This window comes from Hyla sarda, chromosome 10 (genome assembly GCF_029499605.1).
Source record: "Hyla sarda isolate aHylSar1 chromosome 10, aHylSar1.hap1, whole genome shotgun sequence".
NCBI classification, from domain to species: domain Eukaryota; kingdom Metazoa; phylum Chordata; class Amphibia; order Anura; family Hylidae; genus Hyla; species Hyla sarda.
Genome location: NC_079198.1, coordinates 42,114,683 through 42,186,771, shown reverse-complemented (window position 1 = coordinate 42,186,771; position 72,089 = coordinate 42,114,683). Strand labels below are relative to the sequence as shown.

The following is a 72,089-nucleotide window of genomic DNA, read 5'->3' as shown; positions in this document are numbered from 1 at the left end:
AGAGCAGTGCATGACAGACAGCCCAGAAATCTCAAAGAACTGGAAGACTTTTGTAAGGAAGAATGGGCAAAGATATCTCAAACAAGAATTGAAAGACTCTTGGCTGGCTACAAAAAGCGTTTACAAGCTGTAATACTTGCCAAAGTGGGCAGTACAAGATATTAACTCTGCAGGGTGCCCAAACTTTTGCAGACACCATTTGTTTGTTTTCTGTTATTTTGAAAGTGTAAATGATGGAAAAATCTAACTTTTGTTGACATATTATAAGAATGTCTAATCTGTAATTTGATGCCTTTTGGAGATTTTTTCATCTTTCTTTGGCTTCTTTATGCACATTAATACAAATTTTTACCTGGGGTGCCCAAACTTTTGGAATAAGATATCCTGATGCAGTCAGAGATCCATCTAGAAATGGTCACTTTGGAGGCTATCTTACCTTTTTGATTCCCTTGAAACAGTACAAACAAGCTCTTTTCCTTACGAAAAAGCTTGGTTCTGTTGACCTATATCTGTAAACATCTAACAATTATCAAGCTGTAGCACAATCAAACTGAGATACTTCTCGAGAGAAAGGAAAATAACGGTGTAAACATATTATATGGTTGGTATTGGTAAAGGATGGACATTTAGGGAGAAAAGAAGGGAGGAATCTTAAGAGTTCTCTATCAGAACGTAAAGATAAGTAAGGCTCTTCTGCTGCAAAAGCATGTAACACCCCTACTCTCTTGGCAGATGTTATGGCTAAAAGAAAAATGGTTTTAAAGGTAAGGTATTTTAAGTAAACCTCTTCTAGTGGTTCAAAAGGTTGTTGACATAGTTGTTTTAGTACAATTGAAAGATCCCAAAAAGCTATGAGCTGTACTCTTTTTGGTCTTAGTCTACCTAGGGCTCTAACAAAGTCCATGACTTCCTGGTATTGCAATAATTTTATTTGGAGAAAAGCTGAAAGTGCAGCCACTTGCACTTGAATAGTACTAGGAGACAGACTTTTATCAAACCCATCCTGTAAGAACTCAAGAATATGGGGTCTTGATGGGGTAGATGGATCTAAATCAGTCTTTGTACACCAAGTACAAAATACATCTTTGATTCTTGCATAAGTTTTATTTGTAGAAACACTCCTGGAGCGTATCTAGAACCCGATCTGAAAATCCCTTAGATTTTAAAACATTCCTACTAACCTCAAGGCAGTTAAATGCAGTGCCTTCAGATTGTGGCATACTTGAGAACCTTGTAATATTAGATCCTGATGTAGAGGGAGCTCATAATAAGCTCCTTAACTCATGGTCATCAGGAGAGAGAACCAAGGTCTCTTCGGACAGAACAGGATTATCACTATTACAGCCGCCTGTTCCTGTGTGATTTTCGTCAGAACTTTTGGAATCATGGGTGTTGGCGGAAAAATGTATGCCAGACTGAACCACCAAGGTATTGACATGGCGTCTATGGCACATTTCTGGTCCTCTGCATAGAGGGAGCAAAGTTTTTGGACCTTGGCGTTTAGCCTGGTAGTCATGAGATCTATTTCCGGGTGTTCCCAAAGAGCTATTATTGGTTAAAAAACGTCTTGGGACAAGGACCATTCCCTGGGAATTGTCATTTGCCGACTCAAGCGGTCTGCTATTATATTCAGAGTATGTCTGATATGAACAGCCGATAACCTGGTTATCTTGGATTCCGCCCATATAAAGATCTTGCCTACTTCTGACAGTAGGATTGGCGATCTCGTTCCACCCTGTTTGTTCATGTAAAACACTGCCGCCATGTTGTTTGTTTTGACTCGAACGGCTTTCCCGTAAAGGAAAGGTTCGAAGTGTTTTAGGGCATAAAAAATAGCTCTCAACTCTCTGACCTTGGAGGAGAATTGTCTCTCTTTTGCTGTCCATATTCCAGCAATCTTGCGGCTGGAAAGATGAGCGACCAAACCTGACCCTGAAGCATTTGTGGTTAGAACTTGCCAACTTTGGCTCTATCATGGACATACCGCTCTTGAGATTCTTCCACCACAGGAGAGAGTGCCTGGTTGAAGTGGAGAGGGTGTGAAGCATGTCTAGTCCTGATGTTGTTCTGTTCCAGATCTGTAAAACTTTGGTCTGGAGTGCCACAGAGCCCAAGGCACCGTTTCTGCCAAGGATGAAAGTAGGCCGAGGAAACTCAAAAGAGTTCCAAGTGTTACTAGGCAGGAAGCTCTGAGATAAAGAAAATTGTTTAGAATACGTTCTTTCCTGTGCTCGGATAGGAATATCTTCATACTCATAGGGGGAGATTTATCAAAACCTGTCCAGAGGAGAAGTTGCTGAGTTGCCCATAGCAACCAATTAGATTGCTTCTTTCATTTCTCAGAGACCTTTTCATAAATGAAAGAAGCAATCTGATTGGTTGCTATGGGCAACTTAGCAACTTTTTCTCTGGACAGGTTTTGATAAATCTCCCCCATAGAGTCTATGATGAAACCTAGGAATTGTCTTTTTGTGGCGGGTGTAAGACACGACTTTTCTAAATTGACAATCCATCCCAATTATTTTAGTAGAGAAAGAGTGATATTTACCTGACATAGGAGCGAGTGGTAAGAATTGGCTATGATTAACCAGTCGTCGAGGCATGGGACAATCTTTATCCATTACAGGCAAGCCACCTATAGTCACATACAGAAAAAAACCACACTATACATGATTACATTAAAAGATTTGCTAGAACAAATGCATCCAAAAAAGATTGGCTAACAGATACAAGACCATCAGGTAACCACAGATGTGGAACATGTCCTTACTGTAGGTACAATACAGAAGTTAAAACAGTGAATGTAGGTGGCTACACAATAGAGGTGAGACAATTGATTACATATAGAACCGATCATGTAGTTTATGCTTTAATTTGCGATTGTGGCCTTTATTACATAGGCAAAACGATTCGTCCACTCTTTCATAGAGTTAGGGAACATCTCCATTCATTATAGACAAAAAAAAGGTTCTACCCAATTTATAGAACACATACTGACTGTACACGGTGGAGAACCCAAATCTGTCAAGTTTGCTGGCCTGGAGAGAGTAGAACGAATGCATGCAGGAAGAAGCAAAGCTCAAATTTTATTGAACAAAGAAGCCAGGTGGATCATACGTTGCAATGCATCAGGTCCCCTCGGCTTAAATGATTCTAATGAACTAAATGCATTGCTATAAAAAAATATTGTTCCTGTATGCATTGAGTTCTGCCCCCTAGATTTGATTTTTTAATTTAATTAAGCGGAGTAGATGTAATCCTGTTGGACCATGTTCAGATTGGTTTTAAAGACACTGACTTTTCTTTTGTTAGGGGTTAAGATGTTCCCTGGAGTCTCTGTCTTTGGTGTTTGACCCCTCCCTTTGTTTTGTGTATAAACCTACCTGACACACACCTGCTGGGGCCTGACGAAGCGCAAGAACGGACTGTCGCCACCAGCCGAACCCACCCGTTCCTGTTCCATCTTGCCACCTCCCTGCTATGCACTTACTTCTGTATCATGAATAAAGAATATCCTGCACGATAATCGTTGTCCGAGGTGAGTGCTCCGAACATACTTCTTGTCTCAAAAAGAAACCTGATAGGACAGTATTCACATTCAAAAATTCACCTCTCAATAATGGGATTAAAAAAGCAGTCTTAAACGATTGGCCAATGTTACAACGTGACTAGGACTTAAAAACCCTGACAGAAATGAAACCGATTGTAAATTACAGAAATAACGGAACAATTCATGATTATCTAAAAAAGAAAAAAAAGACAGAATAATGAAAAAAAGGATTGGCTTACTGCACAAAAACCAAAAGGTCTTTTTTTCCTGCGGAAACTGTGCGGCTTGCAAATTCAACCAGAAAAAAAGTTAAATAAATATGGGGGGCGTATGGATCTAGTTTCAGAAGTTTGCCACATGTAAAATGACCTATGTGGTATATGCCCTAATCTGTTTATGTGGGAGATACTACATAGGCAAAACAAAAAGACCTGTATACCACAGAATAAGAGAACATATACGTTCCCTAACAACAACAAAAAAAAGTCTGTACAAGATTTATTCAACACGTGTGAGAACCATGAAGAAAACCCTAAAGCATTTAAATTTATGGTGCTTGAAAGAATTGAACAATCCTCTAGTGGAGGACACATGCACCAACAGTTAATGTTACAAGAATCCAGGTGGATTCTCCGTACTTATGCTACAGGCCCATTGTGCCTGAATGAGTATAAGGAAATGGGAGTATTTATTTAACAGTTTACATGGTGCATTTGCTTGATTCAGTTTCAAGAGCTGTTAGTTTTTATCATCACTGTTCGTTTTTTGTTTTTATATGTTTTACCTTGTTTTTTCCCCATCCTTGATCCATGTACACGTCACTCCATTTCCATGTATCCCGTGGTGATGTTAAAACACTCCCTTGAGTCCTGTGACGTAGGGCCTGATGAAGCGCATTCCAGCGTGACACGGGCTGTTGCCTGACGTTCCCCTTCCCACTGCGGGTCCACCCTCCCATTCCCTCTACCGCACACCCCGAAACTGAAGCAATGAAATAAAGAAATTATGGCAAGCAACAATACTGTACTGGTATATGCTCCGGTCTTCCTTTCTTTGAAAGTACATTCTTGTGATTCACTTCATTACTGTTACGTGAGCACTACCAATCTGTGCCGACGGGGGTCAGTGTGTTTCAAGGTGTGTAGGATCCAGCAACTATAATCAAGGGATGCACCTGTGTTTGCGGTGCCGAATAAACTCTGTGTTACATTTGAGTATCCTTTTAATCGTATGGACCTAAAAAATTTAGATAATGTGTCATTTTTACTTAAAAGTGCACTGCGCAGAAACGCAAGACCCCAACATTTGCTATTTTTTTTTTTTCATTTTTGCCCCACTTATAATTTAGTTTTTGTTTTACCGTAGATTTTGTGGTAAAATGAGTGATGTTATTACTAAGTACAATTGGTGGTGCAAAAACAAGCCCTCATATTGGTCTGTAGATGGAAAATTGAAAGCTAATACTTTGAAGAAACGATAGCATGCACTCACCGCTGGCCTAGTGTCTAGGCGTCCGGGATCACGGGCAACATGTCAGGTTTCACCGAAGCGCTCAGAGGCTACGCCGGTCGTTTTACTCAACAGTGTGCGCTTGTCACGTGAAATGACCAGCGTGGCCTCTAAGCTCTTCTTCGAAACCTGACATGCTGCCCTGTGATCCCGGACCTCCGGGCGCCTAGACACTAGCCCAGCGGTGAGTGCATGGTATTGTTTCTTCATAGTATTACATTTTGATGCTTTACCTTGATTGCGTGCACCCCGCAGGGGTCACTTCTATATTGGATCCCTATGTTGCACGGCCTACCTAGCCTCCTTACTGGCTTCATAGTGTTGGTGTTTTAATAGGAGTGCTCTCCCCAACTTTCTTCTACTATTGTATGTAGGAAAATTGAAAGTGTTATGGTTTTTAGAAGGGGTGGAGAAAAAAATTAAAGTGCAAAAATTATATATAGGTATTCAGGTAGGAAGTATTTAAAATTAGGTAAAGGTAGCCAGGTAGGTAGTATTCAGGGTTAGGTATAGATAGCCAGGTAGGTTGTATACAGGGTAAGGTATACACCCTGTTCCAAATTATTATGCAAATTATATTTCAGTGTCACAAAGATTAAATATTTTGTATTTCAGTTTAACTCATGGATGACATTGTTTTCAGTGATCAAAAGAGCCCTGAGACACAATCTCGGACACCTGTGATAATTAGATTGCCAGTGGCAAGGTATAAAAACATTAGATATTTCACAAAAACTTAAGCATGATCATCGCACTATTAAGAGATTTGTGGCTGATTCAGAGCACAGACGGGTTTGTGCAGATAAAGGCTCATTGAGAAAGATTTCTTCCAGAACCATGCATCTGATCAAAAGAGCAGCTGCTAAAATACCATTACATACCAGCAAACAGATATTTGAAGCTACTGGTGCCTCTGGAGTCCGATGGACATCAAGGTGTAGAGTCCTCCAGAGTCTTGCAACTGTGTATAAACCTTCTCTTCGGCCACCATTAACCAATAATTTCAAGTAGAAACAGCTGCATTGGGCAGAAAAATACATGAGGATTAATTTTGAAACAATCCAGGGTGCCATGCAACCCTGGATGGTGGACAGCCACTCTGTTCGAACAAGGCTGTGACATCAGTAAGGCTGGGGTCGAGTCACGTTTTGGGCCAGAATCATGAGAGCTGGTCGGCCCCTTTAGGGTCCCCGAACATGTAAAGATGACCTCTGCAAAATATGTGGAATTTATGACTGACCACTTTATTCCCTGGTACAGAAGGAAGAACTATGCTTTCCGTAATGAAATCATCTTCATGCATGACAATGCACCATCTCATGCTGCAAAGAATACCTCTGCATCAATGGCTGCTATGGGGATAAAAAGAGAGAAAGTCATGGTGTGGCCTCCATCTTCCCCTGACCTCAATCCTATTGAGAACCTTTGGAGCATCCTCAAGCAAAAGATCTATGAGGGTGGGAGGCAGTTTACATCCACACTGCAGCTCTGGGAGGCTATTCTGAAATCTTGCAAACAAATTCAAGCAGAAACTCCAAAAACTCACAAGTTCAATTGATGCAAGACTTGTGAAGCTGCTATCAAATAAGGGGTCCTATGTTAAAAAGGCAACGTGACCTGTTAAAATGTTTAAAAAGATAAAATGTTGTTAAAAGTTTGATTGAAATAGCTTTTGATTTCCGTAAATATGCTGCAAACACAACAAATGACGATTTTAAGTTCTTTCAGTATAACCTATAAAGTGTTTTGAAACTTGCTGTGCGTAATAATTTGGAACACTGCATTGTAAGTATTTTATGTTTAAAAAAAATACTGTTATCAATAGGAGGTTTGTTCAATAAAATTTGAATTGTACTCTTAATAGTTGATAACATGAGAATTATGCTGACTGTTATTTACATCAATTATTTAAATGTACCTCATAATTGTAAGCACTGAGGAATCTGTAGGCGCTATATAAATAAAAAATAAAAAAAAATTAGGGAAATGAGAAAAATATGTGCATAAAAATTTTGAACAGGGTGTAGGTAGCCAGGTAGGTAGTATTCAGGGTAAGGTATAGGTAGCCAGGTAGGTAATATTCAGGGTAAGGTATAGGTAGCCATGTAGATCGTATTCAAGGTTAGGTATAGGTAGCCAGGTAGTTAGTATTCAGGGTTAGGTGTCGGTAGGTAGCTGCACCAATCACACCGCCCACTCCTCTCTTTGCCCCCCCCCCTCCAATCACAAAAAAAAGAAAAAACCTTATGCTTACCTCAACGTGTCCCAAGCAGTGATCTCCTCCACATGCTGTCCGTGACTCCCTGCCTCCACAGTGCACGTGCCAATGAGTGACATAATCGGTGCATGCACTGCGGGGGCAGAGATCACATCTCCTCTCAGTGTAGGCCACAGATGATCGCGGCTCACACTGAGAGGAGGCTTTCAGTTGTATGCGTATGAGCTGCCCATACAGCTGAAAGCAGCACTCGCTCACCTGGGGATCCGGGGAAAGCGTCCTGGATCCTCATTAGCGAATGAGCCCCGGTGCTAGATCTACACTTTGGCGGCCTACTCTCCACCTGGGCGTGCGCCCCTGGCAGGGGCCAGTTTTGCCATCTTGTAGGTATGCCATTGGCGGCCGTAGGGACGAAATGGTAAATGCATTGCACAAAATTTGCACAACTTTTTACCGCCAAACATACTGTAAAACTAATGATAAATTTCCCCTCTTATCCCAGTGACCGCCTACCTCTACTCTTCATATTATGTCTGGCTTATAGTTAAATTTGGGTCCAGAAGCACCACCCAGAGGTGTCAGCAGAGAGCATTGTGGTCAGACAGTAAAGAACAACTCCACTTTCTGTGGAGCATGCAGCAGCTGATAAGTACTGGAAGGATTAACATTTATCAATAGAAGTCATTAACAAATCTTTTTAACTTTCTGGAGCCAGTTAATTAGACACTTTTATAACAAACAACTTTAGTTTTTTATTACTTTAATTAGTATTTTATTAGTATTTCTCCCAAAATACTCCCAATGCTATGCACAATACCAGCTGGACTTATATTATCTGGGGATTAATCAGCTATACATACAATTAATGGGCATGAAATGTCCCAGTACAGGACATGGTCCTGCACCACACTTAGGCCCTGTCATGTTGAGTCCCTCAGTGACCTGGGGGATCTCATGCAGTGTCGCCCCTGCTGTTACTCTAGTGTCATTTATTGTCATACGATTATAATTAGTATGTCAATGTATAGTCAGTGTAAAGTTATGTATTTTGTGTATAAGGTGTTAAGGACCTGTGGAGGTCACATGATATGTTCACATGATGTTATCACATAATTACCCAGAGAGCACCAGTAAAACACATGACCCGCAGCATGACCAATGGGCTTTGGCTCAGCCCCCCTCTATATAAGGGGGCGGCCATTACAATTCTCTCTCTTTCATCTCTTTCTGCTGAGGACAGTAAAGCACAGACATCACAGATCATGTGTCTAGTACACCTGGAGGCCACAAAGCCTGCACACCAGCCACATTTATGCACATTTATCAACGGGTTTAGTCAGGTTTTCTTTACTATAATTGTTGCAAAATTGTCGCACCTGCGACTACGCGATTTTTCGTGCAACATTTTGACTGGAAAGCGAGAAAAGCAAGTTTTCCAAAAATTAACTACGTAGTAATAATTTTAAAATGGACTACGGGTAGTCAGGTATTTATTAACTGCGACAGTTGCAACTGCGCAAAAAAAAGTCGCAACAGGGTTAAAAATTGACTAAATTTACTCCAGCTCAAACATGGAGCAGAAAAAGCTACTACCAAAGTAAAAAAGGAAAAATTGCTTACGTGAAAGAAAATTATCAACAGGCTGAAACCAGTTGATAAATAAGTCACACATAAGCAAAAAAAAAGTAAGGAAAAAATTACTAAAAAAAAAAGAATACATAAGCAAACATTGATAAATGTCCCTCATTGGCAGTCATCTCATCTATGTCTGCTGTCTCTACTAATGTCAAGACATTGATCAAGTCTATTACAATAACTACAAGTCCCAGCAAGATGCATGGCCCTTTCCGTGTTAATGGTCTACTCTCTGGGATTCTGGCCTAGCTGTGAAGATAATAACACCTGTCTTAACTCAGTAAAGCCTCCGTTAAGCCATAACTTGGTTGTGGACTCTCCTTTCACTGCCTAAGCATTGGAATAGTGTAGATACCGTTCGTGTGGTTCCTGTACGCAAAAACCACTCTGATGTCACGAACATTAGGGGTTAACAACACCTTGCCCCTGGGGTTAATACCAGGCCAGTCAGATTAGACCGCTGCAGCGTAGTGCCAAGCATTTTAAAGGGCCAAGTCTACACCCTTTAGTGCCTAGCAGCACCCGTGAAAATCTGCAGCATAGTAGAGAAACACCACATGGGGGGTCCCAGCCAGACCTGACCAAGCCATTGCAGCAACCCCCTAAGCCTCTTAAATGGCCAGCGCACCCAAATCCTCTTAAAGAGACAGGGCACTTAATTCCTCTTAAAGAGATGGCGCACTCAAATCATCTTGATGGTCCTCTGCCTCCAAGTGTCAAGGGAATAGTTGTCAGGGAGGAGTATGCAGATCCACCTGCAGTGGATCCTCAGTTTCTACCTCAAGGTCTACCTCAGTTTCTACCTTCCTGTACAGATCTGCCCAGGCCTACTCTTATGAGCGAGTAGGTTTGGCCTAACCAGCGGGTACCAAAAAAAGTACCCAGGCCTACTTCAGCTGTCAAGGAGGTTTGGCCTAACCCGCGGGTACCAGCTCAAGTGCCTCGGCATACTCCTGCAGTGGCGGAGGTTTGGCAGCATCAGCAGGCATCAACAAGTAATCCCTCAGTGGCGCAAGCTGCTGCGGGACAAGTAGTGGTTACAGTCAGTCCAACCATTACTAATTCCCATTTGTCCCATGTTTCATGGAACACCCATGTTGACCCCATGCAAGGGGCCCAGTCTCGCAACCCCAGATTCATCCCAAAACCTAGGGCCCAGCCTGCCAGAAAGAAAGTGGTCTAAGTAACTTTGTGTACAGAAAAGTTTAACCAGACTTGGTCGCCAGACTAACTAACTTGTCTGCTTCAGCCGAGAGACAACTTGGGGTAGGCGATTTAATGTTAGCTGCATACCAGTCTTCACGGGACCGGACCCTGAGCTGACTTAACCATTCTCGGATGTCTGGTTGTATTCCTACAGGCGTTGTCCTGATCTACTCGAGAGAAGCACATGTCACCCCTCCACCAGCATCTTATACATATATGATAAACAGGATGTGTAGTACACCACTGTACACATAATGTACACCTAAAAGTACACATAGTCATGTACACACAATGGACACGTACAAGTAATGTACACCTCAAGTCACATACAGTAGTACTGTATCACTCAAACTTTCACAGTCTGCTTGATATCATGTCAAATGTCTCTATATTATTATGTTCGTTCGCAGGATACTTTCCTGGGCAGAAAGTACTCCTGATATTAAACTAATGCACGTAGTCAATATAAGGTAATAAAAATGTCAACATTTTATCTGTATCAAATGTCTAGCATAAAGTGTCTAGCATAAACTAAATACAGATCATGTACCTATTACACCTGGAGGCCACAAAGCCTGCACACCAGCCACATTGTCAGTAAGTCATCTCATCTATGTCTGCTGTCTCTACTAAAGTCAAGACACTGATCAAGTCTAATCTAGTCTGCGTGGCTGAACTAAAGTCTATTACAATAACTACAAGTCCCAGCAAGCTGCATGGCCCTTTCCGTGTTACTGGTCTACTCTCTAGGATTCTGGCCTAGCTGTGAATATAATAACACCTGTCTTAACTCAGTAAAGCCTCCATTGAACCATAACTTGGTTGTGGACTCTCCTTGCACTGCCTAGCCATTGTACCGTTCGTGTGGTTCCGTTCGTGTGGTTCCGGTGCCCAAAAACCACTCTGGCGTCAGGAACATTAGGGGTTAACAACACCTTGCCCCGGTGGTTAATACCATCTTGCCCCCCCACCTACACCGCTACACCCCGTGGTCCCACCATACACCATGGGTCACCACAGACATATGAAGAAACTGCCTAAAATGGGCAACACTCATATACAGTGGTCCCTCAACATACGATGGTAATTTGTTCCAAATAAACCTTCGTTAGTTGAAACCATCGTATGTTGAGAGATCCGTGCAATGAAAAGTATAGGAAGTTATACTCACTTGTCCCCGCCGCTCCGGACCGTCACTGCTTCCCTTGATGTCACCCTCCATCGCTGTCGCCGCATCCCCGAGGTGTCCTCGCCGCTCCGGACCGCCTCTGCTGCCTGGGATCGTCGCTCTTCATCACCTTAATCACGTTACTGCGCACAACGCTCCTATTGGATGACGGGACGGTGTGCGCGGCAACGTGATGACGACGGAGGAGAGCGTCGGCGATTCAGGGGATCCTGAAGAGAATGGTCCGAGGCGCTGGGGACAGATGAGTAGGTTGAAATTATCATATGTCGGGGCCATCGTAGGTCGGGGGGGGGGGGGTCATTGTATATATATATATTGTGACACTCTGGCAGGGATGCAAGTAATGAAAGGGTGTTTTTCCCAGTCCCTTATGCTAGGTGAGCTAGCAGCAGTGCCCACACCTGCTAACTTATTAATTAGAGGACAGATATTTAAGAGACCAGGAAGTGTAGTCTCGATTATCCCCAGAAGACAGCAGGGTAGCTGTGAGGGAGAGGCAAGGGATCCTTGCAAGGAGCACACAGTCAGGTGCTGTGAGTGACCCACACCAGTGAAGTGGACTGTGCCAAGTTGTGGTAACACAGGTGAAGGGTTAGTTCTCCTGTATCAGACGGACAAGGGGTCGCAAATGCTGTGTTTGAACAGTGAGTAAAGGTTGCTGGATACATGTTTTAACTGGCAGGTAAAAGCCCAACAGTTAATAGTCAGGACATTCTGTGTCTGCTGAATGAAGTAAAAATGTGTCCTTTTGGCTGTGGCAAAGGATTATTCCAGAGCGAATCCTGGAGTAAAATCTCACAATATTGAAAATATGAAGTCTTACAATAAATTTACACATTTTCTCAAAAGCTGTGTGGTGCCTGGTAGCTATTCTAGTTAATTGAAGAATTTCCCTTTATGGAGGACTAGACACATCTTCCTCCTTTTATGCTCTCACTCTTTTTTGTGTGTGTGTTTACTACTAACAGATGTGAGCAGCATCTGGATAGAAGCCACATCCGCCCCTCTCATTGATTGGGTGCTGCAGTTACTCCCTATACTTCTGAGAGATAGCAGTGCCCACAGGTCATCATCAGTCTTCCCATAGCAGCTTCAACTCCTACCACAATGTGTACCCCCAACGACTCAGCTGTCCTTCATGCCATATTTAACCCTAGTGCTCCATTCGGTGATATTTGTGGAGATAAAGGAAATTACATTCAAGAGGACCTACAGCTAGGTGAGTTATATAAAAAACTACACATATTAGCAACAAAAAGAAACTAAGAATAAAAAATGTCATTGCTTACATAGCAGTCTATAGATAAGTTGTAGTTTAATTTTTTTTTTATTACTTTTTATGAAGAAAATCTGGTAATGTAGTTGCATGCCTTCCTATCTGGAAAGAACAAACTTCATGCTCAAAAGGAAAAAAAACTATACCTTAAATAATAAATAACTAAAGGACTTCTATTTAATACTTCTATTTAGTACTTCTATTTAGTCACAGTAGTCAATCATTTCCTAATCATGTTATCTGTTTTAAAGGGGTACACCGGTGAAAACCTTTTTTCTTTTAAATCAACTAGTGCCAGAAAGTTAAACAGATTTGTAAATTACTTCTATTAAAAAATCTTAATCCTTCCTGTACTTATTAGCTGCTGAATACTACAGAGGAAATGCTTTTCTTTTTGGAATCCTCTCTGATGACATCACAAGCACAGTGCTATTTGCTGATGTAATAACTCTTTATTTATTGTTATCCTTAGTGGGATTTGAACCCAAGGCCCCAGTACTGCAAGGCAGCAGTGCTAACCACTGAGCCACCATGCTGCCCTTAGCATACATCTGCAATGCACGGTTGCTAAAATGGACAGAGATGTTAGCAGAGAGCACTGTGCTCGTGATGTAATCAGTGTTCCAAAAAGAAAGGAATTTCCTCTGTAGCATTCAGCAGCTAATAAGTACTGGAAGGATTAAGATTTTTTAATAGAAGTAATTTACAAATATGTTTAACTTTCTGGCACCAGTTGATTTAAAAGAAAAAAGGTTTTCACCGGAGTACCCCTTTAACCCCTTCAGGACCAAGCCCATTTTGGCCTTAAGGACCAGAGCGTTTTTTGCACATCTGACCACTGTCACTTTAAACATTAATAACTCTGGAATGCTTTTAGTTATCATTCTGATTCAGAGATTGTTTTTTCGTGACATATTCTACTTTAACTTAGTGGTAACATTTTATGGTAACTTGCATCCTTTCTTGGTGAAAAATCTGTAAATTTCATGAAAAATTTGAAAATTTAGCATTTTTCTAACTTTGAAGCTTTCTGCTTGTAAGGAAAATGTATATTACGAATATTTTTTTTTTATTCACATATACAATATGTCTACTTTATGTTTGCATCATAAAATTGACAAGTTTTTACTTTTGGAAGACACCAGAGAGCTTCAAAGTTCAGCAGCAATTTTCCAATTTTTCACAAAATTTTCAAACTCTATATTTTTCAGGGACCAGTTCAGTTTTGAAGTGGATTTGAAGGGTCTTTATATTAGAAATACCCCATAAATGACCCCATTATAAAAACTACACCCCCCAAAGTATTCAAAATGACATTCAGTAAGTGTTTTAACCCTTTAGGTGTTTCACAGGAATAGCAGCAAAGTGAAGGAGAAAATTCAAAATCTTCATTTTTTACACTCGCATGTTTTTGTAGACCCAATTTTTGAATTTTTGAAAGTGGTAAAAGGAGAAAATTTTTACTTGTATTTCTAGCCCAATTTCTCTTGACACATACCTCATATGTCTATGTAAAGTGTTCGGCGGGCGCAGTAGAGGGCTCAGAAGGGAAGGAGCGACAAGGGGATTTTGGAGAGTACGTTTTTCTGAAATGGTTTTTGGGTGGCATGTTGCATTTAGGAAGCCCCTGTGGTGCCAGAACAGCAAAAAAAAAAAACACATGGCATACCACTTTGGAAACTAGACCCCTCGGGGAACGTAACATGGGATAAAGTGAGCCTTAATATCCCACAGGTGTTTCCAAATGTAAAAAAAAATAATAATAATTTTTACCTAAAATGTAATACCAGAAAATACCCCTCAAAATTTGAAGCCCAATTTCTCCCGATTCAGAAAACACCCCATATGGGGGTGAAAAGTGCTCTGCTGGCGCACTATAGGCCTCAGAAGAGGAGTAGTCACATTTGGCTTTTTGGAAGCAAATTTTGCTCTGGGGGCATGCCGCATTTAGGAAGCCCCTATGGTGCCAGGACAGCAAAAAAAAAAAACACATGGCATACCATTTTGGAAACTAGACCCCTCGTGGAACGTAACAAGGGGTTAAGTGAACCTTTATACCCCACAGGTGTTTCACGACTTTTGCATATGTAAAAAATTTTTTTTTTTTTACCTAAAATGCTTGTTTTCCCAAAAATGTAACACTTTAAAAGGGTAAAAGCAGAAAATACTCCCCAAAATTTGTAACACAATTTCTCCTGAGTATGGCGATACCCCATATGTGACCCTAAACTGTTGCCTTGAAATACCCACAGGGCTCCAAAGTGAGAGCGCCATGCGCATTTGAGGCCTAAATTAGGGACTTGCATAGGGGTGGACATAGGGGTATTCTACGCCAGTGATTCCCAAACAGGGTGCCTCCAGCTGTTGCAAAACTCCCAGCATGCCTGGACAGTCAACGGCTGTCCGACAATACTGTTGTTTTGCAACAGCTGGAGGCTCCGTTTTGGAAACAGTGGCGTACCAGACTATGTCATTGTTATTGGGGAGGGGGGCTGTGTAGGGGTATGTGTATATGTAGTGTTTTTTACTTTTTATTTTGTGTTAGTGTAGTGTAGTGTTTTTAGGGTACAGTCGCACGGGTGGGGGTTCACACTGGCAGTTTCTTGCTGGCAGTTTGAGCTGCGGCAGAAAATTTGCCGCAGCTCAAACTTGCAGCCGGATACTTACTGTAAACCTCCGCCCATGTGAGTGTACCCTGTACGTTCACATTGGGGGGGTGGGGGGGGGGGGAACATCCAGCTGTTGCAAAACTACAACTCCCAGCATGCGCTGACAGACTGTACATGCTGAGTTTTCGTTTTGCAACAGCTGTAGGCACACTGGTTATGTATCACTGAGTTTGTGACTTAACTCAGTGTTTCACAACCATTGTGCCTTCAGCTGTTGCAAAACTACAACTCTCAGCAGTCACCGACAGCCAACGGGCATGCTGGGGTTGTAGTTATGCAACCAGCAGATGCACCACTACAACTCACAGCATGCACTTTAGCTGAAGGTACACTTTTAAGGTAACAGCTGAAGGTACACTTTTCCATAGAAAAAATGTGCCTCCAGCTGTTGCAAAACTATAAGTCCCAGCATGCCCATAAGGGAATGCTGGGAGTTGTGGTTGTCTGCCTCCTGCTGTTGCATAACTACAGCTCCCAGCATGCCCTTTTTGCATGCTGGGAGCTGTTGCTAAGCAACAGCAGGAGGCTGTCACTCACCCAACTCCTGATCCACGCTGCAGGTCAGTCCCTCGCCGCCGCCACCGCTGCTCCTGGGGCCCTGATCCCAACATTGATGCCGGGGATCGGGGTCCCCAGCTCCCGGGGTCCACGTTAAGGGGTTAAGGAAACCTGGGTGACAACCAATATTACTGCCACTGCAGCTCCCACAGGGATTATTACCCAGTTTTCCCAAATCTGCTAATGGTTAATTTGCTTCCTACAGAAATAATTTACAGGCTCCATTATCATCTTACTGATTAGATTATTGTGGTTGTTATTGAAACTCCCATAAATGCTGTCACTCAGCATTCTGGAAACAAAAAATGGCTGTACGAGCTTTTTAATGCAAGGGTGTGTATTTGCAGGTGATCTTTTGATTGTAGGATTCATCAAACATTATGTTATAGTCAAAATGTGTGTTTTTTTTTTGCTGCATTTAAATCATACCAAATTAATCATATAAAAATAAGTAAAATTCCCTTGTGCAGGTACATAACTCATCAATATAAATGTTAGTACACATACTGCAATTCTTAACATTCTGCGGCTGCAAAGTTGTACAATTCTATCTGGCAGTCTGCTCCCTTGGAGGGAGGAATATGAAAAAGACAAAGGGATGCGCTCCGTAGTGTAAGATCTTAGGGTTAACAGGACAAACGCAACAATGTGATTTGCGCTTACCAGATAAGGTTGCACTCCTATCCAAGTACAACCATGGAAATGAACATGAAGATAAGAGAAGGCGGGTCTCTGCAGCTGCTCTGCACCAAGCAATGACGATAAAACCAGAATTCCTCCAAAAGACAAGTGGAGTAATGGAAGCGCTGAGACCAGGATAAGAGTAAGGATTCTTTTATTCCCACAATGCAACGCGTTTCGCGGAAGTTCCGCTTCATCAGGCATTATGCTCTCTGTATTATGCTCTCTGCTGACATCTCTGTCCATTTTAGGAACTGTCCAGAGCAGCATATGTTTGCTATGGGGATTTTCTCCTACTCTGGATATTATGCCTGATGAAGCGGAACTTCTTCAAAACGTGTTGCATTGTGGGAATAAAAGAATCCTTACTCTTTTCCTGGGCTCAGCGCTTCCATTACTCCGCTTGTCTTTTGGAGGAATTCTGGTTTTATCGCCCTTGGAGGGAGGGGCAGTGAATAGCAGCCTCATCATTATAGCTGGGACTACTTTAAAAGCAACTGAGATAGTGAGGTGTGTGAGCTGTGCTGTTTAACCCCTTGAGGACCGGGCCATATTACATTTTTCCACTTAAAGGGGTACTCCGGTGTAAAATCTTTTTTTTATTTATTTATTTATTTATTTTTTTTTTTTAATCAACTGGTGCCCGAAAGTTAAACAGATTTGTAAATGACTTCTATTAAAAAATCTTAATCCTTCCAGTACTTATTAGCTGCTGAATACTACATAGGAAATTCTTTTCTTTTTGGAACACAATGCTCTCTGCTGACATCATGACCCCAGTGCTCTCTGCTGACATCTCTGTCCATTTTAGGAACTGTCCAGAGCAGCATATGTTTGCTATGGGGATTTTCTCCTACTCTGGACAGTTCTTAAAATGGACAGAGATGTCAGCAGAGGGCACTGTGGTCATGATGTCAGCAGAGAGCATTGTGTTCCAAAAAGAAAAGAATTTCCTATGTAGTATTCAGCAGCTAATAAGTACTGGAAGGATTAAGATTTTTTAATAGAAGTCATTTACAAATCTGTTTAACTTTCGGGCACCAGTTGATAAAAAAAAAAAAAAAAAAAAAAAAGATTTTCCACCGGAGTACCCCTTTAAGTGGAAAAATGTAATATGGTGCGGTCCTCAAGGGGTTAAACTGCACAGCTCATACACCTCACTATCTCAGTTGCTTTTAAAGTAGTCCCAGCTATAATGATGAGGCTGCTATTCACTGCCCCTCCCTCCAAGGGCGATAAAACCAGAATTCCTCCAAAAGACAAGCGGAGTAATGGAAGCGCTGAGCCCAGGATAACGTCCCCATTCTCTAACGCACCCGCTACCTGGGATTTAATGCCCAAGGAAGTTAGAGAACGTCCTGTTGTATTTCCGGTCTCTGCCGTGCGCCGGGCAGAGATCGGAACGTCATTCTCCTGTATGCGCGATACACGCACATACAGGAGAAGGCGTCCACTCTGTGTGAGCCGCATCTGCAGCTACACAGAGGAGACGTGACCTCCGCCCCCACGCAGCACGCAGTACAGGCGCCCGTGACGTCACTCATCCGGCACCTGTACTGTGGAGGGGAGAAGACGCGGGCCCTGCAGCTGAGGAGATCGCTGCGTGGGATATCAGGTGAGCATCCTTTTTTTTTCTCTGCATATACCTACAGAGAAGGGGGGGGGGAGCTCTGCATTTACCTATAGGGAAGGGGGGGAGAGGGGGGGGTGCTCTGCATTTACCTATAGGAGAGGGGGGGGTGCTCTGCATTTACCTATAGGGAAGGGGGGGGAGAGGGGGGTGCTCTGCATTTTTTTTTTTTTTTTTTTTTTATTTTGCAACATAATAGACTACAGAACCATAAATATATGCAATATTAAATAAGAATACAATATCAGTATATAACGAAACATAATTATTCGAGAAAAGAGAGAGAAAAAGAAAAAAGAATTAAACAAGGGTATTTAGGTACTACAATATCCACTGGCCAGAAAAAAAAAAAAAAAAAAGGAAAACCCTCTTATACTGGAACTAAATTACGTTAATGTCTTATAATCCACCTATTCCAAATCGCACTAAATTTGTCTGCTAGTCCTCTCTTTAAGTAAATCGCTTTCTCCCAAGCGACCACCTGCTCCATCTTTTTAAGAAATTGTTTTTTGCTGGGAGGAGATGAATCTTTCCACAATTGTGCTATTAGTTTCCTAGCATTGTACAAAAGTCTCCCAATAGCCAGCTTTATATGAGCTGGAATGTCTAAATTATCTAGGTACCCTAGTATACAAGTTTTGAGATCCAGAGGCAGGTCAATATCCCATACAGCACCTATATATCCAATAATTTCTTCCCAGTACCGCCTGATATCTAAGCAGCTCCAAAACATATGTATAATGTCCGCGGAATCTTGAAGACACCGAGGGCATTTTGAATCTTTACTGTAACCTATTTTATGAAGAAGGGCCGGGGTTCTATATGCTCTATACACAATATATAATTGAGATAATCTCGCCCCTTCTCCAAGGGCCTGACTGGGAATATTATTCAGTACTGTTTTCCATTGTTCGTTACTGATATCCGCATCCCTCTGCCATTTCATAAAGGCTGGTACCGAGTGCATCGGCCTGCCACTCGCGATAAGAAATTTATATATTTTCGAGATAAAACCCTTCTGTTTCTTCTCTTTTAGTATTACATCTAAGACTAAGTCTTTTTTTGCGATTAAAGAGAAACATTTTTGTTGCGCACTGGCCGCATGGCGCAGCTGTAGATATTGAAAGAATGCATTAGCGGGAACATTGAAATCCTCCTGGAACTCTCTGAAGGAACGGAGATTGCCAGCTTTAAACAGATCATTTAGCCATACTACCCCTAGTCTCTTCCAGTTGTCAAAGCCTTGTAATTTTTTAATTTCTAAAAGCTGTGGATTATCCCATAAGGGAGTATACTCATTGACTCTCCCCAACCCTCTCATATCTTTTACTTTATTCCAGACTCTATGTATTAAATTAAAGGTTGGGAGAGCTGAGTTTTTACTTTTCTTAAATTCATCTGCTTCTAGGGCTATTATTAAATGATTACGTATCAAAGTGCTTGTTATCATAGTCATGCTAGGATTAGAAGACTCCATATTGTCCCATCCCCTAAGGTGTTGGCACTGTGCTGCCAGGAAGTATATCCAAGGGTTAGACAAAGCCAATCCGCCCTCCTGTTTTAAGCAATAAAGATATTCTAATTTTAATTTGGGCTTACGCCCATTCCAGATCAACTCACGAAATTGAATATTAATTCGCTGAAAGAGACTGAAATTTATCCAAACAGGAGAGTTATGTAAAAAATAGAGGAGTTGTGGCATAACTGTCATCTTAATAAGATTCACCCTACCAACTGGGGAGAGATTTAATTTCCGCCATGCAGCACTTTTCGTCTTAATGCGATTGAGCAAGGGTACTAAATTTAACTTTACGTAGTCATGTACAGAGGATGATATTTCTATACCGAGATATTTGATTTGGGTCGCACATTCTAGACTTACTTTCTCGTCCACCTTTATATAAGATACCCATCTATCCAGAGGCATTAAGTAGGATTTATCCCAGTTTATGCTAATTCCGGAGAATTTACTAAAACAAGTAAATATTTCTATCGCCTTTTTAAGAGAGCGGCCCATATCATTCAGATATAATAGAGTGTCATCTGCGTATAAAGAGATTTTATTTATATAGTTTCCATACTGAAACCCTTTTATCTCGGGCGTAGCTCGAATAAATTCTGCGAGAGGCTCCATTGCAATAGCGAACAATAACGGGGAAAGAGGACAACCCTGTCTCGTTCCGCGATGCAATGGAAAGCTACTAGACGTCTGTCCATTTACCCTAATGCGTGCTAATGGGTCTTTGTACAGCAACCTTATCCAGGCTATAAACTTTGGGCCAAAGCCCATAGCCTCCAGAGTCGCCCAAAGGCAGGGCCATTCCACAGAGTCGAACGCTTTCTGCGCATCCAACGCAAATATGGCCCTGTCTTCAGGGGAGTCCGAAGGAACCTGTAAACTTAAAAAAAGGCGTCTAATATTTATAGATGTAGATCTAGTTGGGATAAAGCCTGTTTGATCAGAATGTATAAGTTTTGCAATAATTTTGTTTAGTCTCAATGCCAAAACCTTAGCTAAAATCTTTACATCGCTTGTCAGCAAGGAAATAGGTCTATAAGATGCGGGATCCGCAGAATCTTTACCTTTTTTCAAAATAACTACGATAATTGCTTCTCGCATTGATGCAGGGAGGAGGCCTGCATCCATGGAGTGTTTAAAAAGATCTAAAAGTTTTGGCAGCAAGACATCCCCATATTTCTTATATAATTCGACGGGAAAGCCGTCAATACCAGGTGCTTTATTATTTGCTAATATATTAACTGCATGTTCTAATTCTCCTAGCGTAATCTCCGCCTCCAGAAATTCACGATCTACCCCTAAGAGTTGTGAGAGTTTGATTTGTTTAAAGAATTCCCTCATATCTCTAGAGGGATATTCACTTCTTGACTGATATAACCGTGAGTAAAACTCCACAAACACATTTAAAATTCCCAAATTTTCCTTCCATTCCTTGCCATCTTTGTCTACTATTAACGATATATGTGGCGGGGGTTCTTGTGCTTTAAACACATTAGCTAATATATGCCCAGCCGCTTCACCTTCTGCATACTTTATTTGTAATTTCATCATTCTCCTATTATTCGCTGCTTCCAGCAAATGAGTTCTTAATTCCGTTTGGGCTTTAAGCATTACTTCCCCCGCTTGCCTAGAGGGGTCTGCCGAGAATCTAGACTCTGCTAAACAAACCAAGTCATGTAAAGTATCTGTTTTTGAGGAGATTACACGCCTATAGTTGACAATAGACTTTAGCAGAATCCCACGAAGATAGGCCTTCATTGCGTCCCATGTAATTTGAGTGGATGCAGTATTATTATTCAATCTGAAATATTCTGAAATCTCCAATTTTATATACTGAGTGTCTTCTAAGATAGACAGCCAATATGCGTTAAGCTTCCACATAGGTCTCACCGGGCTCTCATTTTGTACTATAATTTTTACCTTCAGGGGGGAATGGTCTGACAGGGTCCTGGGCGCATAAGAGATATCATTGATATATGGAAGAATCAGAAAATTTCCCAAGGCCAGATCAATCCTTGACAATGAGAGATACATAGCTGAACAGCATGAATATTGTCTGGCTACTGGATATCTTATGCGCCACAGGTCCGTCAGACCGGCCTCTGTAACCAGGTTACCAAATGGGGTGATCTTAGAATTAGCTACATTTTGAGTGGCAGAGTATCTATCTAGAGATAGGTCTATAACATTGTTAAAATCCCCGATCACCAATAATAAAGCCTCGACATGTAGCAGCATAATAGAGAAAATTTTCCGCATAATGTTAGATGAGTATGGTGGAGGTATATATATATTCAGGATTAAGAATTCCCTATCATAAATATTACACACAATACCTACATATCGGCCCTGATCGTCCACAAATTGTTTAATAAATGAGAAAGGGAGCCTACGGTGGATAATAACACTCACCCCTCTAGAGAGATTAGTGTGGGTTGAATGATATGCCGCCTTAATCCAGGATTTCTCAACAATGTGTAGACGATCCGGGGTTAGATGTGTTTCTTGAAGGCAGAACACTGATGCCTGAGAAGTAGATAAAAAATGAAAAACGGCTTCCCTTTTGTCATTGTCTAACAGACCTCGAGTGTTCCAACTAATTAAAGAGAATGACATAGCTGAGAGGTTTTAATAGTACTGATAAAAGAGTGAGTGTAACATAAGAGAGGGGGAGACGAAAAAAAAAAAAAAAAAAAAATATGTACCAGTACACAGGCCATAATGTAATACCTTGAAATAAATTTTATTAACACAACCCAAACACCCTTTACCATATCTATTTTCTCCATAATTGGAGAACGGGAGGTATCTATTCCTGTACCTGACCCTCTAAAGACACCCATAAGAGGTCACTGCCTCCACCCCCTAACCCACACTCCAAGCCCTAATATCTAACCAAAGCAACTCTTGCTGAGGGAGAAATTTATGTCACTCAGCCCCAGTATTACGTACTACATAGACAGACAGTCTAGGCAGGCCGTCTAGGTCTTAGAATGATAATGCTTAATACGGTCCTCATTATTATCAAGCCAGTTAGTTGCTGCCTCTGCACTATCAAAAAAGAGTATCGTATCCAAAGCCTTCACCCGCAGCCGTGCCGGATATAACAAGGCATATACAAGCCTCATTTGCTGAAGTCTTTTTTTAACCTCCTTAAATTTAAATCTGTTTTTCTGGACCTCCATTGAATAGTCAGAGAACAACAAAATGCGCATTCCATTAAATTCCAGGGCCCTTGAATCCCTCGCCTTGCGAGTTATAGTCTCCTTGTCTTTAAAATGAAGAAAACGGGCTATAATAGGGCGGGGTGGTCGACCTGGAGACAGCAGGGATGGCGTGCGCAGCTTCAGCGTGTACCCTCCGGCGCTTCCGATCCCGCCGACTCTCCCGCCCCACGCCACACCAAGCCGATGCGCGTCAGCCAATAGAAGCAGGGCTCTCCTCCTCCAGCCGTGCCCGCCAACGCCGACAGCGCCGGAGCTCCCAGCCGAGACCAGACAGAGCCACTGGGGGTATGGTATTCCTAAAGAGTCATATTCAGGGGGCTGTAGGCTGTAGGCTATAGTAGGGATCCAGCTGGGGGTACCGGGCTACGGGCTCCAGGGACTCAGTGAGACATGGATATGCTGGGACTGTGGGTCAACGGGTCAGCGAGGCAGCATCAGCCTCCTACGTCATCCTCGGCCAGGGGGGTGCTCTGCATTTACCTATAGGGAAGGGGGGAGAGGGAGGGGGGTGCTCAGCATTTAACTATAGGGAAGGGGGGAGAGGGGGGGGCTCTGCATTTACCTAAAGGGAAGGGGGGGGGGGAGAGGAGGGGGGTGCTCTGCATTTACCTATAGGGGAGAGGGGGGGGGTTGCTCTGCATTTACCTATAGGGAAGGGGGGGAGGGGGGTGTTCTGCATATACCTATAGGGAAGGGGGGAGAGGGGGGGGTGCTCTGCATATACCTAGGGCTGGGCGGTATGACCATATATGTGTATCACGGTATTTTTTTAACTTACGGCGGTTCCACGGTATATAACGGTATTCCCCCCCCCCCCAAAATCATGTGACCTGCCAGCGCTGTTCTGCTCCCCCCAATTAATGATCAGCCCAGCGGGGTACTACTCACATATGTCAAGCACTGCCCTCCTCCTCTTTGTTGGGGGCCGGCGGCGATGGAACTCACTGTACGCCAGTGATCTCCAACCTGCGGACCTCCAGTTGTTACAAAACTACAACTCCCAGCATTGCCGGACAGCCGGCGATGGAACTCTCTGTACGCCAGTGGTCTCCAACCTGCGAACCTCCAGTTGTTGCAAAACTACAACTCCCAGCATGCCCGGACAGCCAATGGCTGTCCGAGCATGCTGGGAGTTGTAGTTTTGCAACAGCCGGAGGTCCGCAGGTTTGAGACCACTGCTGTACGCTGTATACCTATGCCCGGGCTGCAAAAGATACAGAAAATAAACTTAACTCACCCACGTCGGCCGCACGCTGGGGACGGGAACGCCGGACAGCCGTCAGCCTATCACCGGCCAGAGCGATGCCCCACCCCTGCCAGTGATAGGCTGAGCCCACTGTCATGTAAGAAGCCGGCTTCATACATAACAGTGGGATCAGCCTATCACTGGCCAGGGCAGGGCATCGCTCTGGCCGTTGATAGGCTGACGGCTGTCCGGCGTTCCCGTCCCCAGTGTGCAGCCGACGTGGGTGAGTTAAGTTTATTTTCTGTATCTTTTGCCGTCCGGGCATAGGTATACAGCGTACAGCAGTGGTCTCAAACCTGCGGACCTCCAGCTGTTGCAAAACTACAACTCCCAGCATGCTCGGACAGCCTTTGGCTGTCCGTGCATGCTGGGAGTTGTAGTTTTGCAACAACTGGAGGTCCGCAGGTTGGAGACCACTGGCGTACAGAGAGTTCCATCGCCGGCTGTCCGGGAATGCTGGGAGTTGTAGTTTTGCAACATCTGGAGGTCTGCAGGTTGGAGACCACTGGCGTACAGTATAGAGTTCCAGCGCCCGACAGCCCCCAACAAAGAGGAGGAGGGCAGTGCTTGACATATGTGAGTAGTACACAGCTGGGCTGATCATTAATTGGGGGGAGCAGAACAGTTCTGGCGGATAACATAGGATTAGTTCCCCGATGTGGGGACAGCGCTATGCTAGGCTGATAATACATTCCCGAGGGGGAGGGGCCCAACCGGTATTGCGGTATGGGGGAATATTCATATTGTGCAGCCCAAAAAATTTGGTATTCGGTATGAACCGGTATACCGCCCAGCCATAGATATACCTATGGGAAAGGGGGGGGGGGGGTGTAGCTCTGCATATACCTATGGGGAAGAGTGGGTGGGGGGTTTAGCTCTGCATATACCTATGGGAAAGGGGGGGTGTAACTCTGCATATACCTATGGGAAAGGGGGGGGGGTGTAGCGTAACTCTGCATATACCTATGGGAAAGAGAGGGGGGGTCTAACTCTGCATATATCTATGGGATAGGGGGGGTGTAACTCTGCATATACCTATGGGAAAGAGGGGGTTACCTGGCTACCTATCTACCTGCCCTTTTACTATGCAGGACACCAAGGAGGGCATTATTACAGTTTGTGGGCCTATAGATGGGAAGATTGTGTAGAGGAGGGCACTGAATATATGCAGAGTCTGACATGTTTTTCCTGCAGATGTTAAGAGATCCACATGGCGGTCTTATCCGGATGGAGAAGAAAAGGAAAGAGGACGCAGCTGTTCAGAAAATACGTAATTGTGAGTCCCAAAATGTAACTGTAATCGCTTATATGGTATATACATCCTGTGTACAGCTGATATCTACCGCCATATGGTCCTGTATATAATCACTTATATTGTATAGAGATCCTTTATAGTATACTGGTCTGAATATAGTGATTTTATTCAGTACAGTATGGCGGTATTATCCAGTTATTGTGTGGTGGTATATATTTACTCCTTGTATACCAGTATTATTGGCCATGGAAATTTACCTACGTTAAAGTGTTTCTTATATATATAAATTTTAGTTTATTGTGTGTGGGGTTTGGGTGGAATAGGAGCATGGCAGAAGATTGACGAGCTGCAGAGCCTAGCAGGGGCCCTTGCCTTTTTTTGGTCCGGGGGCCCCGAGTGTTGTCAGTCCGCTCCTGGGGGGAGGGGAGGGAGGGGGTGTGTGTGGGGGCGGGGAGTGCCAAACAAAGGGTCCGCCCAGGGTGCCAAATGCTCCAGGTACGCCACTGCTCCCATCCCCTGCCACTGGTCAGAACTGATTCTGACCAATGGCAGAGCAGGACGGTGGGTTGCCATGGAAACCTCCCATTCTGCCCACGCCTGGATGTCAGGCAGAACGGGGGAGAACATGGAGGCCGGTACCTGGAGAAGAAGACTCGTGGGGCCCGGCAATCATCGCAGATATTCACCGGAGATCCCGGCTCAGGTAGGGAATCGACGGTGGGGGGGAGAAATAAAACTGAAAGTAAAGTGATTTTTACTGTGGCAACCACTAGGAAGGCCGAACTGCAACTCCCAGCATGCCCAGACAGCTAAAGACTGTTACAGTGGTGCCCAAACTGTAGCCCTCCAGATGTTGCCAAACTACAACTCTCAGCATGCCTAGACTGCCCAGGCATGCTGGGAGTTGTAGTTCTGTAACATCTGTCCCTTCAGATTTTGCAATTTTCATGACATTTTTGAAAATTGCTGCTCTACTTTTGAAGCCCTCCAATTTTTTCAAAAACTAAAAATATGTCCGTTTTATGATGCCAACATAAAGTGGACATATTGTATTTGTGAATAGTGTTGAGCGGCATAGGCCATATTCGAATTTGCGAATATTCGCGAATATATGGACGAATATTCGTCATATATTCGCATATTCGTAATATCCTCGTTTTATTTTCGCATATGCGAAAATGCGCGTATGCGAAAATTTACATATGCGAAAATTAGCATATACAAAAATTAGCATAAGCGAAAATTCACATATGCGAGAATTAGCATATGCAAATGTTCGCATATGCGAAAATTCGCACACCGGTCTCACACAGTACTATTAAAGCCTTCTTTACACCACACAAGCTGGAAGCAGAGAGGGATGATCACTGTGATGTGTACTGTGAAGGAAAAAAAAAAAAAAAAAAACGAATATTTGTAATTACGAATATTCGCATTGCGAATATTCGCGAGCAACACTATTTGTGAATAAAAATTAAATTTATTTGGAATATCCATTTTCCTTACAAGCAGAGAGTTTCAAAGTTAGAAAAATGCTAAATTTTCTAAATTTCATGAAATTTTGGAATTTTTCACAAAAAAAGGATGCAAGTAACGCCGAAAACTTACCATTAAAATAAAGTAGAATATGTCACGAAAAAACACTCAGAATCAGAATATTTGGTAAAAGCATCTTAGAGTTATTAATGCTTAAAGTGATGGTGGTCAGATGTGCAAAAAACACTCTGGTCCTAAGGTGTAAAATGGCCTGGTCCTTAACCCCTTAGCCCCTTGGGGGCTGACCACTGTCACTTTAAGAATTAATAACTCTGGGATGCTTTTACTTATAAATTTTATTCCGAGATTGTTTTTTCGTGACATATTCTACTTTATGTTAGTGGTAAATTTTCGGCGATACTTGCATCCTTTCTTGGTGAAAAATTCAAAAATTTCATGAAAATTTTGAAAATTTTGCATTTTTCTAACTTTGAAGCTCTCTGCTGATAAGGAATATGGATATTCCAAATAAATTATATATTGATTCACATATACAATATGTCTACTATATGTTTGCATCATAAAATTGATGAGTTTTTACTTTTGGAAGACATCAGAGGGCTTCAAAGTTCAGCAACAATTTTCCAATTTTTCGCAAAATTTTAAAAATTGGAATTTTTCAAGGACCAGTTCAGGTTTGAAGTGGATTTGAAGGGTCTTCTGGTTAGAAATACCCCATAAATGACCCCATTATAAAAACTGCACCCCTCAAAGTATTCAAAATGACATTCAGTCAGTGTGTTAACCCTTTAGGTGTTTCACAGGAATAGCAGCAAAGTGAAGGAGAAATTTCAAAATCTTCATTTTTTTACACTCGCATGTTCTTGTAGACCCAGTTTTTGAATTTTTACAAGGGGTAAAAGGAAAAAAATCCTCTCAAAATTTGTAACCCAATTTCTCTCGAGTAAGAAAATACCTCATATGTGTATGTCAAGTGTTCGGCGGGTGCACTAGAGGGCTCAGAAGCGAAGGAGCAACAATGGGATTTAGGAGAGTGAGTTTTTCTGAAATGGTTTTTGGGGGGCATGTCACATTTAGGAAGCCCCTATGGTGCCAGGACAGCAAAAAAACACACATCGCACACTATTATGGAAACGACACCCCTCAGGGAACGTAACAAGGGGTACAGTGAGCCTTAACAGCCCACAGGTGTTTGACAACTTTTTGTTAAAGTCGGATGTGTAAATGAAAAAAAATATTTTTCCACTAAAATGCTGTTTTTTCCCCAAATTTTACTTTTTTACAAAGGGTAATAGGAGAAAATGCCCCCCAAAATTTGTAACCCCATTTCTTCTGAGTATGGAAATACCCCATGTTTGGACGTCAAGTGCACTGCTAGCGAACTACAACGCTCAGATAAGAAGGAGCGCCATTGAGCTTTTAGAGAGATAATTTGTTTGGAATGGAAGTCGGGGGCCATGTGCATTTACAAAGCCCCCCGTGGTGCCAGAACAGTGGACCCCCCTACATGTGACCCCATTTTGGAAACTACACCCCTCACGGAATGTAATAAGGGGTACAGTGAGCATTTACACCCTACTGGCGTTTGACAGATCTTTGGAACAGTGGGCTGTGCAAACAAAAAAATTACATTTTTCATTTTCACGGATCACTGTTCCAAAAATCTGTCAGACACCTGTGGGGTGTAAATGCTCACTGTACCCCTTGTTACATTCCGTGAGGGGTGTAGTTTCCAAAGTGGGGTCACATGTGGGTATTTATTTTTTTGGGTTTATGTCACAACTGCTGTCAGCCACCCCTGTGCAAATCACCAATTTAGGCCTCAAATGTACATGGTGCGCTCTCACTCCTGAGCCTTGTTGTGCGCACGCAGAACATTTTACACCCACATATAGGGGAATCTCCATACTCAGGAGAAATTGCGTTACAAATTTTTCCTTTTACCTCTTGTGAAAATAAAAAGTAAAGGGCAACACCAACATGTTAGTGTAAATTTTTATTTTTTTTTACACTAACAGGCTGGTGTAGACCCCAACTTTTCCTTTTCATAAGGGGTAAAAGGAGAACAAGCCCCCCAAAATGTGTAGTGCAATTTCTCCCGAGTTCGGCGATACCCCATATGTGGCCCTAAACTGTTTCCTTGAAATACGACAGGGCTCCAAAGTGAGAGAGCACCATGCGCATTTGAGGACTAAATTAGGGATTGCATAGGGGTGGACATAGGGGTATTCTACGCCAGTGATTCCCAAACAGGGTGCCTCCAGCTGTCGCTAAACTCCCAGCATGCCTGGACAGTCAGTGGCTGTCCGGAAATGCTGGGAGTTGTTGTTTTGCAACAGCTGGAGGCTCCGTTTTGGAAACACTGCCGTACAATACGTTTTTCATTTTTATTGGGGGGAGGGGGGGGGGGACGGACAGTGTAAGGGGGTGTATATGTAGTTTTTTTTACTCTTTATTAGGTGTTAGTGTAGTGTTTTTAGGGTACATTCACACTGGCGGGTTACGGTGAGTTTCCCGCTAGGAATTTGCGCTGCGGCAAAAATTTGTCGCAGCTCATACTTGAAGCAGGAAACTTGCTGTAAACCCGCCCGTGTGAATGTACCCTGTACATTCTCATGGAGGGGAACCTCCAGCTGTTTCAAAACTGCAACTCCCAGCATGCACGGTCTGTCAGTACATGCTGGGAGTTGTAGTTTTGCAACAGCTGGAGGCACACTGGTTGGAAAACCTTCAGTTAGGTTCTGTTACCTAACTCAGTATTTTCCAACCAGTGAGCCTCCAGCTGTTGCAAAACTACAACTCCCAGCATGCACGGCCTGTCAGTACATGCTGGGAGTTGTAGTTTTGCAACAGCTGGAGGCACACTGGTTGGAAAACCTTCAGTTAGGTTCTGTTACCTAACTCAGTATTTTACAACCAGTGTGCCTCCAGCTGTTGCAAAACTACAATTCCCAGCATGACTGATCACAGAAGGGCATGCTGGGAGATGTAGTTATGCAACAGCTGGAGGTACGCAACTACAACTCCCAGCATGCCGAGACAGCTGTTTTCTGTGTGGGCATGCTGGAATTTGTAGTTTTGCAACATCTGGAGTGCTACAATTTAGAGACCACTGAACAGTGATCTCCAAACTGTGGACCTCCAGATGTTGCAAAACTACAACTCCCAGCATGCCCAGACAGCAAACAGCTGTGTGGGCATGCTAGGAGTTGTAGTTTTGCAAGATCTAGAGGGCAGTATAGAGATCACTGTGCAGTGGTCTCTAAACTGCAGACCTCCAGCTGTTGCAAAACTACAAATTCCAGCATGCCCACATAGCAAAAAGCTGTCTGGGCATGCTGGGAGTTGTAGTTTTGCAACATCTGGAGAACTACAGTCTAGAGACCACTATAGTGGTCTCAGACTGTAGCCCTCTAGATGTTGCTATGCAACTACTCACCGGCTTCCGTCGCATCCGGGAGCCGTCCTCTTCTGCCGCCCGCCGCCGCAGATCTCAGTCGCCGCCCGCCGATCCCCGTCTCTCCGCTGCCTCCGGAGGGGTAAGTGGACGTCGGCGCCCGGTCCTCTTCATTTTCCCCGTTCTGCTCTGCCTATTGTGGGAGGGCAGGACGGGGAAAACGAAAGTAAACCCCTCCGCCCCTGATCTGCTATTGGTGGTCGCGTCTAGACCACCAATAGCAGGGATAGGAGGGGTGGCACCTGTGCCACCTCACTCCTATCGCTACAGGGGGATCGTGGGAGTCTTAGACATCCGCGATCCCCCTTCTATATCGGGTCACCATAGACCCGTAATGACCCGGAATCGGCGCAAATCGCAAGTGTGAATTCACTTGCGATTTGCGCCGATCGCCGACATGGGGGGGGTCTAATGACTCCCCTGGGCATTTGCACGGGGTGCCTGCTGATAGATATCAGCAGTCACCCCGGCCCGGTCCCCGCCTGGCGCACGGCGGGGACCGAAATTTCCACGGGCGTATGGATATGCCCTTCGTCCTTAAGTACCAGGACGCAAGGGCGTATGCATACGCCCTTCGTCCCCAACAGGTTAAGGACCGGGGGGTTTTCCGTTTTTGCATTTTCGTTTTTGCTCCTTGCCTTTAAAAAATCATAACTCTTTCAATTTTGCACCTAAAAATCCATATGATGGTTTATTTTTTTGCGCCACCAATTCTACTTTGTAATGACGTCAGTCATTTTGCCCAAAAGTCTACGGTGAAACGGAAAAAAAATCATTGTGAGACTAAATTGAGAAAAAACAACGCAGTTTTGTAACTTTTGGGGGCTTCCGTTTCTACGTAGTCCATTTTTCGGTAAAAATGATACCTTATCTTTATTCTGTAGGTCCAAACGATTAAAATGATACCCTACTTATATAGGTTTGATTTTGTCGTACTTCTGGAAAAAATCATAACTTCATGCAGGAAAATTAATACGTTTAAAATTGTCATTTCTGACCACTATAACTTTTTTATTTTTCCGCGTATGGGGCGTATAAGTTTTTAACGGTACCATTTTTGCATTCATAGGACTTATTGATTGCTTTTTATTCATTTTTTCATGATATAAAAAGTGACCAAAAATGCACTATTTTGGACTTTGGAATTTTTTGCGCGCATGCCATTGACCGTGCGGTTTAATTAACGATGTATTTTTATAATTCGGGCATTTCCGCATGTGGCGATACCATATATGTTTACCCACATATAGGGGAATCTCCATACTCAGGAGAAATTGCGTTACAAATTTTTCCTTTTACCTCTTGTGAAAATAAAAAGTAAAGGGCAACACCAACATGTTAGTGTAAATTTTTTTTTTTTTACACTAACAGGCTGGTGTAGACCCCAACTTTTCCTTTTCATAAGGGGTAAAAGGAGAACAAGCCCCCCAAAATGTGTAGTGCAATTTCTCCCGAGTTCGGCGATACCCCATATGTGGCCCTAAACTGTTTCCTTGAAATACGACAGGGCTCCAAAGTGAGAGAGCACCATGCGCATTTGAGGACTAAATTAGGGATTGCATAGGGGTGGACATAGGGGTATTCTACGCCAGTGATTCCCAAACAGGGTGCCTCCAGCTGTCGCTAAACTCCCAGCATGCCTGGACAGTCAGTGGCTGTCCGGAAATGCTGGGAGTTGTTGTTTTGCAACAGCTGGAGGCTCCGTTTTGGAAACACTGCCGTACAATACGTTTTTCATTTTTATTGGGGGGAGGGGGGGGGGACGGACAGTGTAAGGGCGTGTATATGTAGTTTTTTTTACTCTTTATTAGGTGTTAGTGTAGTGTTTTTAGGGTACATTCACACTGGCGGGTTACGGTGAGTTTCCCGCTAGGAATTTGCGCTGCGGCAAAAATTTGTCGCAGCTCATACTTGAAGCAGGAAACTTGCTGTAAACCCGCCCGTGTGAATGTACCCTGTACATTCTCATGGAGGGGAACCTCCAGCTGTTTCAAAACTGCAACTCCCAGCATGCACGGTCTGTCAGTACATGCTGGGAGTTGTAGTTTTGCAACAGCTGGAGGCACACTGGTTGGAAAACCTTCAGTTAGGTTCTGTTACCTAACTCAGTATTTTCCAACCAGTGAGCCTCCAGCTGTTGCAAAACTACAACTCCCAGCATGCACGGCCTGTCAGTACATGCTGGGAGTTGTAGTTTTGCAACAGCTGGAGGCACACTGGTTGGAAAACCTTCAGTTAGGTTCTGTTACCTAACTCAGTATTTTACAACCAGTGTGCCTCCAGCTGTTGCAAAACTACAATTCCCAGCATGACTGATCACAGAAGGGCATGCTGGGAGATGTAGTTATGCAACAGCTGGAGGTACGCAACTACAACTCCCAGCATGCCGAGACAGCTGTTTTCTGTGTGGGCATGCTGGAATTTGTAGTTTTGCAACATCTGGAGTGCTACAATTTAGAGACCACTGAACAGTGATCTCCAAACTGTGGACCTCCAGATGTTGCAAAACTACAACTCCCAGCATGCCCAGACAGCAAACAGCTGTGTGGGCATGCTAGGAGTTGTAGTTTTGCAAGATCTAGAGGGCAGTATAGAGATCACTGTGCAGTGGTCTCTAAACTGCAGACCTCCAGCTGTTGCAAAACTACAAATTCCAGCATGCCCACATAGCAAAAAGCTGTCTGGGCATGCTGGGAGTTGTAGTTTTGCAACATCTGGAGAACTACAGTCTAGAGACCACTATAGTGGTCTCAGACTGTAGCCCTCTAGATGTTGCTATGCAACTACTCACCGGCTTCCGTCGCATCCGGGAGCCGTCCTCTTCTGCCGCCCGCCGCCGCAGATCTCAGTCGCCGCCCGCCGATCCCCGTCTCTCCGCTGCCTCCGGAGGGGTAAGTGGACGTCGGCGCCCGGTCCTCTTCATTTTCCCCGTTCTGCTCTGCCTATTGTGGGAGGGCAGGACGGGGGAAAACGAAAGTAAACCCCTCCGCCCCTGATCTGCTATTGGTGGTCGCGTCTAGACCACCAATAGCAGGGATAGGAGGGGTGGCACCTGTGCCACCTCACTCCTATCGCTACAGGGGGATCGTGGGAGTCTTAGACATCCGCGATCCCCCTTCTATATCGGGTCACCATAGACCCGTAATGACCCGGAATCGGCGCAAATCGCAAGTGTGAATTCACTTGCGATTTGCGCCGATCGCCGACATGGGGGGGGTCTAATGACTCCCCTGGGCATTTGCACGGGGTGCCTGCTGATAGATATCAGCAGTCACCCCGGCCCGGTCCCCGCCTGGCGCACGGCGGGGACCGAAATTCCCACGGGCGTATGGATATGCCCGTCGTCCTTAAGTACCAGGACGCAAGGGCGTATGCATACGCCCTTCGTCCCCAACAGGTTAAGGACCGGGGGTTTTTCCGTTTTTGCATTTTCGTTTTTTGCTCCTTGCCTTTAAAAAATCATAACTCTTTCAATTTTGCACCTAAAAATCCATATGATGGTTTATTTTTTTGCGCCACCAATTCTACTTTGTAATGACGTCAGTCATTTTGCCCAAAAATCTACGGTGAAACGGAAAAAAAATCATTGTGAGACTAAATTGAGAAAAAACAACGCAGTTTTGTAACTTTTGGGGGCTTCCGTTTCTACGTAGTCCATTTTTCGGTAAAAATGATACCTTATCTTTATTCTGTAGGTCCAAACGATTAAAATGATACCCTACTTATATAGGTTTGATTTTGTCGTACTTCTGGAAAAAATCATAACTTCATGCAGGAAAATTAATACGTTTAAAATTGTCATTTCTGACCACTATAACTTTTTTATTTTTCCGCGTATGGGGCGTATAAGTTTTTAACGGTACCATTTTTGCATTCATAGGACTTATTGATTGCTTTTTATTCATTTTTTCATGATATAAAAAGTGACCAAAAATGCACTATTTTGGACTTTGGAATTTTTTGCGCGCATGTCATTGACCGTGCGGTTTAATTAACGATGTATTTTTATAATTCGGGCATTTCCGCATGTGGCGATACCATATATGTTTATTTTTATTTTTATTTACATTGTGTTTTTTTTTTTTATGGGAAAAGGGGGGTGATTCAAACTTTTAATAGGGAAGGGGTTAAATGATCTTTATTCACTTTTTTTTTCCACTTTTTTTTTGCAGCGTTATAGGTCCCATAGGGACCTATAACACTGCATACGCTGATCTTTCACATTGATCACTGGTTTCTCATAAGAAACCAGTGATCGATGATTCTGCCGCTTGACTGCTCATGCCTGGATCTCAGGCACTGAGCAGTCATTCGGCGATCGGACAGCGAGGAGGCAGGTAGGGACCCTCCTGCTGTCCTTTAAGCTGTTCGGGATGCCGCGATTTCGCCGCGGCTATCCCGAACAGCCCACTGAGCTAACCGACACACTTTCACTTTAGACGCGGCGTTCAACTTTGAACTCCGTGTCTAAAGGGTTAATAGCGCTATTAAGGGTTAGTCTAAAGGGTTAATAGCTATTAGCCACAGGTCCCGGCCTCTAACGGCCACAGGTCCCGGCCGTTGTTAGAGGCCGGGCCCGACCCGCTATGACGCGGGGCCAAGCGTTATAGATTGGGAGTGGACACATGACGTTCCAGTACGTCATGTGTCCTTAAGGGGTCAAGGGGTTCAGTTTTTTCCTCCTTCCCTGAGGGCTTGTTTTTTGCGCTACTAATTTTACTGTGTAATGACATCAGTCATTTCACCACAAAATCTATGGCGAAACAAAAAAATATATATATATTTGTGGGGCAAAATTGAAAAAAAACAAAAACAAACATGCCATTTTGTAACTTTTAGGGGCTTTTAATTCCACACAGTGCAATTTTCAGTAAAAATGACACCTTATCTTTATTATGTAGGTCCATACCCAACTTATATAGGTTTGATTTTGTTTTACTTCTTTTAAAAATTATAACATTTTGTACGAAAATTTGCATGTTTAAAAATGTCCTCTTCTGACCTCTATAACATTTTAGATTTTTCATACAGGAATTTTTGAGGGCTCATTTTTTGAGCTGTGATCTCTATTTTTTAACTATACCATTTTTGTTTTGATGGGACTTTTTGATAAAAATGTTTAGGAGATACAAAGTGACCAAAAATACGCAATTCTTTTTGGTCTTGTATTGTTACACGTATATGCCATTGACCGTATGGTTAAAGTAACATTATATTTTTATAGTTTGTACATTTACACACAAGGCGGTCTGTGTTATCTGTGCTCGACTGCTCCAGCCTGCCATGACTGACTGGAGTATCGAGGAACAGATTTGACAGCGAGGAGGTAGGTATCAGCCATCCTCTCAGCTGATCGGGACACCAGCTCAGGGGAAGCCTTTTTTTTTTTCCTTTTTAGCATTTTAGATGCTGCGATCAATTTTGATGTGATGTCCGGCATTAGGCACAGGTTTCCGCAGAAGACAGCCCCCGAGACCACCCGCTATTACCCGCGCTCGGCTCCTGAATACGCGTCATAAAAGGGGAGTGGGATAAGGATGTACAGGTACGCCGTTCGTCCTCAAGAGTTTAAGCGTGACTTGAGATTCAAAGACTTTAGATTCTGGGAGTTTAGATAATAATCCTCTTATTATCCTCTTGTAATCCCAATTTTAATTTCCCCCCTTTTTTTTTTTACCACAATGTACCTGTCCACGGTACATTGTTTTCCAAATTTAACCACACCCCCCAAAAAAACCTTCACATAATACCCCTGATAACACCTCTTGGGGTATTTTTTCCAAAAATGGGTCATGGGACACCGAGTCACTTAGTATCATAGTAACATAGTTCATAAGTCCACCAAGTTCCCTAAGTAACCCTAATAAGTCCCTATTGAGTTGAGTTGATCCAGAGGAAGGCAAAAAACCTGCATACTAGAGGTAAAAATTCCTTCCCAACTCCAAATATGGCAGTCAGAATAAATCCCTGGATCAAAGCTGTAACTATGAATCTAGTATACATAACCAAAAATGTTATTACTCTCCAAAAATGCATCCAGACCCCTTTTGAACTTCACCATGACCACCTCCTCCGGGAGAGAATTCCACAGTCTCACTGTTCTTACAGTAAAGAACCACCGTTTGTGCTGGTGTAGAAACCTTCTTTCCTCAAGATGTAGAGGATGCCCCCTTGTTATAGATACAGTCCTGGGTATAAATAGATCATGGGAGAGATCTCTGTACGGTCCCCTGATATATTTATACATAGTTATTATGTTGCCCCTAAGCTTTCTTTTTTCTAAACTAAATAACTCTAATTCTGATAATCTTTCTGGGTACTGTAGTCCTCCCATTCCCCGTATTACTCTGGTTGTCCGTCTTTGAAACCTCTCCAGCTCCACTATATCTTTCTTGTACACTGGTGCCCAGTACTGTTCACAGTATTCTATGTGTGGTCTGACTAGTGATTTGTAAAGCGGTAGAATTATTTCCTTGTCCTGAACATCTATGCCCCTATTGATGCACCCCATGATTTTATTTGCCTTGGCAGAAGCTGCCCGACACTGGTCACTACAGCTAAATTTACTGTTAACTAAGACTCCTAAGTCCTTTTCCCCATCAGTTGTCCCAAGTGTTTTCCCATTTGATACATAATACCAACCAGATTTTTCCTCCCCATGTGCATAACCTTATGTTTTTCAGTGTTGAACCTCATCTGCCACTTCTCAGCCCAAACCTCTAACCTATCCAGATCCATTTGTTCACTGTCCTCTATAGTGTTTACCGCTTTACAGAGTTTATTATCATCTGCAAAGATTGCTACTTTACTATTAAACCCCTCTACAAAGTCATTAATAAATATATTAAATAGAATAGTACTCAAGACTGACCCCTGTGGTACCCCACTAGTAACAGTCACACAATCAGAATAAGTACCATTAATAACCACCCTCGGTTTCCTGTCACTAAGCCAGTTACTTAACCACTTACACACATTCTCCCCCAGCCCAATCTTTCTCATTTTATGTACCAATCTTTTATGTGGCACCATATCAAATGCTTTGGAAAAATCCAGATATACGACATCCAGCAATTCCCCTTGGTCCAGTCTGGAGCTCACCTCCTCATAAAAGCTGATCAAGTTAGTTTGACAGGACCGATTCCTCATAAACCCATGCTGATATGGGTTCACATATTTATTTTTATCAAGATACTCCAAAATAGCATCTCTTAGAAAACCCTCAAACAGTTTACATACAACAGAGGTTAAACTAACAGGCCTATAATTTCCAGGGTCACCTTTTGCCCCCTTTTTAAATATTGGCACCACACTTGCCATGCGCCAGTCCTGGGGAACAGTCCCTGTTACTATAGAGTATTAAAAATAGAGGTCTGTCTATTACCCTACTTAATTCCTTTAGAACACGGGGGTGAATGCCATCTGGACCTGGTGATTTGTCTATTTAGATTTTTTGTAGGCGACACTGTACTTCTTCCCGGATTAGACAGGGTGACCTGTATCGGGGAGTTTGCCTTATCTCGCTGTATTTCACCTGGCATTTCATTTTCCTCGGTGAAAACAATGGAGAATAATTTGTTTAATATATTAGCTTTTTCCTGATCCCCGTTTATAATTTCTTCTTTATCATTTTTTAAAGGGCCCACACTTTCACCTGGCTGTATTTCACCTGCCATTTCATTTTCCTCTGTGAATACAGTGGAGAAGAATTTGTTTAATTTATGTGCTATTTCCTGATCCTCGTCTATAATTTATTCTTCATCTTTTTTTTTAAAGGGCAATTTTGGGGGTTAGTTTTACTCTCTTTGGCAATGAGTCTTTCTGTCTCTATTTTTGTGGCTTTTATCTGTTTTTTTATATCATTTACAATTTTCTCTATAGCTTTTTAATGCTTCTTCACTGCCATTCTGTTTTAGTAGTTTAAATGCTTTCTTTTTGTCATTTAGTTCCCCCTTAACATTTTTATTCATCCACATTGGTATTCTTTTATTCCTGACCCTTTTATTCCCATAAGGTATATACATCTTACAGTGAGAATTTTAAATATTCTTAAAAGTCTCCCATTTAGTGTCAGTATTCTTGTTTTTGAGGGCATTATCTTATTTTGTACTGTTAAGGGCTTCTCTGAGTTGATCGAACTTTGCCTTCCTAAAGTTTATTATTTTTGTGGCCCCTAGCGAGATTCCCTTATTGCAGAACATGTTATAATGTATTATATCATGATCACTATTCCCTAGGTATCCTTCTACTTGCACATTAGTTGCTCTGTTAGGTCTGTTGGTTAATATTAAGTCTAGTAGGGCGCCCCTCTGGTCAGGCACTGCACCATTTGGGACAGATAATTGTCTTTAGCTATAGTCAGAAACCTGTTTCCTTTATGAGATTCACAGGTCTCAGTCTCCCAATTTATATAAGGATTAGAGATGAGCGAATCGAAGCTGACAAATCCGAATTCTTTATGAATTTCATGAAAAATTTGATTCGCAACGAATACGAATGTTGCCACGATTCTATTGCGCAAATTAGTTCAATAAACTCCATTTACTGTGGTCCAGGCTCCAGGGCATGTAAAATGGCAGATCCACATGTCAGGACATGGGGCGAGAAACTCTGGGAAGGCGGGAATGACGGTAGGCGGGATGACCCTGAATCACATGCAGGATGCAGCCTATCAGCAACCAGCCACCCCTGTGATGTCACAGCCCTATATAAACGGTAGCCATTTTCTGGCTAGTCACTTCATACTTTACACTGCAGAGAGATAGGACAGACAGCCTGTGTGTGTTACACAGAAAAGCTTTTACCAGCAGAGTTTCACCTCCTAGCCACCTCAGCGTTTTGGTGGACAGAGAGCAGTGCTTTTCTTCACGGAAAAGGATTCTTGCTGTGGCCATTAACCTCCCATTCACTTTCTACAGCATTGTATTACAGAGAGGGGCAGAGAGCTGTGTGTTGTCTCATACATTTCAACAAGCTGCCTCAACTTCATAAACCTTAGCAGAGGAGGCAGGAATCATTTTTCAGCGCAATTCTCTCTGTGTTCCACAACAAATGATCTGCTGGTTATACTAGTCCGTAGATAGTATAATACCCAGCAGATCATTCCTAATAGTTTTTGACAGAGTGCAATTTTGGGTTTAGTACACAGCTTTCGTGTGCTGCAGCACTGTTGTGTACTGCTGGTGTTGTGCAAAAAAAAAGTTTTTTTTAAGTGTACTGTAGCACATTTTTCTGCCCTCATAAGTGCATACCACATACCTACATCTAAGTAGTGTATTATTTTTTTTTAGCTGTTAATCTATCAAGGGCCTAGATACTGTGAAAGTCCAGGCAAAAGTAATCACTGGCTGGTGTTTTACTCCAATGTGTTTTTTTAAGCCTGCTGTAGCACATCGCCGCGCCGATCACCGTCGCTCGCAGCATCCGCAGATCGGTAAGTGACCTTGGGCGCCGGTCCCTGTCAGTTTCCACGTCCTGCCCCACCTATTGTGGGTGGGCAGAATGGGGAAACCGAAAGCAACCCCCCGCCCCCGATCTGCTATTGGTCGTCGCGTCTATATGACCAATAGCAGGGATAGGAGGGGCGGCACCCCTGCCACCTCACTCCTATCCCTTCAGGGGGATCGTGGGTGTCTTGGACAACTGCGATCTCCCTTATCTTCCGGGTCACCAGGTCACCATAGACCCGTAATGGCCCGGAATCACGCAAATCGCAAGTGAGAATTCGCCGACATGGGAGGGGGGGGGCTCTGATGGTCCCCCTGGACATTTGCGCAGGGTGCCTGCTGATCGATATCAGCAGTCACCCCGGTCCGATCCCTGCCCGCTGCGCGGCAGGGACCGGAATTCCCACGCACGTACATGTACGTCATGGGTCCTTAACCCCTTAACGATGCAGGACGTATATTTGCGTCCTGCGCTGGCTCCGGCAATATGAAGCGGGATCGCACCTCGATCCTGCATCATATCGCTTCGGTCCCGGCGCTCATCAACGGCCGGGACCCGCGGCTAATACCACACATCACCGATCGCGGCGATGTGCGGTATTAACCCTTTAGAAGCGGCGGTCAAAGCGGACCTCTGCTTCTAAAGTGAAACTGAAAGTGACCCGGCTGCTCAGTCGGGCTGTTCGGGACCGCCGCGGTGAAATCGCGGCGTCCCGAACAGCTGATCGGACACCGGGAGGGCCCTTACCTGCCTCCTCGGTGTCCGATCGACGAATGACTGCTCCGTGCCTGAGATCCAGGCAGGAGCAGTCAAGCGCCGATAATGCTGATCACAGGCGTGTTAATAAACGCCAGTGATCAGCATAGGAGATCAGTGTGTGCAGTGTTATAGGTCCCTATGGGACCTATAACACTGCAAAAAAAAAGTAAAAAAAAAGTGTTAATAAAGGTCATTTAACCCCTTCCCTAATAAAAGTTTGAATCACCCCCCTTTTCCCATAAAAAACAATAAAACAGTGTAAAAAAAAATAAATAAACATATGTGGTATCGCCGCGTGTGTAAATGTCCGAACTATAAAAATATATCATTAATTAAACCGCACGGTCAATGGCGTATGCGCAAAAAAATTCCAAGTCCAAAAAAGCGTATTTTGGTCATTTTTTATACCATTAAAAAAATGAATAAAAAGTGATCAAAAAGTTCGATTAAAACAAAAATCATACCGATAAAAACTTCAGATCACGGCGCAAAAAATGAGTCCCCATACCGCCCTGTACATGGAAAAATAAAAAAGTTATAGGGGTCAGAAGATGACATTTTTAAACGTATAAATTTTCCTGCATGTAGTTATGATTTTTTCCAGAAGTGCGACAAAATCAAACCTATATAAGTAGGGTATCATTTTAACCGTATGGACCTACAGAATAATGATAAGGTGTAATTTTTACCGAAATATGCAGTGTGTAGAAACGGAAGCCCCCAAAAGTTACAAAATGGCGTATTTTTTTCGATTTTGTCGCACAATGATTTTTTTCCGTTTCGCCGTGCATTTTTTGGGTAAAATGACTAATGTCACTGCAAAGTAGAATTGACGACGCAAAAAATAAGCCATAATATGGATTTTTAGGTGGAAAATTGAAAGGGTTATGATTTTTAAAAGGTAAGGAGGAAAAAACGAAAGTGCAAAAACGGAAAAACCCTGAGTCCTTAAGGGGTTAAGTGCCATGGTCCCGTGATGTACCAGTACGACATGTGTCCTGAAGAGGTTAAATGAAACATTCGCACTTTCATAGTCAGAGGGGTGCTGAAAGGCAGGGCCTGGAACAGGTGGTATCTCGTTTGGCAGAGGACCGCCAGCTCGATGCTCACCAGAATGGGTACTCCAAAAATGTAAATAAATTCAAATTAAATTAAATAAAAAATCTCTTCATTCTCTTCAATTTTGACACAATATTGTCTCCCTGCTGCCACATCGATGTTCTGCAGCAGTGATTCTAATAGCAATGCCTGTAATCTGCATGTCATACTGAATAACAGTATTATTTCACTAACACAGCACACTCCTTATGCGTGTTAGGACAAGGCAAAGTGCTCTACACCCCTATTGAGGCTCTCTGTAGGCCAGAAATAGCTGTTTTTAATACAGATTTGCCGCAAATAAATTAAAACCGAAACAAATATTTCGGCTAATTGGCCAAATTGAATTTTTCAAGTTTGCTCATCTCTAATCAGGATATTTAAAGTTCCCCATTATTATCACCTCATTCAGATTTGCTGCCTTATTTGCCTCAGTAATTGATCTTCTGCCTCTTCCATTATGTTTGGTGGCAACAACAGCACTCCTTGGGGACCGAGCCCATTATAACCCTAAGGACGGGAGCATTTTTTGCAATTCTGACCACTGTCACTTTAAGCATTAATAACTCTGGGATGCTTTTACCTTTCATTCTGATTCTGAGATAGTTTTTTTCGTGACATATTCTACTTAATTTTAGTGGTAAATTTTTGTCAATACTTGCATCATTTCTTGGTGAAAAATTCCAAAATTTGATGAAAAAATAGAAAATTTTGCATTTTTCAAACTTTGAAGCTCTCTGCTTTTAAGGAAAACAAACATCCCAAATAAATTATATATTTATTCACAAATACAATATGTCTACTTAATGTTTGCATCATAAAGTTGACATGTTTTTACTTTTGGAAGACATCAGAGGGCTTTAAAGTTCAGCAGCAATTTTAAAATTTTTCACAAAATTTTCTAAATCGGAATTTTTTAGGGACCAGTTCAGTTTTGAAGTGGATTTGAAGGGCCTTCATATGAGAAATACCACATAAATTACCCCATTATAAAAACTGCACCCCTCAAAGTATTCAAAATGACATTCAGAACAAGTTTGTTAACCTTTTAGGTGTTTCACAGGAATAGCAGCAAAGTGAAGGAGAAAATTCAAAATCTTCATTTTTTACACTCGCATGTTCTTGTAGACCCAGTTTTTGAATTTTTACAAGGGGTAAAAGAGAAAAAGCCCCCCAAAATTTGTAACCCAATTTCTCTCGAGTAAGGAAATACCTCATATGTGTATGTCAAGTGTTCGGAGGGCACAGAAGGGAAGGAGCAACAATGGGATTTTGGAGAGTGAATTTTTCTGAAATGGTTTTTGAGGGGCATGTCACATTTAGGAAGCCCCTATGTGCCAGAACAGCAAAAAAAAAAACACATGGCATACTATTTTGGAAACTACGCCCCTCAAGGCACGTAACAAGGGTTCCAGTGAGCCTTAACACCCCACAGGTGTTTGACGACTTTTCGTTAAAGTCGGATATGTAAATGAAAAAAAATTTTTTTTCAATAAAGGGCAGTTTTTCCCCCCAAATTTACAATTTTTACAAAGGGTAATGGGAGAAAATGCCCCCCAAAATTTGTAACCCCATCTTTTCTGAGTATGGAAATACCCCATGTTAGGGCGTAAAATGCTCTGGGGGCAAACTACAATGCTCAGAAGAGAAGGAGTCACATTTGGCTTTAGGAAAGCAAATTTTGCTGAAATGGTTTTTGGCGGGCATGTGGCATTTAGGAAGCCCCTATGGTGCCAGAACAGCACAAATTACCCACATGGCATACTATTTTGGAAACTACACCCCTCAAAGAACGTAGCAAGGGGTACAGTGAGCCTTAACACCCCACAGGTGATTGACGAGCTTTCGTTAAAGTGGGACGTGAAAATGAAAAATTTGATTTTTAACACTGAAATGCTGGTGTTACCCAAAACTTTTCATTTTCACAAGGAGTAATAGGAGAAAATGCCCCACAAAATTTGAAACCCCATTTCTCTCGAGTAAGGAAATACCTCATATGTGTCTGTAAAGTGATCTGTGGGTGCACTAGAGGTCTCAGAAGGGAAGGAGCAACATTGGGCTTTTGGAGAGCGAATTTTGCTGAAATGGTTTTTGAGGGCATGTCGCATTTAGGAAGCCCCCATGATGCCAGAACAGTAAAAAAAAAACACATGGCATACAATTTTGGAAACTAAACCCCTCACAGAACTTAATAATGGGTGCAGTGAGCATTTATACCCCACTGGCATTTGACAGATCTTTGGAACAGTGGGCTGTGCAAATGAAAAATTAAATTTTTCATTTTTACGGACGACTGTTAAAAAATCTGTCAGACACCTGTGGGGCGTAAATGCTCACTGTACCCATTGTTACATTCTGTGAGGGGTGTAGTTTCCAAAATTGGGTCACATGTGGAGGGGGTCCACTGTTCTGGCACCATGGGGGCTTTGTAAACACACATAGCCTTCAATTTCAGCCTAATTCTCTCTCAAAAAGCCCAATGGCGCTCCTTCTCTTCTGAGCATGGTAGTTCGCCCGCAGAGCACTTTACTTCCTCATATGGGGTATTTATATACTCAGAAGAAATGGGGTTACAAATTTTGTGGGGCTTTTTTTTCCTATTACCCCTTACGAAAATGAAAAAATTGGGGTAATGCCAGCATTTCAGGGGGAAAAAAACACATTTTAAATTTTCATGTCCAACTTTAACGAAAATTTGTCAAAGACCTGAAGGGTGTTAAGGCTCACTATACCCCTTGTTATGTTCCGTGAGGGGTGTAGTTTCCAAAATGGGGTCACATGTGGGTGTTTTTTCTTTGCGTTCATGTCAGAACCGCTGTAATGATCAGCCACCCCTGTGCAAATCACCAATTTAGGCCTCAAATGTTCATGGTGCTCTCTCACTTCTGAGCCATGTAGTTCATCCGCAGAGCATTTTACGTACACATATAGGGTATTTCTGTACTCAGAAGAAATTGTGCTACAAATTTTGGGGGTCATTTTCTCCTTTTACATCTTGTGAGAATGAAAAGTATGGGGCAACACCAGCATGTTAGTGTAAAAATTTTACATTTTTTTACACTAACATGCTGGTGTAGCCCCAAACTTTACCTTTTCATAAGGGGTAAAAGGAGAAAAATCGCCCCAAAATTTGTAGTGCAATTTCATATGTGGCCCTAAACTGTTGCCTTGAAATACGACAGGGCTCTGAAGTGAGAGAGCACCATGCGCATTTGAGGCCTAAATAAGGAATTTGCAATAGAGGGTGACCCGGTTACCTACAGTAAAACCCTACAGCAGTGTTTCCTAAACAGGGTGCCTCCAGCTGTTGCAAGACTCCCAGCCTGCCAGGACAGTCTATGGCTTTCCGGCAATACTGGGAATTGTGGTTTTGCAACAGCTGGAGGCTCCCTTTAGGAAACACTGCCGCATGTGACTTTTTTCATTTTTATTAGGGGGGGGGAAGAAGATGTGTGAGGGGGTGTATATGTAGCATTTTACTTTTTATTATTTGGTAGTGTAGTGTAGTGCTTTTAGGGTACATTCACACAGGCGGAGATTCACAGTAAGTTTTCCGCTGGGAGTTTGAGTTGGGGCGGAAAATTTGCCGCAGCACAAACTTGTAGAAGGAAACCCATTGTAAACCCGCCTGTGTGAATGCACCCTGTACATTCACATGGGGGGGGGGGGGGGGGCACCCCAAACCTTCAGCTCTTACAAAACTACAACTCCCAGAATGCACTGACAGACCATACATGCTGGGAGTTGTAGTTTTACAACAGCTCTAGGCACACTGATGGGGAAACAGACTCTAGCTCAGTGATTCCAACCAATGGGCCTCCAGCTGTTGCAAAACTACAACTCCCAGCATGTATGGCCTGTCAGTGCATTCTGAGTTTTGTAGTTTTGCAACAGCTGGAGGCACACAGGTTGGAATCACTGAGTTAGGAAACAGACTCTAGCACAGTGTTTCCCAACCAGTGTGCCTACAGCTGTTGCAAAACTACAATTCCCAGCATGGCCAGACAGTCAGGGATGCTGGGTGTGTAGTTCTGCAATATCTGGCCATTCAGATGTTGCAGAACTAAAACTCCCAGCATGCCTGGATAGTCTGGGCATGCTAGGAGTTGTAGTTATGCAACAACTGGGGAAGTACAGTTTGGAGACCGCTAAGTAGTGGTCTCCAAACTGTAGCCCTCCAGATGTTGCAAAACTACAACTCCAAGCATGCCCAGATTGTCCAGGAATGCTGGGAGTTGTAGTTCTGCAACATATGAAGGGCCAGATATTGCAGAACTACATGCCCAGCATCCCTGACTGTCTGGCCATGCTGGGAATTGTAGTTTTGCAACATCTGGAGGGCTACAGTTTGGAGACCACCTTATAGTGGTCTCCAAACTGTGCCTCTTCAGATGTTTCAAAACTACAACTCCCAGCATGCCCAGACAGTCAGTGCATGCTGAAAGTTGTAGTTTTGCAACATCTGAAGGACCACAGTTTAGAGATCACTACACAGTGGTCTCCAAACTGTGACCCTCCAGATGTTGCAAAACTACAACTCCCAGCATGCCCAGACAGCCTTTGGCTGTGTGGGCATGCTGGGAGTTTTAGTTTTGCAGCTTTTAGAAAGCCACAGTGAAGATCACTTACTGTGATCTTCACTGCAGCCGTCTCTGCCGCACTTTCCGGCCGCAGCTCCTCCTGCTGCCGCCGCTGCTCGTGGATGCCGCCTCCGCGGTCCGGGTAAGTCGGGCCATGTTCCCCCCCCTCGCCGCCCGTGTTCCCCCGCTCTGTACCGACTTCCAAACGGTGGCCAGAGTGGGGGAAATGAACCCTAACCCCCCTGCCCCTCTCCTGCCATTGGTGGTCAGCCTGACCAACCAATGGCAGGGGATAGGAGGGGGTGGCAACACTGCCACCTCGCTCCTATGCTTTAGGAAGGTCGGAGCTGTCTCTGACAGCTCCGATGATTCTTATTTTCCGGGCGATCGGGTCACCAGTGACCCGAATGGCCCGGATCGGTCTGAATTGACCAGCCGCAATCGGCGACTTGGGGGGGTCTCAGGACCCCTCTAGGCATTGCCACGGGATGCCTGCTGATAGATATCAGCAGTTTTCCCGGTCCGATCACCACCCGGCGAGCGGCAGTGATCGGAAATGCCGAGGGCGTATGGATACACCCTCTGTCCTTAAGTGACAGGACGCGAGGGCGTATGGATACGCCCTCTGTCCTTAAGTGACAGGACGCGAGGGCGTATGCATACGCCCTCCGTCCCCAAGGAGTTAAAGCAGACCCCTATCAAAAATTTTTTTTATCTCCATATATTTCTACCCATAATGCCTCCACATTATCATTTCCCTCCTGTATATCCTCCCGCAGTGTGGCCTTCAGACTGGACTTTACGTAAAGATAAACTCCTCCCTCTTTCCATTTTGTCCGATCCTTCCTGATTAGACTATAGCCCTGTATGTTGACCGCCCAGTCATAGCTATCGTCCAGCAGCAGAGTCTGTTATACCCACTATGTCATAATTCTCCTCAGACTTTATCAACTCCAGTTCACCAGTTTTATTGGTCAGACTTCTGGCATTAGTCAACATGCAATTCAAAGGTATATGTTTTTTTTTTCCTATGAAGCCTATCCCTATTAACTATTCTAACCCCTTCCTCCGCTCCACCCCCAGGTGCATTAATAAGTCTCCCCTCTCTATCTACACTATCTTCTCCCTCTCTGTTGTAGGTTCCCTCCCCCCCCCCCCCAGTCCCTAGTTTAAACACTCCTCCACCCTTCTTGCCATCTTCTTCCCAAGCACAGCTGCACCCTCCCCATTGAGGTGCAGCTAGGGTTGCCACCTTTCCCTCAGAAAAATACCGGTCATGGGTGTGGCTATGTGGGGGGGGGGCTACAAAAGGGGAGGGGCCAGATTGCACAGGGGCTGAGGGATCAGGGGTTTAAGAAATGGCACGGGGATGGGAGGGGGGTTTAAGAAATGGCATAGGGAAATTGGAGGGATACAATATATATGGGGGGGTAATTTTCCTATATCGCACAAAAAATTTACATTTAGAGAATACCTACCAAAACCCTATTTATGCCAGCATCGGCGGCAGTGGTGGTGCGCGACAGCAACGCTGGCTCTCTCTGATGGCGAGTGACGTCCCCCTGCGCAACGTCAGATAAACAGGCTAATCAGACAAAAAGGCTGTCTGGGCATGCTGGGAGTAATAGTTTTGCAACAGCTGGAGGCACCCTGGTTGGGAAACACTGCATTAAATACACAAATTTGCAGAGAGGTCTCACCAGTCTCTTGTCTTCACTTTCTCCTTTACCCGGGCGGCTCCAGGTTAAGGAATGTCCGGGGTTGAGGAGGAATGGGGTGGGCAATTATTTATCCCATGGGGCCACATGAGAAACTAAAAATATTGTGGAGGGCCGGGTAGTTTTTCCCCAGATTAGGCAGCATAGTTGTCCCCCAGATTAGGAGCACAGTTGTCCCCCAGATTAGGCAGCATAGTTGTCCCCCAGATTAGGCAGCATAGATGTCCCCCAGATTAGGCAGCATAGTTGTCCCCCAGATTAGGCAGCATAGATGTAACCCAGATTAGGCAGCATAGATGTCCCCCAGATTAGGCAGCATAGATGTAACCCAGATTAGGCAGCATAGATGTCCCCCAGATTAGGCAGCATAGATGTAACCCAGATTAGGCAGCATAGATGTAACCCAGATTAGGCAGCATAGATGTAACCCAGATTAGGCAGCATAGTTGTCCCCCACATTAGGAGCATAGTTGTCCCCCAGATCAGTATAGTTGTCCCCCAGATCAGCATAGTTGTCCCCCAGATCAGTATAGTTGTCCCCCAGATCAGCATAGTTGTCCCCCAGATTAGGAGCATAGTTTTCCCCACAAATCAGTATAGTTGTCCCCCAGATCAGTATAGTTGTCCCCCAGATTACGAGCATTGTTTTCCCCCAGATCAGTATAGTTGTCCCCCAGATCAGTATAGTTGTCCCCCAGATCAGTATAGTTGTCCCCCAGATTAGGAGCATAGTTTTCCCCCAGATCAGTATAGTTGTCCCCCAGATCAGTATAGTTGTCCCCCAGATCAGTATAGTTGTCCCCCAGATCAGTATAGTTGTCCCCCAGATTACGAGCATAGTTGTCCCCCAGATTAGGCAGCTCCCCCCCCCCACACACACACATATATACACACACACCTATATACACACACACATATATACACAGACACACATATACACAGACACACAGAGACACATGCACAGACACATGTAAACACAGACACATATATACACAGACACTCACCCGCCCTGCGCTGCAGAGGGAGACAGGATACACGGCCTCTCCTCCTCTCCCCTCCCTGCTCTGCCTATGGAGGGTTGTAAGACTGCACGGCAGAGGGAAGGAGGGGGAGGGGGAGACAGGAGGTCACGCCCCCTCCCCAGCACTGTACAATCTCTTCCTGTCATCGCACGGAGCTCTCCCTGTCACAGGCTGGTGGTGTCAGACCTGGGCATTGTACGGCCGGACAGTCAGTGGGCTTTGTGTCGGGGGCTGAAACTGTAGTGCGGCAGCCTGCAGGTCACAGGCAAAATTTAGTTGCCGGTCATGAAAGAAGTGCTCTTCTGGGGATGCTGCTCAGTCCGCCCCTGTCAGTGAATAAAAAATACCGGCCATTGCATGGCCGGTATTTTTCATCCAAACTTACCGGCACAGCCCAGAATGTAGATGAAAATACCGGCTGTGCCAGTAAAATACCGGCAGGGTGGCAACCCTAGGTGCAGCCCATCCCTACGGTAGAGCCGGTATCTGACAGAGAAGTCAGCCCAGTTCTCCATGAACCCAAACCCTTCCTTCCTACACCAGCTTCTGAGTCACTTGTTTACCTCCCTGATCTCCTTTTGCCTCTCTAGTGTGGCTCAATGTACAGGTAATATTTCAGAAAATATTACCTTGGAGGTCCTTGCCTTAAGCTTGCGGTTTAAGTCCCTGAAATAATTTTTAAGGACACTCCACCTACCTCTTAGTCATTGGTGCTGATATGTACCATGACTGCTTCACCCCACCAAGCAAACTGTCAACCCGATGTGCGGAACTCGAGTGCCAGGTAGACAACACACTGTTCGGCGATCCAGATCTTTGTGACAGATCGCCCTGTCTCTCCCCCTAATAATAGTCTCCCACCAGTGGCGTTGCGACCCGGGTGCGGGGGGTGCGGCCCGCACCGGGTGACACCAACCTAATGGGGTGACACCAAGATGCTCCGCAGCCCCCTCCCCAGCTACACAGACACCCCCCATTTGTGCCCGACCGGCCTCCCATCCATCAGCACCCCCCCCCCCCTGCGCTGTGTGTGCGGTGCGACCGTCCGTCAGCAACCCCCCTCTTTCACCTTCACTGTGCGCCCGTCCATCATCACACCCCCCCCCTCACCTTCACCAGCACTGTGCCCGGCCTCCGCTCCCACGTCTGCGCCGGCCTGACGTCACACCGCATGGCCGCACAGGAGGACATCAGTTACGTCACTCGCACGGCGCCCGGTGAGAAGGAGCGCTGCGCTGGATGGGTGAGTGTGTATGTCAGTCTCTCTGTCTGTCTGTCTCTATCTATGCTTGTGTGTGTGTGACTGTGTGTATGTGACTGTGTGTATGTGACTGTGTGTGTGTATGTGACTGTGTGTGTTTGTGTGACTCTCTGAGTGTGTGTGTGTGACTCTGTGTGTGTGTGACTGTGTGTGTGACTCTGTGTGTGTGTGACTCTGTGTGTGTGGTTCTGTCTGTGAGTGTGTTTGTCTCTCTGTGTTGTATGTGTTTTTTTTGTGTGTGTGTGTGTGTGTGGGGGGGGGGGGGGGTATAACCATGAATCTATTGTGGGGAGACTTTGACCCATTGTGGGGAACCTGCAAGGGAACCTGCGGCCTAATGTGGGGAAACTACTACCAAATGTGCGGAGTCTATGCTACCTTAATGTGGAGAGTCTACCAAATGTGGGGAGTCTATGCTACCGAATGTGGGGAATCTGTGCTACCTAATGTGGAGAAATTGCTACCTAATGTGGGGAATCTGTGCTACCTAATGTGGGGAAATTGCTACCTAATGTGGGGAAATTGCTACCTAATGTGGGGTAACTGGTACCTACCTAATGTGGGGGAACTGGTAACAAATGTGGGGAATCTATGCTGCCTAATATGGGGAATAGATGCTACCTAATGTGGGGAAACTGCGACCTATCTAATGTGGGGGAACTGCTGCCTACCTAATGCTCCCCCCCTGGCAGTAGCACCCTCATCATCCACCAGCAACACCCCCCCCCCCCCCCCCGGCAGCACCTCCATCAGCAGATCCTGATGGTGGATGATGGAGGTGCTCCTGCCAGGAGGATGATTCTGCGGATGGATGATGGGGGTGATACTGCCAGGGGGGATGGCCAGTAGCACCCTCATCATCCTCCAGCAACACCCCCCCAGTAGTAGCACCCCCATCATCCACTAGCAACACCACCAATACCCACCTCCCGTGGTAATAGCATCAGCTAACGGATGTTGAGGGGTGTTACTGCGGTTGTGGTATTATATTCAGAGGGTGCACTGTATGGCAACGTTATATTCAGAGTGTGCAGTTTGTGGTAGTATTATATTCAGAGGGCGCAGTTTGTGATAGTATTATATTCAGAGGGCGCAGTTTGTGGTAGTATTATATTCAGAGGGCGCAGTTTGTGGTAGTATTATATTCAGAGGGCGCAGTTTGTGGTAGTATTATTAGAGATGAGCGAACTTATAGTAAATTCGATTCGTCACGAACTTCTTGGCTCGGCAGTTGATGACTTATCCTGGGTTAAATTAGTTCAGCTTTCAGGTGCTCCGGTGGGCTGAAAAAGGTGGGTACATTCCTAGGAAAGAGTCTCCTAGGACTGTATCCACCTTTTCCAGCCCACGGGAGCACAGGAAAGCTGAACTAATTTGTGCAGGAAAAGTCATCAACTGCCAAGCAGAGAAGTTTGTGACGAGTTGAATTTACTGTAGTTTGCAGAGGGCGCAGTGGGTGGTAGTATTATATTCAGAGGATACAGTATGTGGCGGTATTATATTCAGGGGTACAGTATGTGGCAGATTTATATTCAGGGGTACAGTATGTGGCAGATTTATATTCAGAGGGTACAGTATGTGGCAGATTTAAATTCAGAGGGTACAGTATGTGGCAGATTTATATTCAGAGGGTGCAGTTTGTGGTAGTATTATATTCAGAGGGCGCAGTTTGTGGTAGTATTATATTCAGAGGGTACAGTATGTGGTAGTATTATGTTCAGTGGGTACGGTGTGTGGCGGTATTATATTCAGGGGTACAGTATGTGGCAGATTTATATTCAGAGGGTTCAGTATGTGTTGGTATTATATTCAGAATGTACAGTGTGTGGTAGTATTATATTCAGTGGGTATGGTGTATGGAAGGTTTGTAATCAAAGAGTGTAGTGTATAGTAGTATTATATTTAGAGGATACAGTGTCTGTCAGGTTTATAATAATAATTGTTTTCATATAGAGGATGAGAATGCGCTGAAGCAAGTTTTAGCTGGAACAAGTCCTGGCGGTATGTACCATCTGAATTAGATGAGGGAAGACTATAGAGAAGACGTCACCTGTAGTCACTGATATCATTGTGTATTCTCCTCACTATAGAGAAGACGTCACCTGTAGTCACTGATATCATTGTGTATTCTCCTCACTATAGAGAAGACGTCACCTGTAGTCACTGATATCATTGTGTATTCTCCTCACTATAGAGAAGACATCACCTGTAGTCACTGATATCATTGTGTATTCTCCTCACTATAGAGAAGACGTCAAATGTAGTCACTGATATTATTGTGTATTCTCCTCACTATAGAGAAGACGTCACCCGTAGTCACTGATATCATTGTGTATTCTCCTCACTATAGAGAAGACGTCACCTGTAATCACTGATATCATTGTGTATTCTCCTCACTATAGAGAAGACGTCACCGGTAGTCACTGATATCATTGTATATTCTCCTCTCTATGTCCTATCAGAGCTGTAGTCACTTGTCAGTTCTACAGTTAGGTCAGTGAAACTACAACTCCCAGCATAACCTCACCACTGCTCAAAGGGGTACTCTACTGGAAAACATTTTTTTTTTTTTAATCAGCTGGTGCTACAAAGTTAAACAGATTTGTAAATTACTTCTATTTAAAAATCTTAATCCTTCCAGTACTTATCTGCTGCTGTATCCTCCACAGGAAGTTGTGAGGTTCTTTCCAGTATGACCACAGTGCTCTCTGCTGACACCTCTGTCCATGTCACGAACTATCAGAAGCAGGAGAGGTTTTCTATGGAGATTTGCTTCTGCTCTGGATAGTTACTGCCACGGACAGAGGTGGCAGCAGAGAGCACTGTGGTCAGATTGGAAAGAACTACACAACTTCCTCTGGAGCATACAGCAGCTGATAAGTACTGGAAGGATGACAATTTTTAAATATAAATAATTTACAAATCTGGCACCAGTTGATTAGAAACATTTTTTTCCAATGGAGTACCCATTCAATCCTTTAACATATTTAAAGGTTTTAATCATGTACCCTCTTTCCCCTTCTTTCTTTTTGTACTCTGTACTTGGGTCTTTCCGTTGGTCCTATAGAAATGAATGGATTAGCTGCTGTATTAGCGATTCACAGGAAGTTATTTTCTTTTTTAATTTCTTTTCTGTCTGACCACAGTGCTCTGTGCTGACACCTCTGTCCATGTCAAGAACTGTCCATAGTAGGAGCAAATCCCCATAGCAAACCTATCCTGCTCTGGACAGTTCCTGACATGGACAGAGGTGTCAGCAAAGAGCACTGTGGTCAGACTGGAAAGAACTACACAACTTCCTGTGGAGCATACACCAGCTTATAAGTACTGTAAGTATTAAGATTTTAAATAGAAGTAATTTAAAAATCTGTTTAACTTTCTGGCACCAGTTGATATAAAAGTAAATGTTTTCCAGTGGAGTACCCCTTTAAGTAATTCTCGGAGCTGTATATTTCAATGGTGAAAACTTCTTTAACACTTTCCCATTCTGTGGCAACTGGCATATCTGATTATTATACTGGAATTTCTCACAATGCGCTACAACAGTGGTGTCTGTCACAACAGGCTAAAAACTTACTGGGGGGAGGGGGTAGGTATGGGGGTGACACCATTTTCTACCGCACCGGGTGACACCAACCCTAGCAACGCCACTGTCTCCCACTACCAGTACCTTTCTGGCCTGCCCTGCACTCCTCCTTCCCTCCTTCCTGAAGCAGACACCCCCCCGGGTGGTCAGAGGCAGAAGCTGCAGTACTGCTAGCTCTGAAATGGCATCCCCCTCATCTGCCAACCGGGCAAACTTGTAGCGGTGTGCCAGTTCAGGACTAGCCTCCCTGACACTTTTCCCTCTACCCTGTTTTCTGAGTGTAACCCAGCTAACTGCCTGATTCTTCTGCACCTCGGTCCCACTATCCTCCCCCACCTCTACCGCAGAGAGTACTTGCTTAGTGAGCAGGAGACACCTCCTCCAAGTTGTCAATGCATCTCCGTATTGCCAGTTGCTTCTCTAGATCCAGGATCTGGGCTTCTAAATAAACAACTTGCACACATCACACACAACAATATGCACCCTCAAACTGCTGTTCAAGGATTGCATACATCGCGCAAGATGTACACCGGACTGCATTTTCCAACATGGAGGCCATGTAGTTATGGGGATTTCACAGATTAATAACAAAAAACAGACAGTAAATATTACAATTAAATTCTCAGTAGACCTTTTGAGTTTAAAGTCCCTACAATGTAAGGAAAGTAATACAGCGATCTCAAACTCCTGCTTTCAAACTACTGTTTTACAACTCTCTTTCAGCTGCCTCTTTTCCAAAGCAACACTCAGACAGAGCGAGCCAATTGTGTTTTCAAGTTGCCTCAAATGTTAACAGTGCTCCCTCCCACGAGCACTGTGCGCATTTGCAGGCAACAGTTTAGGGATGGCCACACCTAAAACATTCCCAGAATGACGAAGCACAACACAGGGTTTGGGGCGGGCACAAGTTTTACTTTTTGCAATGCTCCGGGTCATCATTCTGGGTACATACCGGTAATTGGCATATCAGTATGAAAATTGCAATTTTAACTTTTCACTCCATTGCTGGAAAATAAATTGATGAAACACCCGTCCGTTCAAGATGTCCACATCACCCCTATGCACATTTCTCTGGGGGGGGGGGGGGGGGGATTACTTTCTGTAATGGGGTCACATGTGGGTGTTTCATATTTTTATTTTCCTCTTAATATATGTAACTCTCTGCTGATATTTCATAGGCCTCAAACGCCATCCGAGGTCTATGACTCCTGAGCCCTGTTTGTGCACAAAAACCATTTCAGCAAAATTCTTTCTCCAAAAGCCCAATATCGCTCTGTCCCTTCTGAGCCCTGTAGTCTGCTCGCAGAGCACTTTACAAACACATATGAGGTATTTCCATACTTAAGAGTAATTTTGTTAAAAATTTTGGGGGGATTTTTCTCCTTTTACCCCGTTGTAAAAATTAAACAAATGTGGCTACAAGAACATGTTAGTGCAAAATAAAAAAAATGATTTTGCATTTTCTAATCCACTTTGCTGCTATTCCTGTGAAACACCTAAAGGGTTAACAAACTTTCTGAAATTCATTGGGAATACTTTGAGGGGGTGCAAATTTTTTTTAATGTGGTCATTTATGAGGGATTTCTTACAGAAAGGCACCTCAAATCCACTTCAAACTGTAAAATTGCTGCTATACTTAGAAGCCCTCTAATGTCTTAAAAAAGTAAGGACCTGTCTATTTTATGATGCCAACATGAAGTAGACATATTGGGGGAGATTTATCAAAACCGGTCTTAGAGGAAAATTTGCTCAATTGCCCATAGCAACCAATCAGCTCGCTTCTTTCATTTTTAACAAGGCCTCTGCAAAATGAAAGAAACAAACTGATTGGTTTCTATGGGCAACTGGCCAACTTTTCCTTTGCACAGGTTTTTGATAAATCTCTCCCATTGTATATATAAATCATTATAACATTTATTTGGCTTGTCCATTTTTCTTACAATCTTACAAAGAGAGTTTCAAAGTTAGAAAAATGCCAAACATTCAAAATTTTGGAATTATCCAAATATTAAAAATTATGGAATTTTTCTTAAAGAAATTATGCAAGTATCAACAAAAATTTACCACTGTCTTAAAGTAGAATATGTCACAAAAAAACAGTCTCAAAATAAAAATGATAAAAAAAAGCATCCCAGAGTTATTAATGCATAAAGTGACATAGGTCAGATTTGCAAAAAATGACCTGGTCCCTAAGGTCAAAATGGGCTTGATTAACCCCTTAAGGACTCAGGGTTTTTCCGTTTTTGCACTTTCGTTTTTTCCTCCTTACCTTTTAAAAATCATAACCCTTTCAATTTTCCACCTAAAAATCCATATTATGGCTTATTTTTTGCGTCGCCAATTCTACTTTGCAGTGACATTAGTCATTTTACCCAAAAATGCACGGCGAAACGGAAAAAAAAATCATTGTGCGACAAAATCGAAAAAAAAACGCCATTTTGTAACTTTTGGGGGCTTTCGTTTCTACGCAGTGCATATTTCGGTGAAAATTACACCTTATCATTATTCTGTAGGTCCATACGGTTAAAATGATACCCTACTTATATAGGTTTGATTTTGTCGCACTTCTGGAAAAAATCATAACTACATGCAGGAAAATTTATACGTTTAAAAATGTCATCTTCTGACCCCTATAACTTTTTTATTTTTCCACGTATGGGGTGGTATGAGGACTCATTTTTTGCGCCGTGATCTGAAGTTTTTATCGGTATGATTTTTGTTTTGATCGGACTTTTTGATCACTTTTTATTCATTTTTTAATGATATAAAAAGTGACCAAAATACGCTTTTTTGGACTTTGGAATTTTTTTGCGCGTACGCCATTGACCGTACGGCTTAATTAATGATATATTTTTATAGTTCGGACATTTACGCACGCGGCGATACCACATATGTTTATTTTTTATTTTTTTTACACTGTTTTATTTTTTTTATGGGAAAAGGGGGGTGATTCAAACTTTTATTAGGGAAGGGGTTAAATGACCTTTATTAACACTTTTTTTTTACATTTTTTTTGCAGTGTTATAGGTCCCATAGGGACCTATAACACTGCACACACTGATCTCTAATGCTGATCACTGGCGTGCATTAACACGCCTGTGATCAGCATTATCGGCGCTTGACTGCTCCTGCCTGGATCTCAGGCACGGAGCAGTCATTCGTCGATCGGACACCGGGGAGGCAGGTAAGAGCCCTCCCGGTGTCCGATCAGCTGTTCGGGACGCCGCGATTTCACCGCGGCGGTCCCGAACAGCCCGACTGAGCAGCCGGGTCACTTTCACTTTCACTTTAGAAGCGGCGGTCAGCTTTGACCGCCGCTTCTAAAGGGTTAATACCGCACATCGCCGCAATCGGCGATGTGTGGTATTAGCCGCGGGTCCCGGCCGTTGATTACTGCCGGGACCGACGCGATATGATGCGGGATCGCGGCGCGATCCCGCTTCATATCGCGGGAGCCGGCGCAGGACGTAAATATACGTCCTGCGTCGTTAAGGGGTTAATATTATGGGTGGATTAGAGTACCAAAATTTGGGGTTGTTTCGTTTGGAGAAAAGACTATCTGATGACCATGTACAGATATATTAATGGACAGTACAGTGATCTTTCTAGTTATCTTTTTATATCTAGGCCGGTGACAATGACAGAAGGCATCCTCTACAGTAGTGAGGGGTCTGTATGTTATGTCAAACCGCCCACCGAAAGTAAAAGTGACAGGTGCCCCACCCATTTATGCAAACCCCCTCCCCTTTTATGCATAGCCCCCACTCCCTTTTATGCATTGTTTCTCCACCTGTTATGCATAGCCCACCCCCTTTTCTGCATTCCACACCCCCTTTTTTTGCATAGCTTCGCCCCCATTATTCCCACATTCACTGACATTACACACAATTTCCTAAAATGCAAGTGAATGATTTTAATGTGGAGCCCTGTGTAATATGTGGACATGTCCCGACAAGTCTGATCATGAGACTGTCTTATAGTAAATCAAATGGACCAGTAATGTCTCATTTTAAAAAGCTTTATTAATAGAAGTCAATATCTATGCATGTTTTCTTTTGTACATTTGTAAAGTTAAATACAATTTACAGTGGTACTCTGGCCCTAATACATCTCTTCCCCTATCCAAAGGGGGACCCCCACAATCTTTCCGCACCCACCTTTGTGAGCTCTCCGCAGCGCTGGAGGCTCCGGGTGTAAAGCGTGATGGGGTATTGTGCCCTTGTCACGCCCCCTCTCATAGGCTTGCACTGAGGGGGTGGGGCGTGACATCACACTTGGAGCTTCCAGCGCTGTGGAGAGCTCACAAAGGTGGGTGCGGAATGACAGATTGCAGGGGTCCCAAGTGTCAGGACCCCCGTGATCAGACATCTTATCCCCTATCCTTTCGATAGGGGATAATATGTTTGAGGGCCAGAGTACCCCTGTATCCCCTGAAAAAAAGTAAGCAGAATAGTTTCTATGTTAATATTTATCTACTATACTGTGATCAATACAACACTCTCTTTTAGTATGGGTGCAAGGTTAGGATCCCAAGCCGTCCATAATCAAATGTAAAAAACAACGTAGAACACCACTTGAGGTGAAAACGAGGTAGTTTTTATTTTTAGCAATCCAATAATCAAAGTGACGTTTTGGTCAATTAAGACCTTCCTCAGACGGGATTACTGCGGAGGAACTAGGAGTTAAGGAAAAGATGACCGTGGTAAGTGGTAGGCGAGCGCATCTGACCGTCATCTTTTCCTTAACTCCTAGTTCCTAGTCTGAGGAAGGTCTTAATTGACCGAAATGTCACTTTGATTATTGGATTGCTAAAATAAAAACGACCTTGTTTTCACCACAAGTGGTGTGCTATGTTGTTTTTTAAATGTTATTTATCTACTATATACACATGGAAAGAATTTAGCTGTTAGACCCCATATAATTACATACAGTTATCGTTTATGCCTTTCATGCTGCTAAAGCTCTTTACTCCTGTAAATTGTATTTATCTTTACAAATGTAGAAAGGAAAACATCTTATTCTATGAAATGCGTTTGAATATATGTTGACTTCTATTAATAAAGCTTTTTACAATGAGACATTACTGGTCCATTTGATTTACTATAGGGTCTGTTCACACACTAGTAACGGGTTTCCCGCTGTGGGAAACCCACTGCGAGTTACGCTACCATTCATTTGAATGGGTCCGCGGACAGTCCGCATATCTGACACTATTGCGAACTGTCTGTGGACCCATTTAAATCAATGGTTGCGTAACTCATAGCAAGATTCCCGCAGCGGGAAACCCGCTGCTAGTTATGCTATGCTATGCTAGCATGCTAATGCACCCTAAAACAGTCTAATGATGAGACTTGTCAGGACATGTCCACATATTACACAGGGCTCCACGTTAAAATCATTCACTTATTTTAGGAATTTGTGTGTAACGTCAGTGAATGTGGGAGAAAAGGGGGCAGGGATATGCAGAAAAGGGTGTGGGCTATGCATAACAGGCGACAAAACTATGCATAAAAGGGAGCGGGCTATGCATAAAAGGTGTGGGGCTATGCATAAAGGGGGCAGGGCACCTGTCACTTTTACTTCTGGTGGGCGGTTTGACATAACATACGGACCCCTCACCACCAACATCCCATAATATAAAATTAACCCCTTTCCACAGTATAGGGGATAACAAGTAGATGGGTGGGAGTCTGACTGCTGTAAGCCCTGCCGACCCTTAGGATGTGGACATAGTTGTCCCTGGAGTTAACAGTGCGGACCACACCTGCACAGCCACTGCTCCAAACATTACCTAGGGGGCTGCTGGACATTCCCATACACAGGCGTGGTCCGCACCTTTCACTCTGGGGACAATTATGTCCCCATCCTCAGGATCGGTGGGGGTTCCAGGAGTCAGACCCGCACCAATCTGCTTGTTATATCCTATACTGCAGATAGGAGATAACTTAATGAGTTGGGAATATCAGTTAAAACTGCTACTTTAGCCTATAAACCAGTGGTCTCCAAACTGTGGACCTACAAATGTTGCAAAACTACAACTCCCAGCATGCCCGGACAGCCAACAGCTAGTAAGCTAGGAAGGATGCTCGGGCCTCTTTTTAACCCCTTAAGGACTCAGGGTTTTTCCGTTTTTGCACTTTCGTTTTTTCCTCCTTACCTTTTAAAAATCATAACCCTTTCAATTTTCCACCTAAAAATCCATATTATAGCTTATTTTTTGCGTTGCCAATTCTACTTTGCAGTGACATTAGTCATTTTACACAAAAATGCACGGCGAAACGGAAAAAAAATCATTGTGTGACAAAATCTAAAAAAAAACGCCATTTTGAAACTTTTGGGGGCTTCCGTTTCTACGCAGTGCATATTTCGGTAAAAATTACACCTTATAATTATTCTGTAGGTCCATACGGTTAAAATGATACCCTACTTATATAGGTTTGATTTTGTCGCACTTCTGGAAAAAATCATAACTACATGCAGGAAAATTTATACGTTTAAAAATGTCATCTTTTGACCCCTATAACTTTTTTATTTTTCCACGTACAGGGCGGTATGAGGACTTATTTTTTGCGCCGTGATCTGAAGTTTTTATCGGCATGATTTTTGTTTTGATCGGACTTTTTGATCACTTTTTATTCATTTTTTTAATGGTATAAAAAGTGACCAAAATACGCTTTTTTGGACTTTGGATTTTTTTGCGCGTACGCCATTGACCGTGCGGTTTAATTAATGATATATTTTTATAGTTCGGACATTTACGCACGCGGCGATACCACATATGTTTATTTATTTATTTTTTTACACTGTTTTATTTTTTTTATGGGAAAAGGGGGGTGATTCAAACTTTTATTAGGGAAGGGGTTAATTGACCTTTATTAACACTTTTTTAAAAAAATTTTTTTGCAGTGTTATAGGTCCCATAGGGACCTATAACACTGCACACACTGATCTCTCATGCTGATCACTGGCGTGTATTAACACGCCTGTGATCAGCATTATCGGCGCTTGACTGCTCCTGCCTTGATCTCAGGCACGGAGCAGTCATTCGTCGATCGGACACAGAGGAGGCAGGTAAGGGCCCTCCCGGTGTCCGATCAGCTGTTCACCGCGGCGGTCTCGAACAGCCCGACTGAGCAGCCGGGTCACTTTCAGTTTCACTTTAGAAGCGGCGGTCAGCTTTGACCGCCGCTTCTAAAGGGTTAATACCGCACATCGCCGCGATCGGCGATGTGTGGTATTAGCAGCGGGTCCCGGCCGTTGATGAGCCCCGGGACCGACGCGATATGATGCAGGATCGCGGCGCGATCCCGATTCATATCGTGGGAGCCGGCGCAGGACGTAAATATACGTCCTGCGTCGTTAAGGGGTTAATCAACTGATGCCAGAAAGTGAAACAGATTTGTAAATTACTTCTATAAAAAAAATCTTCATCCTTCCAGTACTTATTAGCTGCTGAATACTACAGAGGAAATTCTTTTCTTTTTGGAACACAGAGCTCTCTGCTGACATCACGAGCACAGTGCTCTCTGCTGACATCTCTGTCCATTTTATGGACTGACCAGAGCAGCATATGTTTGCTATGGGGATTTTCTCCTACTCTGGACAGTTCTTAAAATGGACAGAGATGTCAGCAGAGAACACTGTGTTCGTGATTCAGCAGAGAGCTCTGTGTTCCAAAAAGAAAATAATTTCCTCTCTAGTATTCGGCAGCTAATAAGTACTAGAAGGATTAAGATTTTTTAATAAAAATTATTTACAAATCTGTTTAACTTTCTGGCACCAGTTGATTTAAAATATAAAAAAGTTTTCTTTACTTATATAGTCATAAGATCAAAATGGAGTAGTAGTGAGTAAGAAGGGTGTTACAGGTGGCATGGACATTAAAACACCATAGATAAAAGCTGATTTTTATGAAGAAAAAGTAATGCATTTGACTTTACCATGTGTAACATATAAAAAAGATATGATAATATGTGGCAGTGTATGCTAATCAAACAAAGGGTAACTCATTGCTAGAATACATAGATTATGTTATCCATTATTTGTTTTGTGAGGCTCCTTCTCCAGATTAGAGTGTCAGTCTATTTTAGTCATGAAAAAGGACACTCTCATGTGGCTGTATTTTTAGGCTGAGTATGCTATAAAACACAGTCCACAATTATGTGTATGTAAAATAACTAACAAAGTTGAATACATTACTCTCTTAGCCTGTGCTCACAATGCAGACTTTTTAGATCACACATGCGGCACTAGGACTGCCAGGACTGCATTACCATCCCCATAAATGGCAATGAATTCATGAGCAGATCCAGCAAAAGATCCACTCAGAAATGCATTGCTGTCTATTGGAATAGCACAGTTCTAGGGCCATCCACTGGATCTCTGGCAAAATTTTGGGCCAGAGATTCTGCAGTTGGAACTTTTTACTATGTGTTAAAGCATTAATTCAGTCTTGTCTGGATTTGCTGCATACCCATTAAAGCAGTGTCCATTTCTACTATCTTTTCATATCTACTCTATCTACTCTTGATATGTGAGGGTCCTACCTCTAAAACCTCACCATCAAAAGAAAAGAGGGTCCTTCAACCAGACACCTTGCAGTATAAATAATGTGATAATTTAAATGGGCACTCTTTTTAAAACGAATTTTTTCTATTGCACTCCTTATAAAAAATCTTTCTAATGTACTTTTTTTTAAAAAGTTTTCTATGTTGTATTTAAAAAAAAAACTGCCACTAGGTGTCTCCCTACTTGTCCAGAGCGCAGTCTGTGAATCTGACTGAGACTGAGCAGTAAATACAGAGCAATATCAAAGTAGAAAACTAACAAAAAATAAAGGCAGGGGTTGGTTTATCATGATGGGGGGCAGTGAACTGGGAGGATTATCAAATTTAACAAGATCATGAGAGGTACTCTTTAATAGATTGGGTCGATAAGGACATGCTGATATTTTTCATTTTTTTAAAACTAATAATGCTGGGTTCCAATTGCAACTGCAATGAGTGTAGCAGTAATTTAATCCTGGCAGTTAACACTTTAGATGCTGCAGTTGGTAGAGAGACACAACATTTAGCAACATAAAAAAAAGGAAAGGGACTCCCACTATTACCCATTGGCACCTGCAGAGCAATCGTAGGATAACACTGGCAACTGGCCATGGCAACTGGAGGCTTAAAGGGGTACTCCGGGATGGGAAAATTGCCCGTCATAGTGCCGGCAGAGGTACATACCTTCCGTCGCTCCCCCGGTGCCTCTGGTAACACGCTCAGGTCTCCGCTGCGATCCTCTTCCTGGTTGCTGTTGGTCGCCGAGTCATACTGCACTTAGCCAATCACCGCAGCAAAGTTGCCGCTCAGCATATCGCTGGCCGAGGCGGGACTTCGCTGCAGTCGGCGATTGGCTGAGTGCAGTATGACTCGCTGACCACCGGCAACCAGGAAGAGGATCGCGGTGGAGACAGAATGTATGTACCTCTTTATTTTTTTTACTGCCGGCAGTATGACGGGCAATTTTCCCATCCCGGATTACCCCTTTAAGAATGGCCTTCGATCCGGTGGCGAAGGCAGAGTATGATCAGTTATGCCTGTCAGCATAGCACTAGCATGCTGGGAGTTGTAGTTTTGCAACATCTGAAGGCATCCTGGTTGGGAAACACTGCTCCACTTAGTTACCCCCTCCTCAGAATGTCCCCTATCCCTCCACACAGTGCCCCCTCCTCAGCATGTCTCCATCACTCCAAACATTTTCCTATATTGTACCCCAAAATGGGGGCATTAAAAATAACTCTTTTTTTTTTTTTATAGAAAACAGATTCCCAGCTGATCTTTTAGAAGAGGCTCTTAAACTAGAGTTGAGCGGTGTAAAAGCAGCGGAATCTGGAGATCTGGAGACAGCTGTACAGAAGTTTAATGAGGCTATTGAACGTCTTCCTGATTGGCCATCTGCATACAACAATCGCGCTCAAGCTCTGCGACTAAAGGGTGACGTGACAGGTAAAAATAAATATTTTTCTATTGTACAATGTAAGCTAAATGTAGCTAAGGGTCGGGACTTACAGCTGTAATACGTACACAAAAACTTATGTGAAACCAGCCTAATTCGGATAAAATTTCTGCAAACATGAAAATGCTATCTAATCTATTGGCATTATGTTATAGAGCAGGGAAAGATTGAACGTCCTCCTCTTTCTATTTTTAGAAGTCCAGTGACAGTGTCACTCAATGACAGAATCACCCACTGAACTTCTAAGCAGGAACATTCAGAGATTTCAAGGAATGAGTTAAAAATTATACAGAATTCTTTCCCACAAAGATATGTATCAATCTGCTCAGCTGTTCCTTAAATGGGCACTGATAGATTCTTAAACTTTTTATATGCTGTACATCTTGGCAAAACATTAACCTTTTTAATACACTTAATGAAAACATTTAGTTTCTTTTTATAACATAACACCCCATACCATTCAGGACACAATCCTGACTGTCTGCAGCATCATCTTTGTCCACAGGCATGGACAACGTACAGTAAGTGAGGGTTGGACTAGCACTCATCTGTGCTCACTCCTGTCCTATAAGACTGCAGGGAGGAGGGGGTTACAGAGCAGCCTGCAGTCACTGGGTGAAGAGAAAGCACTCATGGAATGGAATGAGTCATGCAGAGTGAGGACACACCCCCTCCAGAGCACAGAATGACAAACCAAGTGAGCAACAGATAGAAGGTATTTGTGAGAGAAATCGAGTTCCTAGACACATAAAAATTATACGTACACTATCAGAATTGGGTAATGAGTAACATATAACTTTTTTGTTATTGTGGGATGTTACAGGTACACTTTAACGTGGTGCTGATAAATTACATACCATTATATTTAGTGGCGGGTTCCCATTAAGTTACTTATAATGTAGGTAATCTTAGTAAATGTACTGTTTCTGATAAGGAAACAAGGAATGCTTTATTGCTTCACATGCTTTAAAATTTAACAACTTACTATACGGAAATAATTTAAATGGTGTTTTTTCTTTTCCACAAGGGGCACTGCAAGACCTGAACCATGCAGTAGAATTGAGTAAAGGAATGGGCATTGCTGGACGTCAGGCATTGGTACAAAGAGGACTAATATTTCGCCTAAGAGGAAATGATGAAGCAGCTAAAGAAGACTTTCAAAAGGCTGCACAGCTAGGAAGTGACTTTGCTAGACAGCAGCTAGTTCAACTAAACCCTTATGCTGCTCTCTGTAACCGCATGTTAAGGGACATGGTAAAGAAACTGCAAGAGCCAGACAAGGAGGGGAAACTGACTGACTGATGTAGACTGGGTTAAGGCTGGGAAGTTTAATACCTTTACTATACAGAAGAATAGATGTTGTCTGCAATTGTTCTTTTTAATTTTTTCCTTCTCACCTTCTTAGATCTATAACAATGTAATGTGAGTCTAAATAAAAAGAAATCCAATAGATAGGAAAAAAAACTGCAGCATCCACCACAAGAAAAAGGTCTTTGCAAATGTTTAATGGGTCAAGAGAACACAGGGAGAGAGACTGTTTTGTGTGGCACTGCCCCTTTTTTCGCACTGAAGGAGTTGTGAGTCTGTTTTATACTATGTTCACACGGTGGAATGTCCACATGGAAAATTTTCATGCAGACATTCTACAGACAGCGGGCCTCTCCTAGACGGCAATGCATTTCAGAACAGGTTCAATGTTTTTGCTGAAACCGGAATCAGGATTTTTACAGCAAAATAATCTGCCATATGAACAGAGCAGCACAATCCCATTGAAATCAATGAGATTCTGTTGCTGCAGAATGTCTATGCAGAATATTCTTGCGGAATTCCGCAGGGACAGCCATGTGGACATAGCCTTATTGTACAGGAGCATGGTCTAAGCTGGATAGTGGGGCAGTGCTTGTGCTGTTTCTGTCTGCTCTGCTAGAGGAAAAAACAAACAAACACAATGCCATTCATTACCAACCACTTTTTCCGAGTTTACCATATGGTAAAAATGACGATTACAACAATATTACATTTATATAGTTTTTATTTAATTTTATTGCTTTTATAAAGAATGTATAAGGGCTCATTTATTTGGTGAGCTGTATATTTATTGATACCATTTTAGGGTGGATGGGACTTTTGATAACTTTTTATTTCATGTTTTCTAGGATGTAAGGTGGCCAAAAAATTACAGCTCTGGCTTTTCCCCCCATATTTTATGGCATTCAGCTTTTTCAGGATAAATACCACTATATTGCAGTGTACTACCACATCTGACAATACAGCCTGTCTGAACCTGCACCAGACTTCCTGGCCTAACATACTGTACATGTGAATCATATGGCTTTCCTTTACCTGAGGCAAGGATAACATTTCCTGACACCTGTGGGCTAAATATCCTGAGCAGTGCAGAGTAGGTTGTTAGTGCAAAAGCGCTTAAAATTTATATAATATAGTATTTTTGTTTCATGTAATTATTTTAAATAATAAAACTCATGATGTACCTAGGACAGTTATTACTTCTGTTCGGAGGTTGAACACAGAACTGCAACTGTACTCATAGTCATGCAGGTGACCAATATATTCCCAGCCATCAATTACAACAAAGAAATAGGGAAAGTGCACTAATACAATACCAAGCCGAGCATAGGGTAGGTTTAGACGCATAGGCCCACGCTTTGCCCCTGTCACCTGCCTGTTAGTCCTTCCTCCCATGACCAACCCATGGTCTTTTGTTGTAATAATGACTTGGCTATAATATGGTTTCTTTCTCACAACCCAATCACTCACCCATTAACACCTCATCATCATGTCAACCTAAATATTTCTTATTTCTGTGATTTGTTCCATAATTCACTGCGATCCATCGTATATTATTAGCGTCTATTCTGATAGTGTATATTACACTAAATTGCATAGGTGTTTCTTAATTAATGGAAATCCTCTTTCCCACCCTTCGACAAGATGAAGAGGTCATCTATATAACATACCCATAACAGGATACATGATTACCAGGCTGTATCTTCAGGGGAGAACACCACCGTGTCCTCCCACCAACCTAGGAGCATATTTGCATATGTGGGGGCACAGGGGCTCCCCATCACCGTGCCCCTAAGTTGGTGGAAGAACCGACAATCAAACAGAAAAAAATTGTGTTAAGATAAATTTTAGGAAACAGATGATAAATGCATTATGTGCAAGAAAGGAATTCCCTCTTGTATGTAGGAAATAGTCAACTGCTTCCAAACCTTTTTCATGAGGGAAACTCAACGTCAATGCTTGCAAACAATATACCATCATCAACCAGGACCTCCTCTATCCTTCTCAGGAAATCCATCATATCCCTAACATAAGAAGGCAATGCTGTAATGAATTTCCTCAAAACTAAGTCAACATATAAACTAATTCCCTGTTTAAGGGTCTGAGACTATAAATCTCCCCTTTAAAAGGTCAGGTCCCCTTGCGGACCTTGGGTAGACTGTCGAAGGTAACAATGGTGGGGGTCTCGGGAAAAAGATACTTGCATTCTGCCGTGCTGATAGGATGGTTATCTTTGGCCTCCGTGAGGATCCCTTTAAGTTCCACCAGGAATTTATCTTTGGGATCTCGGTCCAGTACCACATAACTATCTGGGCTATGCAAGAGATCAAGACACTTTTTACGGTAAGGGTCATGGTCCATGAAAACCAGATTGCCACTCTTATCCAATGGTTTGATGACAATCTGGTCGTCTTTCTCGGGCCTGCATTTCACCTTCCTATATGTTATGATGGAGAATGCCAAGTTCGGGGATCTGTTCAAGATCATGTATAACCAAGTCGAGGAAAATGACAGTGCTATTGGTGTCCGAAATAGAGGGCAAACCCCGTATTTTGCAGTTTGAGATCTATAAAAGGTCCATGACCCAGTACTCTCTCCCCTTACGTATGTAGTCCCTCTAATAATTGGACATCCAGAAGATCCTCTTCCGTTATGCCAAGTTCAAGACATTGACGTTTATCATATCGATAGAATCTGTGCCATTTAACTTACGGCTAAAAAGATGCAAATCCTTAATCCAATTAAAGGAATTATATTTTTTCACAGGGACGAATAAAAAGACTCTTCCTAAATACCGATAGTTCAATGGTGGAAAGATCCTAGACGATAAATTTATAATCTCCAGTTGGTCATTGCTTATTGATTCACCAGTCCCCTGGTCTGGTCCTGCAGTTGGTAGTGCGAGGAGGAGAGGGAAGAGGTGGGGTATTGGCCACTGTTTATCCTGTCTTCTGTACCTAAAGGGGCCTGAGTGGTTGTTGGCATACCTCCAGAAGGTGGTATATCCGACTATTGGCTCAGGATATTTGGCCATCTCCTGTTCTTGTTAGAACGGTTTCCCTCAACATCTATATGTGTCTGTGCATCTAGAACGTCCCTTTTCAAAGTGTCATAATCCGAAGATGAGATATCCATACTGGACACTATGGATTTTTGGTATTAGTGAAATTGTATGCCCTTTTTTCTTTTAACTTCAAAGGTCCCACTTCTTCCTGTGCTCACTTGCACTCTGAGGCGGTACCCCCAGCTAGATTTTAATGTTCATAAGCGCCGGTGCATCACCGGTCACGGTGCCTACTGAGCGCTCATGTGACCGGTGATGTGCAGGCGCTTATGAATATTTAAATCTAGCCGGCGGGACCGCCTCAGAGCGCAAGTAAGCACAGGAAGAAGGGGGACCTTTGGAGGATCGGGGTTTCGGACTGCAGGTAGGTATGGCAGTCCAAGACCCCACATCGGTCTCCTTTTCACCCGCACTATTACCCGGTGTATTGGGTTATAGTGCGGGTGAACAGGTGACTGTTTTCCTTTAAGAAATGATTTGTGCTTTGTTCTTTGATAAATATTTGACAATCGAAGACTGAAGATGGGCTTCTTGTTTATTATAGTCTGGGTTATTCTTGAAAGTCTGTGCCAAAGCAATGAGGTTGTTTAGTTGTGGTTTCCAGTGTTTTATATTTTTCTTCCAGAAGAATTTTCATAAAATACAAGGAACATTCAGTTGCTTTCCTTTCATACTTTTTCAGCAGGGTGGGGGTCTCAGATTGCATTGCTGGGTGGGGTCTTTGATTGTCCCTATGTCCCGAAACAGAATGGGATTGTCAGTTCCAATACCGGGAAATCATTTTTTTCATTTTTTTGCCAACTGTAGGTCAAAAGGTTTTGGTCTACCTATGTCAGTGTTCTTGCCCAAAAGATTATGTGGGTAAGACTATGAGGGAACTTCGTAGGAGAAAAGGTGAACATCTTGGCAATATCCTGCACAACCGCAACACCACTATCGCTTAGCAAGTGCATAAGGTCCATGACGGTGACACAAACGTCTTATAATTCTTTGTGTAGGAGATTTTATGCCCATCTCCCAGGAAAGGGACCTTCAATAGGACCCTTCTGCAGAAGGAGCTCCAATGGATATACAGGATCAAGTCATGCTCACCTTATGGTCTTAATGAGGCTCTTGCCTTCAATTGTTTTATTTAGGGTATGTGCTCATGTGTGTTGATTGGAAATTCCGGTGTTATCTTCATGGTTCTTTTTTCCTTACTTATCAGCACTGCTAATGTGCATTTCTGTTTCATATTTACTGGTGGGTAATGCCTTTATATTAACTTACTGGTTAACATTATTGCCTATTCTTTATTCTATCCTGTGCTTTAACGATTTTTGGTAGTCACTGCTAATCTTAATAATTGTAAGAGATGCAGGGAAAAAAACAGAATGATAGCGTAATCCACTCAGATGTTGGTTTAAATAATAATCTTCATTAAAGCCAAATCACAATGCGTTTCGAGGCTTACACATGCCTCTTCCTCAGATAAAAACAGGCTAACACCTGGAAGCCTGTTTTTACCTGAGGAAGAGGCATGTTTAAGCTTCAAAACACATTGTGATTTGGCTTTAATAAATAAGATTATTATTTAAACAAACATCTGAGTGGATTGCGCTATCATTCCGGTTTTTCTCCTGCATCTCTTTCCATTATCACCATAGGCCTGGAATCTCTCCACAGTAGTTGTGGCTCATACACCAACTACCAAAGGTGAGCAGTTTTTCTAGTTTTTTTTTCCTACATGAACACACTTAGAATCCAGCAATACCATCCCATGGGAAGCTCTGCCTCTTTCGGTTTTATAGTATATTCATCTTAATAATTGTGGCACTGTTATTTGAAATACCTTTATTTCATATGGCCAAATATCCGTCTATCGGCCTGTGACCCCATCAATCGGTCTTGGTTATCATTATTATCATAACCATGCAGTCATGGCCGTAAATGAACCCCTGAAATTTTTAAGAAAAATAAGTATTTCTCACAGAAATGGATTGCAGTAACACATGTTTTGCTTTGCACATGTTTATTCCCTTTGTGTGTATTGGAACTAAACCAAAAAAGGGAGGAAAAAAGGCAAGTTGGACATAATGTTACACCAAATTCCAAAAATGGGCTGGACAAAATTATTGGCCCCCTTAACTTAATATTTGGTTGCATAACCTTTGGAAAAAATAACTGAAATCAGTCGCTTCCTATAACCATTAATAAGCTTCTTACACCTCTCAGCTGGAATGTTGAACCACTCTGTCTTTGCAAACTGCTCCAGGTCTCTTTATTGGAAGGGCACCTTTTCCCAACAGCAATTTTAAGATCTATCAACAGGTGTTCAATGGGATTTAGATCTGGACTTTTTGCTGGTCCCTTCAGAAATCTCCAGTGCTTTGTTGCCATCCATTTCTGGGTGCTTTTTGACGTATGTTTGGGGTCATTGTCCTGCTGGAAGACCCAAGATCTCGGATGCAAACCCAGCTTTCTGACACTGGTCTGTACAGTGCGACCCAAAATCTGTTGGTCATCCTCAGATTTCATGATTGCTTACACACATTCAAAGCACCCAGTGCCAGAGGCAGCAAAACAACCCCAAAACATCATTGAACCTCCACCATATTTCACTGTAGGTACTGTGTTATTTTCTTTGTATTTCTCATTCCATTTTCAGTAAACAGTAGAATTATGTGCTTTACCAAAAAGCTCCATCTTGGTCTCATTTATCCACAAGACGTTTTCCCAGAAGGATTTTGGATTGCTCAAGTTCATTTTGGCAAAATGTAGTCTTGCTTTTTTATGTCTCTTTGTCAGCAGTGGGGTCCGTCTGGGTCTCCTGCTATAGCATTTCATTTCATTTAAATGTAGACGGATAGTTTGCTCTGACACTGATGCTCCTTGAGCCTGCAGGACAGCTTGAATATCTTTGGAACTTGTTTAGGGCTGCTTATCCACCATCCGGACTATCCTGTGTTGACACCTTTCATCAATTTTTCTCTTCCATCCACGCCCAGGGAGATTAGCTACAGTACCATGGGTTGCAAACTTCTTGATAATGTTGCGCATTGTGGACAAAGGAAAATCTAGATCTCTGGAGATGGACTTGTAACCTTGAGATTGTTGATATTTTTCCACAATTTTGGTTCTCAAGTCCTCAGACAGTTCACTTCTCCTCTTTCTGTTCTCCATGCCTAGTGTGGCACACAGACACACAATGCAAAGACTAAGTGAACTTCTCTCCTTTTTATCTGCTTTCAGTTGTGATTTTTATATTGCCCACACCTGTTACTTGCCCCAGGTGAGTTTAACCCCTTAAGGACCAGGCCATTTTACACCTTAGGACCGGAGCGTTTTTTGAACATCTGACCACTTTCACTTTAAACATTAATAACTCTAGGATGCTTTTACCTGTCATTCTGATTCAGAGATAGTTTTTTCGTGACATATTCTACTTTATGTTATTGGTAAAATTTTGTCGATACTTGCTTCGTTTCTTGATGAAAAAATTGCAAATTTTGCATTTTTCGAACTTTGAAGCTCTCTGCTTGTAAGGAAAATGGATATTCCAAATAAAAAATTTTTTTATCCACAAATACAATATGTCCACTTTATGTTTGCATCATAAAATTGACGTGATTTTACTTTTGGAAGACACCAGAGGGCTTCAAAGTTCAGCAGCAATTTTCCAATTTTTCACAAAATTTTCAAACTCACTATTTTTCAGGGACCAGTTCAGGTTTGAAGTGGATTTGAAGGGTCTTCATATTAGAAATTCCCCACAAATGACCCCATTATAAAAACTGCACCCCCCAAAGTATTCAAAATGACATTCAGTCAGCGTTTTAACCCTTTAGGTGTTTCACAGGAATAGCAGCAAAGTGAAGGAGAAAATTCAATCTTCATTTTTTACACTCGCATGTTCTTGTAGACCCAATTTTTTTATTTTTAC

At 43.1% G+C, this 72,089-nt stretch overlaps 1 protein-coding gene across 1 annotated transcript; it reads left to right on the top strand.

Annotated features, from left to right (window-relative positions):
• The first annotated feature begins 12,357 nt into the window (after positions 1–12,357).
• TTC36 (tetratricopeptide repeat domain 36) lies at positions 12,358–65,869 on the top strand. Its single transcript, XM_056543651.1, has 3 exons — positions 12,358–12,526; positions 63,597–63,785; positions 64,823–65,869. The coding sequence occupies exons 1-3, from the start codon at positions 12,415–12,417 to the stop codon at positions 65,095–65,097; spliced, it is 576 nt and encodes a 191-aa protein (XP_056399626.1). The 5' UTR covers positions 12,358–12,414; the 3' UTR covers positions 65,098–65,869.
• The last annotated feature ends 6,220 nt before the right edge of the window (positions 65,870–72,089 follow it).

Bases quoted from the DNA above. Each gene is read 5' to 3' on its own strand.
- TTC36 (XM_056543651.1), top strand. From the start codon at position 12,415: ATGTGTACCCCCAACGACTCAGCTGTCCTTCATGCCATATTTAACCCT. The intron at 12,527-63,596 runs GTGAGTTATATA...TTTTTTTTATAG, and splicing joins TCAAGAGGACCTACAGCTAG to AAAACAGATTCCCAGCTGAT. The intron at 63,786-64,822 runs GTAAAAATAAAT...CTTTTCCACAAG, and splicing joins ACTAAAGGGTGACGTGACAG to GGGCACTGCAAGACCTGAAC.